This window comes from Herpailurus yagouaroundi, unplaced genomic scaffold (assembly GCF_014898765.1).
Source record: "Herpailurus yagouaroundi ecotype Mexico unplaced genomic scaffold, PumYag 194, whole genome shotgun sequence".
NCBI classification, from domain to species: Eukaryota; Metazoa; Chordata; class Mammalia; order Carnivora; family Felidae; genus Herpailurus; species Herpailurus yagouaroundi.
Window position 1 is genome coordinate 7,959,921 of NW_024412425.1, and position 72,089 is coordinate 8,032,009.

Consider the following 72,089-nt stretch of genomic DNA (forward strand, 5'->3'; position numbering starts at 1 on the left):
TCCTCCTCCTGCATCTTGACCCTTTAACTGCTCCCTGCTTTCCTGTCGTGCCCAGCCTGCCTGTGTCCTCACCCAGGGCATCTGCTGCTCCCCAAGGCAGGAGCTTGCTCTGTTATCTTCTCAATCTGCACAGAGAACTCTTTGCCTCTTTTGAATTCTTTTTCACTCTCGTGGGCTCAAACGGCCCCCCAAATCAATGGCTGTTGGCATATTGGGGATTCCTTGGGAAAATCTGATACAAGCTCAGAACCCTCCCCTCAGAAAAAGGCATCGTATTGGGGCACCCGGGTGGCTCAGTCAGTGAGATGTTCGACTTCGGCTCAGGTCATGATCTCACTGTCTGTGAGTTCGAGCCCCATGTCGGAGCCTGCTTTGGATTCTGTGTCTCTCTCTCTCTCTCTCTCTCTCTCTGTCCATCCCCTGCTTGTGCTCTGTCTCTCTCTTTCCCTCTGTATCTCAAAAATAAATAAACACTTAAAAAGTTAAAAAAAAGACATCATATTTTGTATCCTTTTCAGGTGATTCATAGACTCACGAAAGGGCCATAGTATACTAATAGTAGCAATGACATCAGCAGTGACAGTGACAGCAGCCGACAGGAACTCCTCGAAGGCAATAGGGCAACAATGACTAGTTAAAGGGATTAGGTCTTCCTCACTGGGGTGGGAGTGCAAAGTAAAGAGAGGCAGGGCTGCTCCATGGACTTTTGGCCTACATTGACCCCATCTCATGCGACTGGTGAGAATTCTCCCCAGGGTCCTCAATATTGTTGGTTAATAAGCCGAATTTCTGTGGCTGTTGGAAATTTCCTCCCTGTCTCCATGAATATCTTCGGGAATCCTTCAAGGGAGGAAAGGGAATCGGGCACAACGCTCTAGCTGCCATTATAACCGGAGGATCCCTTGTGAATGCCTTTCTGTTTTCATTCCGATCACAATTCCGAAATGGTCATCACAATTGCCACCCCCCCCAACCCCAACACTGTATTACAAATAAGAACAGGGGACTCAGTGCCTAGTGTAATTAGGATTTGCCCCCGAGAAGACCTCACCCAGGGAACCGGGGGGCGGGGGGTGGGGTGGGCAGCTGTTCATCTGGGATGTGATCCCAGGAAGCAGAACAAGGTGGGAGACGGGAAAGGAGCAGATGAATAGAATGGGTGTTAACCGGGGTTCCCACTAGGGCAGCCAGAAACAAGGGGTGTGGACCCTCCAAGGGATGCTGTGCAGCAGAACTGTTAGAAATGCAAATCTTGTCCCCCTCTTCCCCACCAGACCTACTCGGTCAGAGTCTCTGGAGGGTGCCCGGGAAGCTGGGTTTTAACAAGGGCTAATCTCTGAGAAGTACCAGCCTAGGACACAGGTGCGCCCTGGTTCCCCAAGGGGCTGGGAAGCTGGGTCATTAGCCAGCAGCGGCCTTCCCTCACCTCCCAGTACATCCAGCCTGCTCTGTGCAGGCACCGTGCAGCACCCAAGGCAATAGAAGGTCTCCAACAAAGACACACAGGCCTAGCCAGGGGGTGCACGTAGCAGCCAGTGTGGGTGACCTTGGGAACACTGGCGGGACACTGACTGTGCTTTGGAACTCCTTGCCTATGGCAATTTTCACACCTAGGTCTCTCCTTCATTCCAAAGAATGGATACACCCACCCAGGTGCCCCAGCCATGTACCCCACGCCTGAGTCAGTATAGCCATCCCACACTCATCCTTCCTTGTCCCTCATCACATCCACTGAACCACACATCACCCCATTTCTGCCGCACAACCCCCCAGTCCTTCCACCAGACCAGCCATGGAGTGCTGCCAGCTTCACCTTCTTAACAGCTGGCTGATCCTTCCCTATCTCTCCCTCTTTACTACTTCGAGCCTTGGTCACTTCTGCATGGATTTTTCAGCTGATTAGCCGTTTTATGCGTATCAACCCATTTCCTACATAGCTGTCGCTACAGTCTTTCTTCAACGCAGGTCTGAGCATGTGGCTCTTCTGAAATCTGTCCGTGGCTCCCATCGTCCAAGGATGAAGGCATTGTCCTGACCCACCTGTGGCACCCTCAGTGTGTACCCACAATTCCTGAAGGAGTCGGGCTCCCCCACACCCCATGCCCCTGTTCCTCCTCCTCTCCCTGGCTTAATCCTCTTATTCCCCACACTCAGTCTCTTCCTGGCCATGCGTCTCATGCTGCGTGCCCAGCCTGGCAGCCTTCAGACTCTTCCTAGAGTATTCCAAAGAAATCTGTGTGGTCTCCACTCTTATCATCTATCACACCGTAATGTACTTACCTGGCTACCTGTCTGCCTTCCACACTGGATTATAAGCTCCCCGTGGGAATGGACCAGATCCCACTTAGTTTTCAATTAACAGCCCCAAGCACAGTACATAATATGTAGTAGGAACTCAATAATTCATTCAAATGAACGAATAAATAGATGAGCAAATGAAATGTGCTTCAGTAGGTGTTGGACCAAAGTTCGTTCCCTCCTCCTCATGTTCCCTCTAGTCTTGTCGTGTTAGGCAAATGCATAGTCTGTCTTTGAGAAGTCTGGTTTGAATACCAGGTCCTGCTATGCTACAGGCTTGTCGCTCGTCACAGGGCTCCAGCCTGCCCTCCTCTTCCTATCTCAACAGGCCTTTATGGTACAAATTTGCATTCGAGTTCTTGTTTCAATTCACTTCAAAGTTTGTATTTTTCATACTTGTTCCTGCAAAATGGCTATTGTTTATTATGATTGATGGTCTATTTTTAAATTCTGGCATCTCCCTTTGGCTGTGTCTATTTATCATGACGGTCCCCTCCCAGGATCATGGACATGGGAACCAGATGGTTGTCTTTGTGACTTCAGGAGAACCATTATACCATTTTCCTTCTTCTTTAAGGAAGCCATGAAGTCTAGCTTGATGGTGTCTTTAAGAGTAGACAAAGGAAGGCGTACACAGACTTCACATCGCAATACACGTGACCGATGGGGAAAGTCTGTGATGCTTCCTCCCAAGCCAGTATTGGCATCTCTTCCCACTCTAAAAAGAAAGACCCTTACAAAGATGCATTTAAATTGATACAGGGAACCCTGGGCTGCCAATTTCCATATTTTCAATGAGTAGTTATGGTTTACAGCTGAGGTAATCAAAACAATCTATAAAAATTTTGTGTCTAAGTGAAAACACAATGAGGACTTCTGGTTTCGGCTCCAATATGGAAAGAACTTAGATGTCATCATTCTTGTCCTAACAACAACAGAAATTTGGACCAACTGGAAGTCAACAGCTCTTCTTGGGCCCATCAGAGAAACAGGGTGGTGAGGCAAAGCCCTTGGAAACCTAGGAAGACAGGTCCATCCAGGGACATGTGGCAACAGAAATCTACTGACTTGAGCTGAAGCCACTGGAGTCACCAACAGTAGTGTCTGTTAAATGGTAATGGATGAATTGCTGGAGGCTGAATTTGGGCTCGTGAAAGAATGAAAAACTTCTGGGATGGAAGTCTTAGGGAGGCCCCCACAGCTTCATGACCTTTACCTCCAGGACCCCCACCAGATTCTCACAGTGACAATAGAGAAATGTTTTCTTATAGCTCTGGCAGTGGGAGAGGGAGTGTGATAATTAATTGAGTAGTACTCCCCAAACCTTCTCCATAACAAAGGCCCACTCTCCGGGGAGGCGGATTTGCCAGAGTGTAATTCTGAAACATTATTGCACTCAGAGGAAGGGCATTCATCTCCACTCAAGGCCCCTCCAGACTTTCTGTCACAATAAAGAGTGGTTAGGGATGGGGACATAGCCAACAAGAATCATGGCTTCAAGGAGATTATTGAGGAATGCCACAGCCAGAAAAGAGAGTAGGAGATGGAGGGAGGAGGGTAAACTATAGCACCTGAGAAGCATTTGTGAAGATCACACAGTGAAAATCACTTAAGTACTGAGATTTAATCAGAGTATTACAGAACGGTCCTCTCCAACACTTCACCACCACACCCACACAGCTAGTATAACAATAGTGGGTCACTGCTGACTGTGTTGCCCGATGGAGACTCTATCTGAGGAGGAGTTCATAGGGAAGCCTCAAGTCGAGAGGGGAGACAGAAACATAGACATGAGAAATTTAAAGCTGCTGGTACTTACAGTGAGAACAGGCAGTGAACCCAGCCGAGGTCCTACCGTATTAACATAAATCTTCACTGTAAAGGCCTATTTACCCCAATCCCTAAGGCCCATTGCATGTTTGATTGTCAGTAAAGCGTCGTAAGGCAGGCCAAAGAGCAGGACGAGACATAGTCCAAAGAGACAAAACAAGCTTTAGAAACAGACTTAGGTATGACACAGATTTTGGAAATATCCGCCAAGGGATTTAAGATAAGTGCAAATAAAAGCAAGACCCCGCTAGGGTTTCAAATATTTAACGCCATACTTAAATCTCTCGTTCTCTAATTTTTAGAAAATACCACTAGACTTAATGTCTTGATGTTTAAATTTAAAACAAAGGGAACACAGGAAAACAAAACATCATTCAGAAAGCATAAAACAAACAAACAAAAGGAATCGCTGAGGGAGGACAACAGGATTGAGCACATTGACTGAATGAAGATGCATCAATTTAGTAACCAAGAAATGACAACAAAGTAAATGAGTTCATCTTCCTTGTTAAGGACAATATTTTGTTGTGGTGGTTGCTCAAGACTTGTAATGACTTAAATAAAAGCTGAAAAGTTGCCAAGGAAAGGCTAAAGCCATAACGATGGCGAAGGAGGTCAGCTTTTCCCAATCCACGCTGCCTCCCAGCATAGACCCACCTGTCTTTCACTCAGAGGGTAATCTGACCACTGTGGGGATCACGCTGGCTGTCAGCGCACAGGTCAGACATCCGTGCTCCCTGTGAGCACGCACAGGTCTGCCAGTTAGCCTGGAATCGCTCCCTCCCTTCCTGACCTGCAGTCTTGCTTCCTCTGTGTCTCTTGTCGCTCGGCTATTTGGGACCCTGTCCAGCCCCGACAGGGGAAGAGCGAGCCCTTCCATCTTTCAAGGAGTAAATCATGTCACTTCTGTCTTCCTGACTGAGTCCTGACAGGTACAGCAGACTTCTGAATGGCTTTCACGATGTTAGCTTTACTTCTTCCGATCAAACTCAGCAACAGTGGCCGAGAATCTACAGATCAATCTCCAATTTGAGGATGAGAACAAAAGGACAAATGAAATTACCAATGAAAGAAAATTAGCAGTGTTTTAAAGGAATCATAAATTATGACCAAACAGGATTTTTTCCAGGAATGCAAAGTGGTTTAACATGTAAAGATTATATTAACATATGAATATAATTAACCATATTAGTTAATTAGCCATCTACTAATCTGGTTAATTATATCAACATGTTAATGTGATCTTTACATGTTAAGCCACGTTGCATTAATTATATCAGGTGATTAATAATTAATTTGTGCTAATTATATTAATGTGTTAATAGATAAAATGTCGCCATTAATAATAAACAGGAAAACAACAATATTAGTAGCAAAAGTAAATATGTAACTGTGAGAGGCAAGATCCTAAGATTACTCCCAATGAACTTGTACAGTCCCTGTCTCCTGACTATGTGTTGGAACTGTAATTGCTTCTAACCAGTAGAATATGGCAAAGATAAAGGGTCCTGTAGATGTAGTGTTCCTCCGTGAGTTGACGCTGAGTTAATCAAAAGGAAGGTCATCGTAGGTGACCTAATCAGATGAGCCATTTTAAAAGTCTAGTGAGAGCAGAGACTCTCACCCTCCCCCTAAGAAAGTTTCCCTGTTGTGACCCATGGCTCCACGGAGAGGGTCACATGGCTAGGACCCGCGCTCCCCAGGAGCCCAGAGCCGTTCCTGGCCCATATCTTGGCTCCACTCTTGGAGTCACGTCTGTCCCTATATCTTTCTTACTTTTTGCAGCAGCAGGTTACCCTGCAACATGCTTTTCTTGTGGTGACAGCAGAAATCTGCACGAGATGGGACGCCCAGCCACACGGGCACGTAGTTAACCTCTGCTCACAGGCAGCCGCTAACATCCAGTTGACCTGTGCGCAGTAATAATAGGAAAGAAACCTGCTCTTCCTCTTGAGGCGAAACCTCAGGTCTCGTGGGAACGTGTGTGAAAACAGGGCGGGCTGATGAATGGCGAGGAATGACACCTTCAATACCTAAATGGTATTTACTAGAATTCAACACTAATTACTGATCTTAAGGAGGGAAAGTAAAACAGAAATAAAGAGAATGTCTTTATCTGGCAAAGATTTTTCTATCTTAAATTAATATTTAACATTTCTCCAAAAGGTAAAACCCAAGAGAAAAAAAAAAAAATCCCTCATTGGGTTTGATGAACTTTGGTGATTTGTGGAGGAATTTCAAAGCTTAGGAACTTTGAGTTTGGGTGTGGGTGCACATTTGCTTTCATCTGGAGGACAGTGCACATCTTTCAGCAGATTTTCAAAAGGGCCGTGACCTTCCCCACACTGAAGAAAAATTAAGCAATTCAAAACTACTGCACTAGAGGCCTTCTCATTAAAATCAAGACCAATATCACCAATATCAGCCAGTAAAGTAACACATAAGAGATAAATGACAGAAGCTGAGAGAACAGATGATATCATCATCATGTGTCAATAATATGGTTGTTCTGCTTATAAAATCTAAGTTTATTCATTCTGAAATGCAGGAGCTTTTAAAGCTCAGAATGCATTTTACATACAATGTAACCATTGGATGTGGCAGTGTTTCTTTGGTTTTTCTAAAGAGTTTGCATTTAAAATTTTGATCCACCTAAAATTTGGTAGTACCTTAAAATAAAAAAAAAAAAACATACAGTTCGAGAATGGTTAAGAAAGTTCAGAAAGGTGACTAGTTACAAAATAAAAACACAGAAATCATTAGCTGTACCATATGTCAAAAATAACCAGTAGAAAATCAATGAAAACAGAAATCTATTCTGGAAAAAAAAGGAAAGAAATCTATTCTCAGTAGCATTAAAATATGTAACCATGAAAAAATGTCATTAACCAGAAATAGGGAAAAAAACCCGATAGGAATAAAATTTTAATGACACAAAAGATAAAAGTCTCTAAAATAATAAAATATATTAAGCTTTGATTAGGAAATATATTAGCTTTGGAATACGGTAAAGATATCAATTCTTCCTATATCCGTTCATAGGGTTGATAAAGATCCAATAAAGATCCCAGCAGAGTTTTCTTTTTTTGATTACTCATTTATTGATGTGAATGGCATGTGAGAACTTGAAACATTAATTCTAATGGGAAAAAAAGTTGTCAGGAACATTTTGGAACAGAAGAGTGATGAGGAAGAAATTGTCCTACCAGATATTAAAACAAGATGATTTCAAAGCACCACTGTATTTGGTGCAATTACGAAGAGGTAGGAAAGTAACACAGACGAGATAACCCAGACACCGGGCCTGCTATATTCCGTGTTACACACGACATGCCACATTTCCTTAAAGCTAAAATGTAATATTGGTTGTAAGACACGTTATTATTCTACGTACCAATAACCGAGGAAAAACACTCTTGTGGCACCAAAGGCTGCTTTCTTGGTGTAAATGTCCATGAGAAAGAAACCTGTCATGCAGGACAGGACAACGGAGACATGTCCGTGTCTTAACCTTGGTGTTGTGTGGAGCGAGGAAAGTACGTCTCCCCCGAGGACTGAATTAGAGCCAGCTCCCACCCAAGATGAAGGTCCTCCAAATTTCAGAGATGCTAACACAGGAAAGACACATTTTAGAAATAGTGGAGTATGACAGCTGGAATCCAATACCCAAGGCCAAAGATAAGGACCACTCAATAGAAGGTGATAGAAACACTGTTTTTTGTTTTTTTTTTTTGTTTGTTTGTTTTTTTTTTAATTTTTTCAACATTTATTTATTTTTGGGACAGAGAGAGACAGAGCATGAACGGGGGAGGGGCAGAGAGAGAGGGAGACACAGAATCGGAAACAGGCTCCAGGCTCCGAGCCATCAGCCCAGAGCCCGACGCGGGGCTCGAACTCACGGACCGTGAGATCGTGACCTGGCTGAGGTCGGACGCTTAACCGACTGCGCCACCCAGGCGCCCCAGAAACACTGTTTAACGGTGTTTCATTCATCAGGAAATTTTTAAAGTAGCAGCTAGACCAAGGACGAAAATGAAAACACAAGTTCCTAAAAGAGCTAGAGGAAAAACATCAATCCAAAAGTGGGAACTGCCTTCCCAGACATGGAACAACAGGCATGATGGAGAAGCATGGGTCTATTGAACTGAAGCAAAATGTAAAATTTCTATACGTCAAAAATGAGCTTGAATAAATTAAAACATAACCGGGGGAAAATAGTCACAACTTTTTTGGCATAAAAAAAAAAAAAAAAAAAAAAAAGAGGATAGTAACCTTAACACATTCTAACACTTCAATATGTGCAAGAATTTTCTCCTTGGCAATTTTTATACTAGTGAAAAGATTAGAAACAATTAAAAAGGGGGAATGTGAATAAATTATGACTCATCTATACTAGAAAACATGTTTTTGAAGAAAATTTATTGGCAGAGGAAAATTCTTTTAAAACGCTAAATGAAATAAAACAGGATATAAATCATATCCAATGTAAACTAATGTATTTATATTTCTCTTTCTCTTCCTCAGTCTCTGAATACATACAGGAAAATCTGAAAAAAAATATATGTTAATAGTGGGTATCTCTGAGGAGTGTCATTATGGGTGATAATTTAGACTGTGGTTTGCAAATTCTCTCAGGGAGTTAATGTGTTAGTTTTCTATGTGGTCTGTAGCAAGTCACCACAGACTTGGTGGCTTAAGTAACACAACTTTAGTATCATGTAGTTCTCTAGGTGTCCAAGGGCTAGAATCCAGGGCTGGGCAGGTGTGTGTCACTTCCTGAGGCTCCCGGGAAGGAACGCTTTCCTCAGCCTTGTCAGTTCCTAGTGGCCCCAAGGAGTTCCTTATCTGTCTTGGCCTCTTTCCTTGTCTTCAAAGACAGTGATAGCGGGTCAAATCTGTCTCACTCAGCTCTCTCTCTGACCCACCAGAGAAGTTCTCCACTTTTCAGGACTCACATGATCAAACTGGGTCCACTGAGATAATGAGGATACTCTCCCCATTTTAAGATAACAGTCTTGCTCAGGGGCTCCTGGGGGCTCAGTCAGTTAAGCGTCTGACTTCGGCTCAGGTCATGATCTTGTGGTCTGTGAGTTCCAGTCCCCCATCGGGCTCTGTGCCGACAGCTCAGAATCTGGAGCCTGATTCAGATTCTGTGTCTTCCTCTCTCTCTGCCCCTCTCCCACTCACGATCTGTGTGTGCCTCTCTCTGAAAAATAAATAAACATTAATTTTTTTTTAAAGAGAACAATCTTACTCCTATCTGCCAACTCCCCTTTGCCATGCTAGGGAAGTCACAGTTTCTGAGGATTAGTGCAGGCGTATCTCTGGGAGCTGGGGTCACTATACTGTCTACCGTGGTTGGTATCATTTTAAAATTTAAGAAACACACACATATTCCTTAAGGAAAAGGAAGTAAGAGGCACATATTAGCTTCATCATCATTACCATCATCTAAACTTTTATCACCTTTATCACAATCTGCTAATTAAGCCTTTGCAAACGAGTCCACTTCAAACCAGGAGCCTACAAACTATGGCTTACAGGCCAAATCCGGCCCCCGCACCTGATTGGTAAATAATTTTTTCTTGGGGGAGGCGCCTGGGTGGCCCAGTCTGTTCAGCATCCGACTTTGGCTCAGTCATGATCTCACGGTTGGTGGGTTCGAGCCCCACATGGAGCTCTGCCCTGACAGTGTGGAACCTGCTTGGGATTCGCTCTCTCTCTGCCTCCTTCCCACTTGTGCTCTCTCTCTCTCAAAATAGATAAATTAATTAAAAGTAACAGTAACGTGTTCCGGGAGCACAGCTACTTCGACTTGTTTATGAAGTGTCTGTGGCTGTTTTCGGTGCTCTGTAGCAAAATTAATTACATAATTACGATAGAGATAGTCCAACCTAAAACCCTTTGCTTTTGATCCCTTGTTTTTGATCATTGTTTCAGAATCTCAAGTTATAACTGAACACAGGGTCAGAGGGTGTGTTTTACCTGAGAGAGAGAGCAGGGTCTCGGGGGCCATCTGCCCATATCATCTTTCCCAGAGAAAACACTGAGACCCAAAGAGGTAAAAGGGGTCTCAGGGACTCCTCCAGGGCCATGGAATGAGACTGCAGAAGGCAACTGATTGGAAAAAAAAAAAAAAAAAGTAAAGGTAAATAGAAACTCCAAAATATTTACAAACGTGGTATCTATTGTGATGGTTAAGTTTAGTATCAAATTGACTGTGCCACAGGGTGTCCAGACTTTCGGTGACAGGTGACTCTGGGTGTGTCTGTAAAGGTGTTTGTGGATTAGATTAACATCTAAACTGGTCGACCAAGTAAAGGAGATTACCCTTCCTAATGTGGTTGGGCTTCTGCCAATCTGTTGATGGCCTGAAGAGAACAAGCAGGCTGGTCCTACCCCAAGCAAGGGGGAATTCTTTCTGTCTGACTGCCTTTGGACTTCAACTGAAACAGCAGTTCTTCCTGGGTGCCCCGCTTGCCAACCTTTGGATGGAAACTTACAGCCTTGGTTCTCCCAGTTCTCAGGCTAGAAGTAAACCATCAGCTTTTCTAGGTCTCCAGCTTGCCCACCCACCTTGCAGATCTTAGGACTTGCCCACCACCATACTCAAATTAGTCAGATCCTTATAATACACATCTACATCCATCGGTTTTATATCTATCTATCTATCTATCTATCTATCATCTATCTATCATCTATCTATCATCTATCTATCTATCTATCTATCTATCTATCTATCTATCATCTATCATCTATCTATCTATCATCTATCTATCTATCATCTATCTATCTATCTATCTATCTATCTATCTATCTATCTATCATCTATCTATCATCTATCTATCTATCTATCATCTATCTATCTATCATCTATCTATCTATCTATCTATCTATCTACCTACTGAAAGGTATACTCTGTTAGTTCAGTTTCTCTGAAGAACCCTGATTAATGAACCTACATTAAACTCCCTGGGAATGGGTCTGACGTAGGAGCTTAATGTCCTTGTGGACCAGGAAGGATTGTTGATATTTGAAGTTACCACCATCATACCTGTCATTCCAAATGGTGGCTCTGAAGGGGAGGAACATGGAGAGAGACTCAGGAGGCACACAGGCTTAGAAGACATACTTTTCTGGCTAGACTCTGAACTCCAACCAGACGAGGGCCACGGATGTCCCGTTGGTTACCAAGCAGAGGAGGCCACACTGGGAAGGACGTCCATCATGATTTGCCTTTAATTCCTGCAATCCTGTTACTCAATCAGTGGTGTCCTTTCCTCGGCTGTGGCTCCCAGTGGGAAGAGCTGTCATTAAGCACATATGATAAAATTATGCAAGTTATTGCGTAGAATAAGAAAAAACACTGACAAAAATTTTAAAAAGGAAGAAAAATGACCCATAATTTCATTTCAGAGGTTACAACTGCAAATGATTTGGTGTGTATTCACATATATAAGCACATACGTGTTCCATCTTCCGTTGGGGTTGGTACACGCTAATATAATCTATCCTATCTTTCTCAACATAGAAATATAAAATATTCACTAACGTAAACGCACTGAGGGTCCTTGTCATTAAGTCACTGCCCTTTTCCACCATATCTCCCCCTGAGTTGGTGGAGGCGGGATTTTTAGTTTGAGAAAGATCCACGTAAAGGTAGAATACCCTGCATAGAGACCACCTATGCCTACTGCCTCTGGCAGAGTGAGTGTCTCTCAGAAACCACGATGGCTTTCACCATGTAGGATGGACTCAGGGCGCGTCTACACCACTATCGTATTTTAAGTTCACGGGGATTCTGGAAAAATACCCATGCATTTTTTAAAATGCCTGTGAGTAATCTGAGTAAAGTAATTTGCTCCAAATCATTCAACTAGAGAACAGGAAGCTGGGCCTTGGAATATGCACAGTAGGCAGAAAGTGTCTGGAGGGTCACTTTAAGGCCTTCCTTGTCCTTAGCAGCCTCCCGCCCCCCCCCCCACCACATCAGACATATGAAAATGTACACACACCCAACATAATTTATTCATAACGTATTGTAAGCGTTCATTTGCCGTTGCTTGGCTGACATAAAGAATGTGACATTGCAGATACATTTAAATATTTATTGACTTCAATTTTGTGGGGTGTGCAGGTGTTGGCCTGTTTGTCCTCAGATCCATTCCTCACCCCTCACCCTCTGCTGATGTCTGCACTCCACTTGCCCAGGACCCTGCATCTTGGCTAGTGGGAGGCCTCAGTGGGAGAGTTAAGAGAGCGGGGCAAGAGAAACGAGGACCCTGTGTCCTTTGCTTGGGTACTGGTTGCGTCTCCCCTGGGACCACCTCCCTCTGGTCCAGGCCACCTTGGTCCCAGTGAGTGATGCTGCCTCCCCTGTGCCTGATAACCCTGAACTCTCCTTCTCCTGCTCTCCCTTGGGGGTGGGGGAGAGGATGCCGCTCTCGCTAGTCTCTGGGTTGCTTCTGTCGCCTCTGGTGGCTTCTCAGCCTTTCCAAGGTCTGTGAAATGAAATCTCTGCTTCCTGTTTTCCAGATTGAACCCTGGAAAATAGAAAGGTTCTTGTTGTTGTTGTTTTTGTTGTTCTGTTTTGCTGTGGTGGAATCAATGGTGTCAAATAATTATATAATTTTTATAATTTTGAGTGCCTTGGGGACCCTAAATATATACTTTGTAGGCCCTGAACATAGCTGGGCAGGTGGTGTTAGATGATAGGAGTTCTCTAAATGACCTTCCTGAGGAAGGATGACAACTGGGTGGACTCAGGGACACTAAACGCCTTCCAGACATTCATCACCCTTCTGCTTATCCATTCACTAATCTAGGTACCTAGTCCCATCTACTCAGCCATCTATCCACTCCTCTATCTACCCATCCTGCCACTCAATCACTAGCTCACTTCATCCATCCATCCATCCATCCATCCATCCATCCATTCATCCTTCCATCCCTTTCATTCAATAAACTTGTCTTGCTGACTTAACCAATCTCCAGGTTGGAATCTAGGGTAACAGAATGAATCAGGCACAGTTCCTGCTCTGTAAGGGCAACAGTCCAGTAGGAGAGATGGCCATGTGAAGAGTCGATTATTTTAGGAGTGTTCAATAAAATAGTAGTAGGTACCCAATAAAATATGTGTTGTATGAATAAATGAATAATTACTGTCATGGAAGCAGCAAAGGAATGTCCTGGGTGCTGAACAGTGGTAGCTATTTATGTGGCTCAGATAAGCATGAAAGACACTGAGGAAGGGACAGCTTGAGCTGGTTTGGGAATGATTAGGAGTGAACCGATATGAGAGAGGAGAGGGATAGCAGGTTCTGGAGAAGGAATAGTGTATACAGAAGGAAGACATATAAAAGATCACCATGTTTGTAATGAACAAAGATTAATAGCATTATTGCATTATTTCAAATAAAGTGACTTTATTTGACTGTGTATATGATATATTAGCTAGCCATTCACTTACATACAGATGTTTAGGTTATTCCCAGAATTTCGCCACTAAAAGCATTAATGAATGCCATTGTGCTTATATCTTTGCACCCTCTCAGCATTGACCCCCTTACGGTAAATTCCCAAGACTATGATCGCTGGGTCAAAGACATGCTTCTTTCAAAACAGCAACCACAACAACAAAAAGTTGATTTCAGTTGGCAGACTCCACTCCAGAAAGAAATACCAATTTTCATTCCCCGCAACGGTATATGAGACTCTCAATTTTCACACATCCCGGCTATTTTTGGGTTTTGTTAAACGTTTAACCCTTTCCAATATGATGGGTGAAAATGATGTATCATTTTTACTTTGAATAGCACTTTTGGTGACTAATGAGGTGGAATACACTCTATTATGTATTGACAAGTTGTACATGTGTACATTTTGTTTTGTCCTTTACCTCTTTCTGTTTACTTCTGAATTTTTCTACTGAATATTTGCCTTCTTCCCTTCGGTTTATCATTTTTTTTTTTGAAAGTGAAGGTTCTTAACTCTTTTTCTGTATCATGTGTGGCAATTTATCTTTTGCTCAGTTCATGATTTAGTTTCATTTTTACATAGGTCAAATCATCGTATTTCTACTTCATGTGAAGTTTCTGGCTTTCTTAGGAAGTCTAGAAGGGCTTACTCTACCACATTATACATTGGTCCTCTTTCTTTCATGGTTTCTGTTGAAATAAGTGAATTCTAGATCCAACTTAATAGCCAGATAGCTGATGAATTACACGAACACTGTTAATATATTTTCCCAGTATTTGGTGTCATCTTTATAATCTACTTGGAAATACCGCAGCACCGGTGGGTCCGGGGCTTCAATATGTGTTGTGTAGCGTATTTTTCATTCTGTTAATCCAGTGGTTCTCAGTCATTGGCCGGCCGCTCATTAAAATCACCCAAGAGGCACTTATGAACCTGGAAGCTCAGGCCACATCCCGTCTAAGCCGATGAAACCAGCATTTCTCTATTTTTTTTTTCATAAACTCCAAGATGATGCCAATGTACAGTTAAAACCATCATTTTAACTTGTGACCTCTAATCTGCACTAGTGTGACCCTGTGTTAGTGACTGTAGCTTTGTTGTGTATTTTTATCAGCTGAGAGAATAAGCTTCTTATCACTCTTTTCTGTTTGTTCTGTTATCATTATATGTTTGGTTAGTTTCATAATCACCATAGCTGTTTCTGATGTTGGTTCTTGCAAAGAATGTTTACAATTACCAGTTTCCTGAGGGAAAATAAAAATCCTGTTTGGATTACATGGAGTTTCTATATGAAAGTTTAAATTCCTGACTTCTGCAGGTTTCCTAAACTCCCTGACTCAGCTCCATCATCTGGTAATTAGGGATGGCCTTGCTCACCAAAACCTTAAATCTCTCATGGCCCCTGCACCACCGTGAGACCCAGGGAGCCCCAGGCCACATCTGTGTAGGAAGGTTTTGTCACCCCACAGCCTCATGTGACATGATTGTGGGCAGAGCATGTACCCAAAGTTCCCTCATTTAATAGGAGAGAAATTTGCCCTGGAAACAATGCTCCTTACATCACTGAAATATAGGCACTTGTGGTTGGTGAAGCCTTGATTAAGAACTTGGAAGTTTGGGATGCTTCCAAATGAATCTATAACTTGGAATGCACATTTGTACAGAGTGCCTTACAAAAGGGGTGTGTGTGTGTGTGTGTGTGTGTGTGTGTGTGTCTATTTGGATAACATCACGGTTGCACTTACTTACCACACATGGATGACCCACTACTCACTTCCTTGGGTCTTGACCGCTGGACTAAGGAGCCCAAATCACATCCTGGACTCGGGGGTCTTTGAAGGGTTTTTCCAGGAAGGAAAATAATCTGGACTGAGCTGAAAGCAGGTGGCTGTGGAGGCGGGGACAGAGCCAGGACAGAACTGTGCAAGGCTGGAGGTGGGGAGGAAGGGGGGGATAGGGAGGCTGATGGGGGCAAAGACATTGATCCAGGTAAGCAGTTGTGAAGTCTGGACCAGGAGGGACAGTGATGCAGAGATGTGAGCTGACCTTGAACAACACTGTGCATCCCTTCGCTGCCTGTGAGCCTAGGCTTTCCATGCCTGGGTTCCTCTTCACTGCTCTTATCACATGAACTTGCAAATGTCAGTGCGTGTCCGTCTGTCTAGTCTCCATGCATGTATTGTGGGGTCACTCTTGGACACTTCCAGGGCCCGGGCAGGTGAGCCTTGATGAGCTGGAAAGAAAAAGGCCATGCAAAAGAGGCTCGGCCACCACACAGCTCCAGCCACGTGAGAAGGTGAGGCCACATGGCAAGGACTTCGGAGTGATGACACAGCGACGGTAACAACACAACCCTAGAGCCTGGGTGTTACATGAAATCTCTCAATGTTTAAATTTTGTCTCAGGCTTCTGGTTTTGTTTTTTTAAAGTATATGGATACACAGACACACACAGAAAGACAGACACACGTGCGCATACCTGCGTATAAACGCATGTGCGCGCGCGCGCCCCCACACACGACTTTCACAGCGGGATGTGGCTTTGCTCCAGGGAGAGCCCTTGAGGTGCGACAGGCCCTCCAACCTCGGGGCCCGCAGACCCCTGTGGGTGAGCAATGCCACCAGGGAGGGCTTAGATCGCGACCGTGACCTGTCTCTCTTGTGCCCAAAAATCCGCTGCGTCTCTGCTTCAAGTGGCTGGGAAGCAGGGCCCATGTCCATGTCACTCGGGCACCCTTCCTGGTATGTCTTCCCCCTTCCTGGCTAAACCACACTGCTCCTTGGGGCACTGCACTGGTCTCTCCGTGGGTCACTCTCTTTCCCATCCACCCCACGCTCCTGTCCAATCCGAAAGGAGCGACTTTTGCCTTCTCTAAATAACTGAGTGGGAGTGCTAGCCCCTGCCTCTGCCCTTTTTCCAGGGACAGATGTTACCCAGGGAAAAGGCATAATGACTCCTCCACTTGGTAGAATGGCAGGACTCAGTCCTTCACATGCTTCTCCCTCAGGCTGACAGCAGAAAGGCACCCTGCCCTCCACCGCGGCAGGCCAGGTCCTGTGAGAACTGCCCTCAGGGGCCGCCTTGCTCAGAGATACCTGGGAGCTTACATACTTTTTCTTAGATGTGGCAGGGGTGGGAGGTGAGGGCATCCCCCGTAGGTGGCTGATGTGAAGGCGGACAAGTTTGGCCCCTCACCTGGAAACAGAATGCCTGCATGGGGACCATGCATCCTCCGGGGACTTGCCATGCGCTGACACTAAGGCCGGGCTTCAGCTAAAACCAGATCTTTACTTGGCGCCTTCCCCTGCCCTGAGCTGCCTTCATCAGCCACTCACCGGTTTTCCCTGAGAGCACTCCTTCAGTAAGCCATTAGCCCCAGAATCCCCATCTCAGATTCCGCTTCTTGGCCCCTGACCTAATGCAACAAGGGGAGTCTATGGTCCCATCCTTCTCTGACTTCTGTATATCCTGGTTTGGGACTTGGACTTGAATCCTCACAAAACTTGACTACTCTTATCTTCCAGTCAACCTGTGACTACTCACCAAGGATGTGATGAGGAAAGGGCTGAACATGGGGCCCTTGTCTGGGCAGACAGACTGTGAGCAGGCAGGACTAAAGTCTGAACACCCAGGCAGAGCAGCCCTGTTCAAGTATATGATCCTAGAACTTCCCTGCCCCTGGCTTTGGGCTTTGAGGAAATGGTTTTAGGGTAAAGCTCGAGGAAACCCACCTGGCACAGAAGAGAGAAAGCGTCTGGAACTTGTTATACAGGAGTTGGCACAAGCTGGGAGCCTTTCCAAGCTTAGAAGGTTTATGGGAAATTCCCAATTCGGGGATGTTACAAAAGTTGTTTTCCCAGATGAGCCGCCATGTTTTCCCCCAAGAGGTCCCTTGGAGTCTCCATCAAACACAGGCTGCTGTGCTGTAACAGCTGTAAGGCAGTGACATTTTTAACCCTGCTGAGGATTCTGATGAGAAGAATCATGGCTGTCCAACCCCTACCACTGGGAGACTTTAATGGCAATGAGTGAATCTTCTGCATTTGCATCCAGACTTAACCATGAAATCATTTCCCTGCACGCTCCAAGGGCTGGCCAAGACAATTTTACTCTCCACTGTTGATTTGATAACCCTATTTCATTTTCTGGTAACTTGTTAAAGTCAAAGAGGCTCTGAGCAGCACAGAACACTTGACCTAGTGACTAGGAAAATGTCAGACCAAGAGGAAATACCCAGACATACATGCCTCATTTTTGAAAACACACCTTTGCCTTTTCATTGAGAAGAGGCGGGTCACCTTGGCAAAGGACATTCCAGAATCTCTCCAGAAGAATGGACTGTTGTTTTTTTTTTGTTTTGTTTTTTTTTTTTGTGTGTGTGGGTATGTTCCTTTGGCTATTTTGATTTGCATATTTGAAAACAACGGAAAAAGCAATTAATTCCAATCTAAATAACTTCCATGCCCTGAATGAGGTTTATGGTCTTCCAGCAGACAAATTTATGGGGACGTCTGGAGACCAGGCCTCTGACACAGAATAAGCATCAATCTCTCCTGGAGACTGGTTGCGGGTTTATTTCTCAAACTTGTGCAGAATGAGGGAGTGAATCTAGAGTGTTAGAGACCTAATGATAATCACACACTTTAACGCATTTAAATCATGATGTTGCAGGAGGCAGCAACCTTGGCTTTTCTTAGAGTTCTAAGCAGGACCGTTCCCAGAGGATGAGCCTCCTTCAGAGAAAATAAGACACTGAGTTGGTTACAATCCCAAGGAGGATTTCTGCACTGGAAGGAATTTTTTTTTAATACAATTTACACAGAAGGGGCTGGCTGCCAACGTGATAATTGAGAAACACCTGGTGAAAATGTCTCTCTATTAATTGACAATGGCTTTCTCCTCCCTAACCCCCCTCCCTTGGAAAGAAAAAAAAAAAGAAGTATGAAAGAAAAAAAAAAGGGAAAAAAGAGAAGGAAAAAAGAGCAACCAAGAGAGCTTAAGATGAGACATACTACCCTCAAGGCTGTGGGGAAATAAAGCAAGAGCTGGATCGATGAACTTGGCCATGCTGGAGCAATGGGAGTGGTTCTAAGCACAGATGTACCCCCCTCCATTCTCACCCCAAGGAAGGTTTCTTTTGGGAAAGAGAAAAAGGCAAGGGAATCCCAGAATCACCATGTTTAAAACCAACTCTCTAAATTTGTGATGAGTTTCCAGAAAAACGGTGGTTCCTCCTTGGAAAGGCAAATGAATGGGCTTCTCTAGTCCCCGAGTCTACTGCAGTCACACATCTACCTATCCGGTGGGAGATGGCATTGACCACATCCCAACTTCTGCCCAGACTCGGTGGTTACAATTCTTAGGAAAGCGAGTTCGCACAGAGTGCTTCCTCCATGACCATCTGGGTACATCATGCCCCACGTGGGGCATGTCAAGACAGAACCCCTAGACTGTTGATGTTGTAGTCAAGATGTGCCTGTGCATTCAGCACGCACTCACTCTTGCAAAGGAGAAGTAAATACAGTGTGAACTTGAGTCCTCAAAGAAAGCACTTCAGTTGTCAGATTTGTGGCTGTCCTTTTATTGGACACCACTAGTAGCTTGATGTCCTGTATATGGTTGACGCTGATAGCATATTTAGGTGAAAGAGATGAATAGAAAATAATGAGCTCTCTCCTCAAACATATTTTGGCTTTTGTTGTTTGTTTATAGGTTAAAATCCTAGAGCGAAGACCATTGAATCTGACATGACTGGGGAAATTCACATCCTCTGGCCCTCAAATGCAAATGTAAGTGAGGAAACTCGGCTGCTGGGTTTTGGACTATGATCTTTGGAAGTTCAGTGGTTCCTCAGAGTCTCCTCGGCAGCAGAAGAATGCACGACCTGTGCACGACCTGTGCCTGCCCCCCTTACGTAACTAGCACAACAAATCTGTTTGATGATGATGATGATGGTGGTGGTGGTGGTGGTGGTGGTCTCAGGACAGCCCTACATTTCACATTCATTCACTACTCACTTCCCCATACTTTATTTTATCTTATTTTATTTTTATTATTATTGTTAGTGTTATTTTGATTGCAACAACTGGGCAATAATTAGTCACAAAAGGATGCAGTGAGCTGGACACCAGCGTGGATGGGATGAGACCAGCCAGAAGCCACTGCCTGCGCTCTAGAAAGATAAACGGCAGATGTGTAGGTTGATGGTTGCACCTTTGTGAAGATGGAAGACAGGAGAGAAGACAGTTGCTTGTTTGCTTTTTTCATCCCCAGCTAAAGGCTCTCACTTCTGGTTTCTGATGTCTATCCCCTACTACTGTCTCCTCCAGTCCTCTCTCCTCAATCTCCAGCTCTGTTTCTCAAATTCTCCTTTCTCTTTGAGGATTTAACCTTCTTCTCTCCTTTTGGCACCTGTCCTGAAAATAATCTCTTTGTTACTAATGAAAATCTTTTTATTCCCATCTTATTCTTATTATTTTAATCATGTATACTGTGTATAATGTATATACAACAAAATTCATCACTTCCAAGTGTACAGTCTAAAAATGGTTGACAAATATGTATGGTTTATAACCATGACCACCATCAAGATATAGAATATTTCCATCATGTTAAGAGTTTCCTCAGGCTTCTTTAGAGTAAATCTCCTCCCCACCAGGGCCCCAGGAAGCAACCATGTTTGTTAGTTTAGTTTTGTTTTGTTTTGTTTTCTGGAATTAACTACAACATAAAAATAATTCCGTAATATGCAGTTTGGTGTCAACTTATTTCACTTAGCACGATGCTTTTGAGATTCTTCCTTATTATTGGGTAGTTAATTCCTTTTTTATTGCCAAGTTGTATTCCCTTGCATGGATATACTACAGTTTGTTTATTCCCTAGTGGTTGGACGTTTGGATTGTTTCCAAGTTGGGGCTATTATGAATAAAATTGCTATGAGCATGCACGAAAAAGTCTTTGTATACACATTTATTTTAATTTATCTTTCATAAATACCAAGAAGAAGAATTTCTCAGTTATATGGTAATTATGTGTTTAGCTTTATAAGAAACCAACAAACTGTTTTCTCCAAGTGTCTGAGCCAGTTTGCATTGTCAACAGCAGTGTGTGAGAACTCCAGTAAGTGCATCTTGGTCAACACTTGGTGTTTTCAGGCTTTCTTATTTTTAGCCACTCTGGTAGGCATGTAGTTGTACCACTCTTTGATTTTGAATTGCATTTCTCCGGAGAGGAGAACGGTGGCTGTCAGGGGATGGTTGTGGGGGATATGGAGACGTGTGAGACAAAGGATCCAAACTTCCAGTGATAAAATAAATAAGTTCTGAGGATCAAATGTACAGCAAAAAGGATCCCAGAAAGAGGAGATAATGGGGCATAAAAATTTATAGAGAGAATGGTCAAGATTAAAAAAAAAATAGATCTAGGAACCCAGGAGAACACAAGTCAAAATAAATCCCAAAAGTAAGAACAAAAAAAGCCCTCTTAGATATATCACTGTGAAATCGCAGAACACCAAAGGTAAGAAAGGAAAATCTTGAAGGCAGCTGGAGAAAGGGACCCATTACACAGAGAAACGGAGAAGAAATCTGCTAGAGCAGCATTCTTGTCAGAAACTATGAAGTGGAAGAGAACTGAATGGCATCTTTATGATTTTATTATTTTTTTAAGTTTATTTATTTATTTTGAGAGCAGAGAGAGAGAGCAGTGGAGGGGCAGAGAGAGAGGGAGAGAGAGAGAGAAAGAGAAAGAGAGATGGAGAGAGAAAGAATCCCAAGCAGGCTCCAAACTGTCAGCACGGAACCTGATATGTGGCTCGAACTCACAAACAGTGAGATCATGACTTGAGCTGAAATCAAAAGATGGACTCTTAACTGACTGAGCCACCCAGGTGGCCCCTGAGTGGCATCTTAAAAACCATTAATTCACAACGTTATATGCAGGTAAGAAACCTTCCAAAAAAGAGGGTGAAGGAAAGGCTTTTAGGCGAACCAATGAACAAAAAACTGGTGAGAATTTGTGGTGAACCTACTGGAGAAACAGAAGACGCTGACGCTCTTAAGGCAGACGGAATATGACATCAGACAGACACTTGGATTTACATAAGGGATGAAGATCTCTAGAAACAGCAAAAATGGAGTAAATATTAAAATGTCACCTTTCCTTATTTTCAATCACTGTAAATATACTCAGCAAAGTTGGGAGACAGGAAATGGAAAATATACGTCAGCGGTAGCACAAAGGGAGGGAGGAAGGGACGGTGGGGCATCTAGTGTAAGTTTCTTTATACACGAAGCAGGATAAAAATGATTTGAACCTGATAAATTAAAGATATATATTGGAACCATAGAGCAGCCACGAAAAAATTTTCAGAATATGTATGACTAATAAGCCAATAGTGGAGCTAAAATAGAATCATAAAAATACTCAATCTAAAAGTAGACATGATGAGGGGGGAAAAAAAAGAATAAAATAGCAGATGAAATTAAAAAAGAACACCACTAGCAAAAATATACATTTAAATCCAGCCATAGTTTCATTAAAAATAATTGATCTAATACCCCAATTAAGAAGCAAAAGAGATCATCAGATTAGATAAAACGCCGAACTCAACTATATGCCGTCTATAAGAAAGCCACTTCAAACATAAACATATACAGAGGTTAAAAAAAAAAAAAAAAAAGGTGGGGTAAAAAAGATGGGGGAAGAAAAGATTCAATATGCTAACATTAATCTTAAAAAATAGAGTAGTTATATTAAGATCGGACAAAGTAGACATCAAAACAAGCAGTATTCTCATTCATAAAGAGACACATTACAAAACAATAAAGGAATAAATTCTCCAAGAAGACGTAACAATAGACCTTCAAGATTGAGAATGGAGAATTTAAGAACACACCCATACCGTATATGGTAAATTGGATTTTGACAAAGGTGCTTAAAGTAATTCAATGAGGAAAGGATAATATTTTCAAAAATGATGGCTTTTTCAACAAGAAAAACTAGAACAATTGGATATGTATCTGGGAAAAAAATTGTAAGCCCTCAGTGCTTTCCTCACACCGCACACTGAAAACAGACTGTAAACCCAAATGTAAGAGAAAAAAACTTGGTGGCCTAAAATTAGGTGAAGATTTATTAGATAGTATAGAAATATCATAAAATATAAAAGAAAAGTGGATAAATTAGACTCAAAGTACAATATTTTACTTTTCAAAAGACATGGTTAAGAATGTAGGCGGCGGGGGGTGGGGGGTGTGGGGTGGGAGTGTGGGGGGATGGTGAGTGAAAAAGACAAAGTCTTAACAACACTGTGATTCAAATGTCCAGACTAAAATCCATACCTGAGACTGTCATGACATCTAAGAATTCAGACCAATAATAAAAGACACCTGTGTGTGTGTGTGTGTGTGTGTGTGTGTGTGTGTGTGTGATAAAATATGGCTACATAAGATACAAACTGGCAAAGGGGTGCCTGGGTGGCTCAGTTGGTTGAGCATTCTACTTCGGCTCAGGTCCTGATCTCACGGTTTGTGGGTAAAAATAAATAAACATTAAAAAAAAATTAAAGGATACAAATTGGCAAATCATACCGTCAAGTGTATGGATAATACACCGTTTTTTTTTCCCTTTAAGTTCAACTTTAATCACATCATAATTTTAGGAACGATAAATGAAATTAAACAGGATCCAGAGTTTGTGGGGAGAAAGGAGGTTTAAAAAAATGTGAGTCATACACTGGAAGAAAGTATTTGCCGAACATATACTTGTGTCCTCAATATACAAAGAAGTCTTACTGTTGAGTAACAAAACGAAAGGAAAAAAAGCTTTGAACCGACCCTTTACCAAAGACGATACACAAATAACAAGGACGCATGTGAAAAGATACTAACGTAACTGGTCACTAGGCGAATGTGATTTGAAGTCACAGAGAAATATTACTATACACTCCCTAGAATAGCTAAAATTAAAAAGCCTAAAAGTACTGTGTGTTGCCAAGGATGGGGAAAGCTGTAAGCATCGCATATCGCTCGTCGGGATGCAAAGAGGTACATCCGCGTTGGAAACAAGTTTGTCATTTCTTAAAATGTAAAACATGACCCACTACTAAGCCTGCCATTCCCCTTCTATGTGTTTTTGCAAAAACATATGTCTACACAAAGTCCTATAAGTATATGTATGTATGTTTATAGCACTTTATTCATAATGCCCTTAAACTGGAAACAACCAAAACGTCTATTAAGGAATGAACGAATTGTGCCTTATCCACACAGTGGAATGCTACTCAGTAATGAAAAGGGATGAACAACTGATACATGCAACATTAGGGGTAAATTTCAAAACCATTAAGCGAAGTGAAAGAAGCCAGACACAAAAAGACCACATTCTATATGATTTTATTTATCTAATGTTTCCAAAAGACAAAACTACAGGTAGAAGACCAGGAGGCTGGGGTCGGGGAGGAGGTGATGGGTTCCAAATATAGGAAGAAATTTGGGAGATAGAGAAAAAGTCTTGTCTCTTGGTTGCACAGTGATTGCACTCCTCTATTGATGTACTGCAACGAACTATATTTAACAATGACGGCTTTTATAGAATGTGAATTATGATACCTGAATAAACAGCAACAGGAAAATGTATGTAAATATAAAAGCGTGCCAATTTCAATAGGAATTTAAATACTAACAGGACGGCTGTGATCAATATTGTAACACGTGATGCAAAATGGCCATGTCAAACCATTCTTTAACGCAAACCTCCGGCTCCTCGCCGTGCCGCGGTACATGGTAGGTGTTAGACGTTTGTTCAATGAATAAATGAATGAATGACTCATCGCCATATAAAAGGGGAAGCAACAATAGAAAAACACATAAAATTCGTGCCTTGTCATGGTACCCACTGCGAAGCATCTACGTTGGTAGTGGAGGTGGGGACAGACGTTACTGCAAGGGAACCACAGCAGACGCATCTCGCAGAACAATCCAGGCTCCGTACAGGCCTTGCTGTCCTTTGTGTTGCCATATAAACAATCAGCTTTGGGATCCACAAATACTTTTTATTCTTTACTCTTTTTCTTTTAAGATTTTTTTATTTATCTCTACACCCAACAAGGGGCTGAAACCCACAACCCCGAGATCAAGAGCCGCATGCTGCACCCACTGAGCCAGCAAGGCACCCCTTTCCTTTTCTTTTTTACTTTCCTGGAATTTATCTTTCTGTTATTCACTTCCTTGTCATGTCTGTCTTTGTTCTAATATAAGATTTTTCTGTTTCGTCTTTTAAAACTGTATTTAATGGCTCTATTTTTTTCTCCTACTTTCATCTCCTGCCTATGTTTAAGTCAACCATATTTACTGTTGCTCATTTAGAACTTGTTCATGATTTGAGCTTTTCTTTCCTTATATCAAGAGTTATTTAAACGACTTTTTCCAGGTTGCTTGTCTTCCAACCCACACCCTATACACTTGTCTTCACTTAATAATTAATTTCTTATTCAGTTTCATTATGGTGTGAGAATAAGGAGCTGAAATATTTCTGCTTTTTTCATAACTTATATTAAATTTTTTTTGTTTAACACCTAACACAACTCTGTAAATGTTCCAAGGGTGTTAGAAAGTTTGGGGACATGTAAGCATGTGTGGGGACATGCATGTGTGATGAAGGCATGATCACACTTCCCAGATTTTGCATATTCGGTGGACTTGAAACTTGAAACTTGAAACTCTTTCTCAGAGTTGTGTTAAAGTCCCCTTCTAGAATCATGGATTTGTCCATTTTTCTATTTGTTTTGACATCAATATTGCTGCATCGTGTGTGTGTGTGTGTGTATGTGTGTGGTGGTGGTTAGCACTTTTCTCTGCATTTGCTTGCTTATTTGGTAAACCTCCACCTCAAGCATTTTTTCCATTCCTTTATTTTCAGCCTTTCCCTTTCATTTTGTTTAGCTGTATTTCTGAGGACAGCTACCTATTGGATCTTATTTGATCACTACATCTGGGAACTCTATCTTCTGCTTGATCAGTTGGATCCTCCAAGAAGCAAACCCAGAGAAGAGATTAGACATGTATCCCGTTTATTGGAAGATTACGGGTAGAGAATAAAGGATCAAAATCAAGAGGAGGCAGGGAGGGACTTTCAATAGTAAAGTCCCTGATGATCTCTGTGGAAGCAGAGGGGAAGGGAGAAATACTGGGGAGGGAAGGTCTCAGAAAGTGCCAGCCTGGCAAGGTGAGACCTGGAGCTAAAGTTGCCTGTTCCAGGGATTCCATGTCCTGGAGAAATGGCCTGGGTGTACCCCTTGGGAGCTGCCCAGGGCAGGCGTGGCCTTGGAGAAAATGTGGTGATCCCAGAGAGCCTCCAGTGTGCCATCACAGGAAAGCTGAGTGAGCCCCTTAGCCCATGGAGTCCATCACTGTTATTTAAATACTTAATAATTCTTGCCACCTTATTTTGTGTTTTCCACTCATTATGATTTTCTGTTTGTATTTTCTGTTGTTTCATTGTTTGGATTAAGTCTTCCTTGTTCGATTCCAATACAAACGTGATTTACAAGGTAGACATTTATAGCATTCACCCGCCTAAACACTTTTGATGAAAAAAATTCTCAAACTAATGCATGACCGTGGCTGAAGATTCAGATGGTTCAGAAGATCTTACTCTACCAAGCGAGAGCCCAGCCCCTACATACCCCCAAATCCCAGGCCAGTTTTCCCGAAGTGAAGACTTTTATCTCTGTAAATCTCCATATTGCCATTTCTGAAACTGGGACTTGCCATTTTTCAACGTAGATATATTCAATGTAGATATATTCAACGTAGATATATTCAACGTAGATATATTCAACGTAGATATTCTCCACTAACTTCTTGCTATGTTCGAATGGAATTTTTGCTCCATGATATCACATCTTATATTTCCATATTCTTCTCCCTGACATACTTTTGTCACCCTTATCAATTTCTCTGTTGCTCTTTGAGTTTGTAGCAAACATGAATGGAGTACTTTCTCTGTGCCAGGGGCTGTTCTAAGGGTCTATGCCAGACTAATTCGCTGAAGGTGGTTACTATTGATACTCCCAAGATGGGACACTTGAGGCATAGATATTATGTAATGTGTCCAAGCTCACACAGCTAATAAGTAGCAGACCTTGGACTGAAACCCAGGGAGTCAGGCTTCAGAGTCCATGTTTCTTAACCAGTAAACCATCCTCCCTCTCTCTGTTTTTTATTCAGTCAATTATAGGTTAAGTTTTTGAATTAAATTTCTTGAATTCTAACTTTGTAAAATGAGCATCATAGTACCCTGAACCTCCCTATTTTTACCTCCCAACCTCTCTCAAAGGTACTTTTATTTTGCCAAGATTCATAACACTTACACTTTGCAGTGTGATAAAATCTGGATCTTCTGTGATTCGTCAATGGGGTAATTCTACAAGTCAAAGCTGATGAAACAGCAATCATTTTATCATGCTTATACGAAAGTTGCTCACAGCGGAACGAAGTAAAAAGTTAGGATTCATTTCTTTCACCAGGAGATCAACATCATGACCACAACACCACTCAAAGCAGAATGTGCCCAGAGTCATTTAAATACATTCTAAAACAAAACCAAAAACAATGAAACAAACAAACAAACAAAAAAACCTCACCAATTGTCTTTAGCATATTCCATGGTTTGTCCAATGTCTCAATCATTCTCTTGTAATTCTCTAATTGTCCTTCTCTCCTGGAGCGATCCTGCCACCTTGATCTGGACTGCTTGCTCCCTGGGTGCTTGCAGGATTCTGAAATAGGACATTGTTTTTTCTCCGTTTCGATCCACTGTTTTCTGGATTCCACATTCGTTCTTGGTTTCTGCTATGTTTCTAGGGTTATCAAATAACTTTCAAAGAAGAGTGTACTTGAGGTGAGTTTTCAGAGTTTCTGTAGTCTGAAAATATCTTACTTCTTCCCTCTCATTGGGTTCATAGTTTGCCAGGTGATAGGCGTCCGGTTTGGAGATCATTTCCCAACCCACCCCCAGAACTTCGACGGTCTCGATCCATTTATTTTTCTAGTACCCAGGACAGGGGGTCAGCCAGGCAGTGCCAGTCTAATGCTTCCTCCTTTTCAGGGAACATCTTAGTTCTCTGACTATACTGATATGCTATGTCTAGGTGGGGGTATACTTTCATTTATCATACAAAACACTTCAAAGTGAAGATCCCATTCTGGGAAATTTGTTATTATGTTTTTAAAACAATTTCATTTCCTCCGTTTTCTCAGTTCTCCATTTCTAGAATTTTTATTAGTCCAAAGGCATCGCTTTAGGCTGGATCCACTATGCCTTTCTTTTCTTTTCTTTTTTTTTTTTTTTTAATTTGTGAAATTATATTTCAGTGGAACAGACTTTTTGGTTGGCATTTCTAAAGCAATTAACACATGCCTACATTCATATAACCACCGCCACAATACATCTTGAGAAGGGTTCAGTCACACAAAAACTTGCTCTCTTTGTAGTCAGATCTATCCCCCAGCCTGAGTCTCTCTGGCTAACACTGACCTCTCTTCCATCATTATAGTTCTGACTTCTTGAGAATGTGATTTAAACAGAATCATCTAGGGTCACCTGGGTGGCTCAGTTGGTTAAGTGTCTAACTCTTGACTTCTGCTCTCACAGTTCGTGAGATCGAGCCCCGCATTGGGCTCTGCACTGACATAGCAGGGCCTGCCTGGGATTCTCTCTCTCCCATTCTTTCTGCCCCTCCCCCGCTCGTGTGTGACTAGGGGCTCTCTCTTTCTCTCTCAAACATAAATAAATATTTAAACAAATAAATGGAGGGGCACCTGGGTGGCTCAGTCGGTGAAGCGTCCGACTTCAGCTCAGGTCATGATCTCACAATTCATGGCTTCCACCCCCTCATTGGGCTCTGTGCTAGCAGCTCAGAGCCTGCTTCAGATTCTGGATCTCCCTCTCTCTCTGCCCCTCTCCCGCTAGTGCTCTGTATCTTTCTGTCTCTCAAAAATGAATAAAAACATTAAAATTTTTGTTTAAAAATTAAAAAAAAAAGTGGAATCTTATAGTACGTCACCTTTTGAGACTGGCTTGTTTCACTCAGCATAATGCCTTTGAAAGCTGTCCAAGTTTTTGCGGGAATTAATAGTTTATTCCTCCTTATTGCCAATTTGTATTCTACCGTATTGATGTATCAGGGTTTATTTAACCATTTACAAGCTGAATAATATTTAGTTTGTTTGCCATTTGGCAATTATGAGTAAAGTTGGTATAAACATCCACTTACAGGTTAAAGTGTTATGAGTTAAAGTGTTCATTCTTTTATGATAAATATTTAGAAATGGGACTGACAGGTCATATTTTACGTATGTGTTTAAATGTATAACAAAATGCTTAGCTTTTTTCAGAGTGGCTGTATCATTTTGGATACTTAACCACAGAGAACAAAAGTTCAACTTGCTTCCCATCTTTACCAATACTTGGTGTTTATCTGGACTATTCTAATAGGGGTACAGTGCTCTATGACTATAGCCACTACCCCCATGCCCAATGATGCTGAACAGCTTTTTATGTTTTTATTGCTATCTATAGATGACCTCCAGTGAAGTGCATTTTCAAGATTTTTGCCCATTTTAAGAATTGGGTTGTTTCTTTTCTTATTGTCCAGTTTTCAGAGTTATTACTTATATCTGGATATAAGTAATATATTGGATATGTGATTTTCACATATTATCCCCACATATTATCTTTTCATTTGTTTAGCAGTATCTTTCTTAGAGTAAAAGTTTTAATTTTGATGACGTGGAACTTAACAACATTTTAAATGGATCATGCATAAGGTTTCATGTCTTGGAACTTTTTGCCTAACCCTGGGTTATGAAGACTTTCTTATATGTTGTCTGAACAATTTTTAGATAAACAATGTCAGATAACAACACCTTCATTAGTCTCTTCCCATGGAATAGTTGGTTGGTTGGATACAGATTTTTAGGTTCAAATTTCTTTTCGTACAGAATCTGTGGACCTTGTTTCTGCAATATTGCTGACAGTTTGGAATGTCCTGGCCAATGGTGGGAAGGGGATTCTAGTGAACCCAGTTCCCTTCTTCCTCTACTATCCAATCCAAACTACCAGCCTCTCCTGAACCACAAGGCTGTTATTCAATCAACAAGAGTTGATGTGGTGGAATGAGTCTTTGCAACTTGATGGACCTGGTAGGGAGCACAGGTGCTGAACAAATGGTCAAACAGCAGTGATGAAGTTCAGGAAAAGGACAAGAGTGTAACGTGACCTGGGGGGAGCTGGTCTATGGACATTCTTGAAAGACAACTAGTAAACTGGATGGGTAAACTGAGATTTCTCTGATCCTGCTGTCAGTGATGTAGGGACATCAGAAGGCAAGAGGTCTCTCCAGGTTCCTTAGTGGCAGATGACTTCTGCTCTTACTCTCCAGGCTCTCAGGGTCAGGGACTACCACATCTTTAACCACCAATACAATCTCTGCTGTTCAGAATACTCCAACAACTCAAGCTAAGTCAACTCTATACACCCAGAAAGAATAGTAACGTTCCAGTGAAAGGAGCTCAGAAACTTAATGAGGAAAGTTAGGCAGTAAAATTGGTATGCCACCCAGTAAAAGAGACTGCTAAGTATCTGAGTAAGAAATTAGTAAGAGATTTAAGAAAATTAGTATTCATAATAAAATACTTTGGGGGGATTAAAATATTATTTTAAAGTAAAAGAATTAAATAAGTTAAAGAAGAGATGTATCACTATTAAGATTGAATTAATGCTGCCACCATCATGAGTAAGAGATATTTGAAAGAATAGGGAAAAAAGTAGATATGATAAACTTCATGAAAAAAGTAAGAAGATTAAGGGATAAATCTTGGTGACCTAACATATGAATGAAAGAAATTATCGGAAAAGGAAAGCAGATATACAAGAGACAATCATTAAACTTGAAATAGAATAAATACATAAATTCCACAAACTGAGCTACATCTGAAAATTTAGATTCCCAGTGCTTAAACAAGTTGGACTAAAATGACCAGAAAACACATATACACACAGACACATGGGTAGACCTATTTGGTAAGGTTTTTTGAATTTCATAGAAAAATTGAAATTGTACATGCTCCCAAGTAGAAAGCGCAAATTAGCGACATCAACTTTTCGTCTGCAATATTGAAAGCTAGAAGACAGTGGAATCATGTCTACACATGAGTAAGGAAAGATGTATAACCTCATATCTCTCTGTCCCATGAAGTATCATAAGCCTAACAGCGTGACAGCAATGTACTCAAAACCTAGAAAGTACGTCACCCAAGTATCCCATCAGAGAACACCTGTGAAATGGCTCTAATGGAAAAAGAAACATGAGAGAAGATAAAACAAAGAAGAAAGAACAGGAAGCGATGAGTCTGGCCAATATATGAAATATTAAATAGGTAACATATATGTGCATATATATGACAAGCTTAATTATATTTATAACAGCACAAAATAGGGGGAGTTCTAATGAGTAAAATATTTCAATAAAATCTACAGGAGAGAGTGATAGAGACGGAGAAAAGAGAAAATCAAAGATCACATAAGAAGCAAGAGGAAGGCATGGGGAGAGTTGGGGAAGTGACATTAGTCGATCGCTCTCACCTTAAGGAATTCTGAGATGGGGGAAATTAGGGCTTGATGGGGAAATAATTGGTAATTTATTTGCAAATAATGGTAGAGTGTTATGTGCAGAAATTAAAAAGCAGGGGAAGGGAAATTAGCCATGAATGTAAAGGAACAGTACAAAAGAACTTTTTAATAGCAGAGGCAAAGTGGAATGAATGACTAAAACATGATCCAAACAGCAAAACAAGGAAAAGGAAACAGAGACGCCACAATGGGCACAACAACATAAAGATCCATGGAGGAGTGGAAACCAAGTATGTCACTGACTGCCCTACCTGGACATGACCGATCTCCAGCAGTTGCTGGGACTGACGGAGTGAAGGTCAGCAACTCCCAGTGTTAACAAACAAAATCCACCTGCACTCTGTGAAATCATACTTAGAACAAAGTAATACGTTCTAGACAATAGGCACAACGTTTCTGGTTTTCAAAACTCAAAATGTTTAAAGTGTCATCCCCCACCCCCCATTTGACCATGTGGGATTTGACAAGATGATTTAAAATTGTATGGAGAATGGAGCGCCTGGGTGGCTCAGTCGGCTGAGTGTCCAACTCCAGCTCAGGCCATGATTTCACGGCTTGTGAGCTCGAACCCCTCATCAGGCTCTGTGCTGACAGCTCAGAGCCTGGGGCCTGCTTCAGATTCTGTGTCCCTGTCTTGCTCTGCTCCTCCCCCACTCATACTGTCTCTTTCTCAAGAATAAATTAAAAAAAAAAAAACATTAAAAAACTTTAGAAATTATATGGAGAATAGAGTGCCAAGCACAGCCAAGACACTTGTGAGGGAGAACATGATGAGGAGGCTTGACAAATTTACTGCTGTGTGGTCAATATCACACTGGTTTTATCAAAAGTCTTTGGTATCCAGAAGATCACCACCACAGAATAAAAGTACACACAAACAGAGGTATTGCTGAAGAGCATTGGGGAAAAGCATTTGAGTATGTCAATGATTCTGGAACAATACGTATTCATGCGAAAGGAAAAGTAAAAGCAGTTCCTTACTCTCCCTACCCACAAATAACCAACTTTAGGTGGATTGTAGAGCTAAATGTGAGAAACAAAACTATACAACTTGCAGAAAATAATACGGCAGCCTATGTTCATGACCTTTGGTATAGGAAACGTTTTCTCAAATAGAATCCTTTCTACAAATGTGAGAATATACTAATGACAAAGGATAGAGATTGATATATCTCACCACTGCAAAATTAGGAAGGTAAACAGGTCATACAGAACTTGAAAGAGAAGACAGAGCGGGAGGTCACATTTGCAGCACACATGACTAATAAATGATTTCTACCCGGGATACGTAAAGAAATCTTTCAAATGCATACATGAAAAAGAGCCTAGCAGAAAAATGAAGAACACATTTGAACAGGAACGTCATAGAGAAATCAGCCTCCCTCTGCCGCTCCCACAAGCCCCTACCAACCCTGTCCCAGGAGGGTCCCCTTTCTGGGGACGGCCTTCTCAGATTCAGCTGATGGGTGCTCAGGACACAGGTGTGTAGAGAGGGGGTGGGCACGAGGAAGGAACCTCCCAGCAGCTGCTGTAAATGTGTGAAGGCCAGCTTCTCAGTCAGTACCCCGGCGTTTGCCCGGGGCCGCTCTCCCGGACTTGGGAGCTTTTCTGGATTCGTTTTTATCTTCAGGGTAATCGTGGACCACATGGGATTTTCGGCTACAGATCCCATCTACTCTTGTCACTCCTGCCCCATCTGGTTTCTGTCTTCTCGGAATTCCCCACATGTTTGGGTCTGCTAAGTGACATTTTCTTGTTTTATGGCACCGATAAGTACTTACTAGTTGTTAATTTTTTTTTTTTTTAAATTTTTGTTATTTGTATTTAAGGGAGTTTGGGCAGAGTGGTTTCTTCTCACCCTGTTATCTTAATTTATTCATACACAAAGCCTCAAGCATTGAAGAGCACGCATGGGACACGTGAGCATTTGTCATACTCTGTTTCACATCAGGGTTTATTTTTCTTCTAGAGTCATTTTCAGAATTTTGTTCGTATTTTACAGACTTTTTTTAAAAGGGTGTATTTATGCACTATCATCAGGAAATACAAGCTTTTGGGTTAAAATTATGCATATACATTTCTATTTATGTCATATGTTAAATTATACTTATTTTAATAGTTTCCGAGGCCTATGTATGGAAGAACATCTCTCAAGATCTTCCTCAAGTATTTCTTTAAGGTATAAAAGTCAGGATCAGGTTGGAGGTTAATTCCAAAGCAATAGATACTGTTATTCTCCTGGTGGCCCCAGGAAAGAGAGGGGATCTTGTTCACTGGATCCTAAAGGAGAGGACAGCTCAGCAGTGCACTGGGCCAAAGAGAAGATGGTGGGTGGAAGGGGTCACTGCAGGGGACTTACATCCACTTCTCTCTCCACTTGAGAAAGGGGACTGGCTCATCTCAGGTGTTGGGGAGCACTTGGTTTTCAGCGGTCTGTATTTATCTCTTAGGTGGGATTAATGTGTTATGGAAACTGCCCTTGTGTGTTTTCCACAACTGGCCTCTCCTGAGAAATGGGTTATAATTCTCCATGCGCCTGGCTGGGTAAGGAATCCCAGTTTCTAAACCTGGGAGGAGGAGGGGATCAGAATGCTGACTTTGGCTCTAGATGTAAGCTTTTCTTTCCAGGAATTTAACTGATATCTAGTTACCTCGCTGATTCTCACTTGACTTAAAACTTGCAGGACAGAAGGGTATGACTGCATTCTCCCAGGAAACTCCAAGTGTGCCCTCAAATACGTCATGTCCGTGAATTTGCACAATCCCAATACCTGACATGCACTCCGAAGTTGTTCCCGGCTCCAAGTGGTGGCCGCCTTCCATTATCACAAAAACTGTTGAAGAGTCCCATTGTCTACAAAGGCCTTGAGCAAGAAATCACTTGGGAAATAAGTGAGGAAAGGAGGAGTGCCCATGGAAAGTGGGGAAAGAGAGCAACAGTGGAGGTCCCTGAGATGATGGCTGGACGGCCAGCCGAAGGGGCTAGCAGAAGCCACGGCTGGGAGCAGATCACGGACACCTCTGGCTCATCCCCCAGAGATCCACAAAATATCCCAGAGAAGACACTGGACTTCTCCCAGCCAGTTGGGTACCTTAAAAAAAAAATATATATATATATATATATATATATATATTTTTTTTTTAGTTCAAGGAAAGATGACTTTAGAAAGTCAAAGGTCTTTGGGTATTTCGACTGTATCATTACTTTAAATGAAAAAATGTTGCAGTCAAAATGATTCATGTGGTGTGTTGTATCCATGGAAAACAGTGAATAAATGAGCAATGAAACAACTAAAATGAATGGATGAATGGATGGATGAATGAATGAATGAATGAATATCATGCATAGAAATGCCAAGAGGAAACACACCGAAAGGATGAATGTGGTCTTCAGTGTTTCTCAATGAGGAGGAAACTCTAGAGGTCGTTGGGAAATGGAGGTGGTGGGGGTGGCGGGGTTGGTTGGCAGAATCATTGGCCCTTCATGTGCAGTAGCCCAAACTCCAAACCTCCTTCAATGCACAGAGCAGTCTCCAACAAGGCAGATGTGTCCCACACATGTTCGTGACATTCTTGGTCAAAAACACAATTTGGATGGCTTTTTTTTTCCTCCTTATTTTTAGACAGTTTCTAAATTATTGTCATGAGTCTAGTCCCTTTATGAACAAACAATAAAATGCAGCTCTTCTGTGATTTGACAATGTAAAATAAAATGATCAAGTATAGACAAAGCAAAGATAAGAAGAATCGCCTATAGCCTCACTGCCATGAAATAACCACCATGCCTGTCTTGGCTAGGATCACTGGAGAAATTGTAACGGATGGATTGTACGAATGGCCCAGGACTTCACTCCGGTCTCTCTCCTGTCTCCATGCACTCTGCTGGGAGACTTTGGAGTTCGTCTCACAGAGTCAGAATGAATTTCTCTATTCCACGTGACTTGCTACGGCTTAAACTCAAGGCGGAAGTGATAGCACAGCAATTCGGAGCCTCCACCTCAAGAGGACTTGCACATGTTGGCTTGTACTTCTTCTCCTCTGCCTTCACCATGAGAAGGGACCCGATTAGTCTTCTGGAGGAAGGGAGCCATGTGGAACAGAGCCGAGGCACCCCAGGACCTCAGTTTCACAGACTACAAGGCTGAAGGGGTGCTTTGTCACTGTTCCCCAAACCTGAAGGGACATATTGGTATCCTACAGGAAAGAGTAGATGGTGATTTTCACAGAAGCCCTCCCCGAATGAGGCTTCTTGGAAATGGACTTGCATCAAAGAAGATGATTAGCATACAGCCAGCTTCTTATCAATCTTCTCTGGTTTGTCTAGACCCCTGCTTGGGGCCTGGGGTGTGGGGGAGAGGGGCATCCAACCTCTGTTTTTATGAATCCGGCAGCCGGAGGGCTGTGCCTACTTTCGAGGATTGGAAACCACGTGAAGAACAAGGTTGCTACCTACCGTTCGGCAAACTGTATACACCGCGAATGTTCACAGGGTGCCTGCCATATATTTGACCTGGTAGATTTGCGTATGATTACATCACTTGCCATCTAATGAGGGGACAATGTCTTCAGGAAGACCTTCTTTTCCCGATCTGCACGTCTGTGGTACGTGGACTGGCGGCAGGCTCAGTAGTAAATAGTTTGAAACCAACTGTACTGTTTGCTGTGTAAACACTGAAGCAGTACTACCTGGGCAGGAGAAATTGGTGGTCTGGGGAAGTCCACTTCAGTCCACGTTCATCAAAGAATGACTGGCTTTGGAGTGGCTGTGACATCTATGAATGGTCCGGGATGGTAGCCACTAGCTATACAGGGGTAGTAGAATTTACATCTAAAAATTAAATAAAATAAAGACCCAGCTCTTGGGTCTCCCTGGCCATGTCTCAAGCACTCAATAGCCACACGGGGCTATTGGCAACATTACCCTGCGCAGGGCGTATGTAGAACATTCCCATTACGGCAGAAAACTCTACCGGACAGTGTCGTTGTCCGTAAACGGCCAAGCAAGACTCCCTCTCCTGTCTGGAGGCAGGGAAGTGAACTTGCAGCGTCCCTACCACCGTAGTTCTTAAAAGAGCCAAATCAAGGGAACGCCTTTTCCCGTGCTGTGCTCCACACAGAAATAGAGACACTGGCAAACCATTCTCACACTTGAGTGCCTTTGACAACATTATTTTACACATGTGCTCCATTGAGCTCCACTATTATTTTATGTCACCCACCTAAATCCAGAGCGAATGTCTCACCATTCGGAAAAATTACACGCGAGAAGGCCCCAGATGTATGCGCAGGGCTCCCGTGAAATCCGGTCTTAGTACATTGAGTTGAATCCAAACGCATTTCGAAAACAGTGGTTTCAATTGTTGTAAACTACAGAACACATGGAGAATCCCTGGAGAAACAGATGTTAGATCTTCTGATAGCAGTAAAACATCCAAAAAAAAAAAATCTTGTAAATATGAACAAACTTGACTAATAGAGTATTTGGCAGTTAGAGAGATAGGAATGCACGGTGGGTGTCATTCGGCTTTATAAAATAGTAGCATGAGTGTCATTAAAAAAGAAATATTCTTTTAAATGTCTGTTATTTAGTTTTAAAATGAAAAATATTGAATAGTTAAACTTTATTAAGTGTAAAATTGGTTTTTAGAGTGCTTTGGAATGTTAGCTACCAGGAAGCAAAACTTCAGAAGTCGTTGAAAGCAGCTGCTCTTTAAAAAGGAAAAAAAAAAAATTATTTAAAAGGCTAATTTTTAGGACCAGGTCCAAGTTAGAGCCCGTCGGTCCCTTTAAGAGACTGTTGTTGGTGAGGCCCTCACGTCCTAGGGAGCCCTGCAGCTGTGGGCAGGCCCAAGCCTGGCCCCCAAGGACCTCTGTCTTATAAGGAGATCAAGCCAGATTTGGGGAAGTCAGGGGACAAAACCATGGGCCCAGCAAGCCCCCTTCCAGATCTCTCTCCCTGCCCCCACTCCTCTGTTTTTGTTTTTGTTTTTAAGTATATAGGAATCTGTTCCTAGAAATTAAGACGAAGAGGAAGGCACATGGCAAAGTGATGGGGACAGCAAAGGTTTCAGGAGAACCTAGGGTTCCCAATGTAGGCAAGGTACAATTGGTCTCGTTTCCTAAGTTTTCTATACTTTTTTTTATTGTACTTTTGCAAATGCAAGAGCCTTGGGAGACGTGGGGTTTAATGCACAGACTGGCAGGACGGAGCGTTCATTTCCACTGGGTTTGAGGAAAAGTGTCCATAACCAGGTTCCTAAGTTACAACTGGAGACCCAGGAAACCGATGCAACCATCGTAACCCACGTCACCGTGCCTCCACCTGTACTTCCTTGCAAGGGGCTGCTCTTTGGTAAACCTAGGACCAACTCATGGGACAGAACTCTTTAAAGCCCCTCTTCCTTTGTTTGCCTGCAGTGATTCAGACTGTTGCCGTCCTTAACGCTTCCCAATGTGAAGTTCCTTTGGGTGGCGCTGGGTTATCCCTAAGCCCTGAGTCTCCAGAGGACAGGGTTTTATCATTCTTTGCCTCCAGCACCCAGTACGCTACCCTCCTATGACAGATTCCACCAGAATACATGCATGAATGAATGAATGAATGGTCATGACAGGTACACGTCTCCCAGACTGAGAAGCTCAGATATTAGAGCTGTTATCCAACCAGCTCGGAGTATTTTCTTATGATGTTCTGCAGTGAATTCTCGTCAATCCTGCAAATTCCGGGTTTTAAACGATTCTATTCAAGATGTCGCCAAGTTAGGGGTGCCTGGGTGGCTCGGTCGGTGAAGCATCCAATGTTGGCTCACAGTCACGATCTCAGGGGTTCGTTCGTGAGTTCGAGCCCCGCATCGGACCCTGTACTGACAGCTCAGAGCCCGGAGCCTGCTTCGGATCCTGTGTGTGTGTGTGTGTGTGTGTGTGTGTGCGTGTCTCACTCTCTCTGCCCCTCCTCCGCTCACACTCTGTCTCTCTCTTTCTCAAAAATAAATAAACATATTTTAAAAATTAAAAAAAAAAAAGATGTTGCCAAGTTAAAGGCGTAATCAAGTGATTACAGGCTTCACTTTGTCATGTAGCACCAAAACAGTGCCCATACCTACGGTGTAAACTTCATGGAGTGACGTCGGCCCCACCTAGGGGATGTTGGGACAGGGCCGATTCTCAGCAGTTTTCTCAAACCGATACACCTTTGTCGAAGTGTTTTAGCTGATTGTCTGCCCTATGCCAAGGCTGTGCCACCTCCAGCTCACTCTCCCAGACAGGGGCTGAATTTCCCCAAATCTAATGAGCCAGGATTTCCAAAGACAAGCTGGCCATTTTTTTTTTCTGGGATACAAAATAAATGGCCTATCAATTTATTATGTAGCTACTTTCACATTTTAATGAATAGTTACAGTAATAATTACCAAATTTCTATATTAAAGAAAAACAAGTCAGCACTTTATACTGTAAATACTGAATTGTGCCATTATCAACACATGTGCTGGCTTTCTGTAAACACGGAAATTTGATATTTGTCACCAAAACGATTCACTGCCACTGAGAGAAGATAAATAATGGATAGTGATGCCACTTGTTCATTAACATTCTACAAAAGCAAAACATACACCAGTTACTCCTTTCATGAATGTGGCTACGGAAGGTTCATCTTTAACCGTGTTCCACATTTATTCCTAATTAGCTGTGAACTTGATCCAGGCTACCCGAGGCCCAGAGCAAAGGGGCCTTCCTGTTCTCTGTGTGTGGCTCCGGGCGGGAGAGGCTGGAGCCCAGGGAGCAGTGGTCACTTGAATGCAGGCTGGGCTCTTAAGCGCTTGGTTCACGCAAGGCTGTGCCGATGCAGGCTGCTTGCTCATCTCTTGGCGGGCAGGGGTGTAGCTCCTGGCTTGTGCGACGCCACCTCCCACCCACCGCGTTCCAGCCTGTTCATCTGGGCAGGTGTTGGCGTTTGCCTCGGGGGTAGGGCTAGCATTGAACCAAGCTGAGCGAGACCCGCCCCCCCTCAGGCCCACTCAGAAGGCCACCTAAAGATGATCCGCCTGCGGCCCCAGCTTCCCTCCTGAGGCTGTTCTTTAGCTCTGGAACCTTGCTAGGGGAGGGAGCACCAGAGAGCTGGGAGTTTGCAGCCCCTTGACCAATGAGCGACAGGGGCTGGTGGACACTCCCCAGCTTCTCGCCCCTCAGTGGGACCACCCACGGGATGCTCGACAAGGTGGTCCAGGAGCCCCGATGTTACTGAGCCTCAGTTGCCCACAGCACTGACCTCTTCACTGACAAAATCTTTTTGGCTTTCCTTCCTTCTCTGTCTCGCTTCTGTCCACCCTCTCTGTGCTTCCTGGGGTCACCTCGCATATATACCATGTGTCCCCCAAAGCTTCGTCTCAGTGTCTATTTTAGGGGAACCCCAAACCAAGGCACCTGCACCTTGACCAATGCAAGCATGTGACCGAGGAACCTCCGTGTGTGGTCCCTCAGCTCATTTCCCTTCACCAGGAAAAGTATTTTGTCCACACGTACCTCTGGGAGCAGAAGCCCTGCCTGCCCTGTCCTCTGCTCCGTCCTCAGGGCCCCACACACAGTGCCTGATGCCTGGGAGGCCCCGGCAATGACCGTGGGCCCCATGGGTGGAGGCACCGTGATCTCACACAGCTCGCACGCGGCGGGCACCCCGGGGCACAGAGAGGGCTGGCGTCCATTAATCAGGACAAGCAGCGAGGCCTCTGGAGCCTTTTCTGCTGACGGTGATGATTAAAAACAAAAAGCAGACAGAGGAAGTCTGTCCTAGTTCATGAAATTTTGCCCCGAAAAATGCTTCTCACAGTTTCTGTAGTGTACCCAATTAAAGGGGCATTTCTGGAAATGCTTGCTGACAGAGACACTATTTTAGAGGCAGCAACCCTGACCTGGGGTCCCGAAGCCAGCTTCGGGCCTGTGTCTACCTTCCCCCATTCCGTGTTACACACCTTTCCCTCCTTCCCTTCCCTCCCCACTCTCCCCTCCCTCCCTCCCTCCCTCCCTCCTTCTCCTTTCCTTCCGTCTACCCTCCTCCCTCCGGGTTCCTGTCTCTCTCCCTCTTTCTCTTCTCCGACGGCCCCCCGGTCTCCCTTCCCTCTCTCCTCCCTCCTTTTCTCCACCCCCTCCTTCCTCCCTATCCTCCCTCCCCCTTCTCCCCTCCTTCCCTCCCTTCTGCCTCCCACCTTCCTCCCTTCCTGCCTCCCTCCTCTCCTCCCTCCCTTGCCTCCCTCTAGCTGGGTTTCCCGTTCCTCTTTCTTTCTCCAGTGTATTCAACTCACCTCAAGACCTCTGTCTGCCTTCCCTCATTCCTACACCAGAAACTTCCAGGTACCAGAAACCCCATTTCCAGGTACCCCTGGGGTACGTGGGGCTCTGAAGACTGTCATGGAATGAACCCCATCCTTACACTGGTGAAGAGGGAGAGGATCTCCCCAGAGTGGGTACCAAGTCTCCTGTCTCGTATGTGACTCCAAATGGCTGTTCCTCAGGGGAAAGGAGAGAGGTGGCCAGGGTGTGGCCGGGCCCCTGGGCATGAGCTGTGGGAGCTTCTAGGGCTCCCCTGGGGCTATTCCCAGGGGACCTGCAGGACCCTCTTCTGGGCAAGGCCAGGCCGGGAGCAGCGCCCTGACTTCCCCACCACTCTCCCCTTCCTCCCCTTCTAACAAGGTCACGGCCCCAGCGGTAGCCAATTGAGCGCAGATTTAATGTGCAGATGAGTGTGAGCCCGGTGGGCTTGTGAGAGAGAAAGGGTGGCTTCACTTCAAATTCGCTAAACATCTTAAGCCAATTCAGGGGGTTGAGGAAACCCGGGTTGTATTTTGCCAAGCACGTTTCCCCTTAATTTTCATACCCAAGTGTATTCTGAAGGAAATGAAATCCACATGTTTCTGAGCACTTATACTTAAATCATCAAAATATTGCCTTTTAGGGGCTCTCTGTGTCAGCAGACCCTTTGAACCTTTTTCACAGCAGTGTTGGCTGCCTGGTGGAAAGATCCACAGGAAACGGAGATCTGTAGAGGGCAGCGGTGCTGACCCCGGGGTGGGCCCTGGGAGCGTAGGTCAGACCCTCCTGAGCGGGCCTGGCTGGAGCCTTCAGGCGAAGGACCGGAAGGCTCATGGCCCAACATCTGGGCTCCATTCCTGGCCTGCATCCCGGACGTGCTTTGGGACATTGCGCACAACCAGTAAACTTTCTAGGGCCTCAGTTTCCTCTTAAGTCAATGGGAAAGTTGTTAAGAGAACTATTTGATTAAAACAATGTCTAGGAAGGGAAACACAAAGATTAAAAGAAACTTATGAGGCATGTCCTCCAAACACAATGTGTGTAACTTCTTCAGACCCTGATTCAAACAAACTATAGTTTGCCCGATTGTATTTTATTGGGTTATATGTACTCTGTGTGTGTGTGTGTGTGTGTGTGCGCGCGCGCGTGTGTAAACTGAATCTTTGATGAAATTAAGAAATTGTTATGTTAACTTACTTTTAAATATTTTAGTCCTTTTTTTTAAGATTTATTTTCTTTTAGACACACATGCCGGACGACCTTCCAATGACTTGACAACGTGGGAGTTGCTTTACAATAATTGAGGAAGGTGGAACTAGGCAGGGTGGAGATTAAGTAAAACCACACACAAGTTTGGTAATTGTTGAACCTGGGAGGTGGTGGGTAAGGGGTCGGTGTTCCCTTCTTTTTATCGTCTCACACCCAGCTCGGAGCCCAGTGCGGATCCCAATGCAGAGCTTGAACTCGCGACCCTGAGATCGAGACCTGAGCTGAGATCAAGAGTCAGATGCTTAACCAACTGAGCCACCCAGGTGCCCCTGGCTTTAACTTTTTAAGATGAAACATGAAAAGTAAAACATATGCTTCCCTGATCATTGGGTGCCATGGGTTAGGAAACATCTTAAACATACAAAACCAGCCTATCCTAGTATGTATTGTTCAGAATGTCTCTTGGTCAGTCATAAACCCCAATAAAGGCAGACAACAATTAATTTAGGTTGACCAACTTGCGATTACAGGTTTTGGGGGTTAAAAACTGATCAGTTGTTGACAACTTCGAATGGTTCAGCCTCAATAGAACAGCTCACTTCAATCATTGTTACTGAGTCCTACAGCTTGTGGGGTCCTGTGTTAAATGCGGGGACATAGCACAATGTCTGGGGAGCTCACGGACCAGTGGGTGAGGAGACAGGGAATCAAGATTCTCACGGTCGGTGGATGGAACTGGTGCCAGAGGAGCTCACACTGAGATTGTAACAAAGGAAAGTAATTTTCTGTCTGAAGAAGATGGCCCAGGAGATTGGTTTACAAAGGTCGGTTGAGTTTCACCTCAGTGGGGATGACACAGGGACGTCCCCAAGGGGATGACCTTGAACAAAGGTACACAAGAAGGCAAGTCTAAAGGATATTTGGTGTTCAACAAAACATAAGTGAATTAATCACTTAATACATAAATGGATCTTGGAATTTGTTTTTGAAATTTATTTGTTTATTTTTGAGAGAGAGAGAAAGCATGTACATGTGGGAGAGGGACAGAGAGAGAGAGGGAGGGAGGGAGGGAGGGAGAGAATCCCAAGTAGGCTCCACACTGTCAGCATAGAGCAGGGCTCGAACTCACAAGTCATGGGATTATGACCTGACCCGAAATCAAGAGTCAGATGCTTAACCAACTGAGCCACCTAGGCGCCCCTGGATCTTAGAATTCTATTTGCAAAGAACTTGAGAAGAACCTTGATCCAGTTTCAGACCCTATTAGCTGTGTGGCCTTGAATGTGTTACCTACCCTCTCTACATCTCAGTTTTTTCACCCCGACAATGGGGAAATCAAACTTGCTTCCTAAGTTTCTCATAAGGATCAAATGAGGTGACCCAAAGAGGCCACCTGGTACACGGTAGGCATGGGACTGTCAAGCCCCGATGCAGACGCAATGCTGGAACATGAGCTAGAACATGCAAGTGGCCCAGATCCAGGGCTAAGAAAAATATTGTGGGGCTGGGTTGTACAGAAGCCACACTCAAGGCACAGAGGAACTTTTTATTTGACTGCTCGATATTTAAACCAGCTTTTGGTAAAAGTGCATGGGTTTCTCTTTGGAAACGACCTCTACTCCCATACCTGCAGTCCGATGGACTCTACGCTGAGGTGTCTGACCTCCACCAGTCAAGTGGCAGGATGTGGCCCAAGCTAGGCCAGCTAGACTTCGACTCAAGTGGCCGTGCCACTTGAGGAAAGCCACTTTAGAGCTAGTGGCTTCTCCCCGAATCTTTCACAGAGCTGCCAACAGACCCTCTCAGGAAGGGTACAGACATACGCTTTGTCCTATAACAGCACGTCGCAGAGATGTCGCAAAGCACTCATGGAAATCATTTATCGTGGCTTCCAGGAACATGGTGTTGGGAAGGATCCCGGGGCTGAATCTCGGTTCCTCAAGAAGGAAGACTTCTGAACAGCTGTGTTTTGCGTCCTGGGCACAGAATAGTGGAGTGGCTTGCCTGACCTCTGTTCTGTGTCATCTCGCGTCTCTGTGTGAAATCAAGACGCTTTATTTCCCTATGGAAAGCCAGATCCCTTCAGGGAAAAATGTTTTGCTTCCAGGGCTCACGCAGTGGGACATGAGGCTGGTGAACGGATTTAAATGCAGCATCTCCTAAATGGCATGTTTCCTGGAAAATAAGAAAGCTCATCTCTGTCCAGCAGCAACGTGTCCCCTTGTGTGTATAATAACTTACCTAATTCTGAGGGTTGTTGTGGGGATTATATGAGTTAATAAGCATGTGCTTAGAACACGGCCCCACCCACAGCAAGAACCAAATAATAAATATCAGCTGCTACAAGATCTTATTGTTTTGGGGGTGCGGCTCTTGCAGCTGCCTGGGGTTCCTCCTCCAGGATCCTGTAGAAGCTAAAACATGAAGCCCCAGATCAGCTTCTGCTGAGATTTTACACAAGGGAATTCACGCCCAAAGCCCCGAGAAGCAGGGGTCCCTCTAAGCTTTTGGCCAAGCATCGCTGCTTTCTCCTCTGAGACATTCCCGGTAAACCTGCAGAGAAATTCCCTTCCACGTGAACTCTTTTCCCCCAGCAAAGCTAGATGCACACAGAGGGAACAATGTAATCTGGATGAGGAAAATGTTTATAAGTATCCGAGGGTATCCGGTACACCCGAACCACAGCTCGGGCCAAAGTGGAATTATTGGACTATTTGTCTATGCACGTTAAATTTTAGATAATCATGGGAAGAAGGGGCTTCTGGGAAACACACTGGCGGCCCGGTTCTGAGAACATTCAGTCGGACTGTCAGCTCAGTTATCTGGTTGTGTGGACAGCTGGCTAGTAGGATGCTACCCAGGCCCGGAGCTAAGCTGAGGGCTGTGTCCCTCCATGAAACATAGGTGTGGGTGCCCTTTGGGATGACCGTGGATACATGAGCGCATAGGTGGTCTTTGCATGGAGATAGACACCAGGCAGGAGGCTGGGACTGTTTCACACAACTATCACTCTCTGACCCTACTTTGTCCTTGGTAGTTTGCCTTGTGCACACCAGACTCAAGGGAGAGATCATCCTTCCAGGGCTGAGTGTCTGACGTTTGGCAAAGACCCTCCTCCCAGGTATACATGAGAAAACAGGCCCGAGAGAGGGAAGTGCTCCCCGCAGGCCACATGGACTATGTGGCCGAGTAAAGGGGACTCAGGATCTGCTGCCACCAGTGGCCATCGGTGCTGCTTAGGAAGTGCCCACTGTGGGCCAGGCCCTCACAGGGGAACCTGTTCAACACGGTAAAGAGTCTTAGAGAAATGCCCTCTCCTTTCCTCTCGCAGATGCTGATGTATGACCGCACCCCGTCAGACCACGCTGGCTATGTCTACACCAAGCACAGGAGGCTTCTAACACCCTCCTCCCAGCTCAGTCTCTTTTCTGTGGGGCCGCAGGATTATTCAGAGCCTGCTTCCTATTCCAAATGGACCCCTGGATCGCCATGGGTGGAGAGCTAAAAGTACAATCCTGCTGATGGTTGTGCCCTACAGAGAGGCCACGGCCCCATCTGGTCCAACCCCTTCATGGTGGGCATCATCTGGTCTGGCTCATCTGGCCTGGTGAGGCCATGCTTCAGAGGAGAGGGGTGTAACCCAGTTCAGACTCCAGATGGGGGATATGACCCAGCCCCTTCGTCCTCATAGGATACAACCAGAGACGGATCATTTCTTCCACAGAAAACCTGCCGACTCATGGTTGTCCGAGCCCATTTGCCCCCCAGGCCCACAGTGAGCCCTGCCAGATACAGAACACTGTTGGGTGTGGGCAACAGGAGGGATGACACATGCTATTTCCCAGACAGGCACCACGGTGCCTTAGGTCATCATGCCTGTTAGTGTTTATAACAACCCACGGAGTGGAATTCACTACAGAGTTCCCTACACTGGAAGGACAGGTGAGCTGAGTCTTAGAGGTGTTAAGGCACTTGATGGAAGTTTTGCTTTGAGGAAGTGGTAGGGCCTGGGACTCTGCTGGGACCCTGGGCTCTTTGGCCTATCCCACTGCAGTGGAGAGAGACCCAGGTGAGTGGGGCACAAGGGAGACACAGGGGAAACAAAAGGACTGCTGGAGGCAGGAGGGGGCAGACATCCAAACTGTCCTTTACTAATGTTGTAGTCTTTGCCTTTGATACTGTTTTAAGGTCCAAAGGAAGCTAGACTCCTCCTTTCCTCATCAAAAATAATATACCTTTCTGAGCGAGCGAGAGAGAGAGAGCAGAGAGCAGGAGAGAAGACAAGAGAGTGAGAGGCAGACAAAAGAGGGCAGAATCCTAAATCCGGGCTTATTTTAGGACATTGGGTTGTATAATTTAAGGCAGACCCAAAGAGTCTGCTCACTAGACAATGTCTGTCTCGTGGCTTTAGCTCAACAATTTTAACATAAACCATAGAGTGCTTTAATCTATTTCTCCTTTTCTGTTGTGTTTATCCGGGATGGCAAAGCCCAACCCCAGCCTACATCCGGGCTTCGGCTCAAACTAGCACCTCTGGGGTTCTGGCTTAGGACACATAGGACATGGTGCCTTCCGAGGGTTCTGACAAGGTGATCAGAGTTGGAGCCTGGGCAGCCCTAAGGGACCGCAGCTCTGGCCTGGCTTTTCAGGGAGAGAACGGCCTTTGGGTACGTGCTTCCCTTTCTACTAGTGACACCCAGAGAGAGGGGCTCCCATAGTTTCTTTTCATTCATTCATTCATTCATTCATTCATTCAAGTATAGTTGACAATGTTACACTAATGTGTCTCAGGTGTGAGACATAGTGACTCAACAAGTCTATACATTGTGCTGTGCTACCCCCGGCATGGCTATCACCTGTCATCACACAACGCTGTTACAGTACCATTGGCTGTGTTCCCTATGCTACCCCTTTTGTCCCGGTGACTGGCTCTTCCCATAACCGGAAGCCTACTTCCTGCCCCCTTCTTCTCCATTCTTCCCATCCCCACCAGCCTTCTTAATATTTAACTCCTAATGACTTTAAGGAACTTTGACAAGGGAAGTGAAGGGCTGGCCAGGCCAGAAATAGTGACAGAACAACAGAGCAAATCTCCCTCACGGCTCACACCCGGCAATATTGCAAAACAAAAGGATCCTCAGAGGAGGGATGAGAGTTTTGTGTCGGATCCGCGTGGTACCACACTGGATAACACCCAAGTTTCCAAACTGTCACAGCTGAGTTTACAGGGCCAGATGAAATGGACGTATGCAAATCGTTCTGTTAATTGGAACAGCAAATCTCCTTGCACTCCTTTGTTGGCCCCTCACTCTTCCCCCTGTGTGTTACGGCCGGTGGCGAGCATGTGCACGTGGCTCCCTTGGGTGGGCACCCCCCCTCTGTCCTCTGGGGTGACTTCCGTAGCACAGACACTCTGCCAGGGTCTGCCGATTACAGAACCGGGCGCGTGGACAAGCCCACAGGGCTCTAACACCTATCGACGACCGACCCGGTTTTTAGTTCTGTTTTGTGTCGAAAGCCATCATTACTGTTGTGGGCTATTTCTTATAAATGATTATATGGCTTTTGACAACGGCCCTGTATGAGATTGCATCAAAGATCATGCCTTTTTTTTTTTTTTTTTTTTTTTTTTTTTGCTTTCAACCTGGGGGACTGGGGAAGGGGACCTGGAGTGGGCTTTCTGCACTCTGTCAGGGTGGTGGAAATTCCCACTGCCCGGGTGTGGTCCTGAGGACAATTTAAGAATCTCCGAGCTCTGCACTTTGCTAATTCTGAGGCCCGGGGAGTGCTAACGGCAGCAATATTTTTATCAGTTGCACTTCTGATGTGGCTGTGGTCTGTGTGGTGGGAGGTCTGTCGAGGAGACACAGCGGCAGGGAGAACGGGTTCCCCACGGGAGCACACCTTCACAGCGCGGAGCAGGGACTGGCAAGACACAGGCAGGGGAAGGTGAGCCCCGGGGCTGGGCCCTGCTGGAGTCCTCCCAAAGGTTAGGCGCTGAGTCCCCGATCTCCCCTGTATCCGGGGGAAGTCAGTCTTGTGGAGTAGGGCTTACGGTCAAAACTTTCGGCATTACGGATTCGTCCTCCACTTGTCGAGAACCAAATCATGTAATTTGGGCTCTTCCTATGGGTCCGTTCCCGAGGAAGTAGGAGCTTTGTCTGGTAGCACAGAAAGCAAATTGGAAATCACACATTTTAAACAACGAGACCCCTAGTCGTCTTCAGAATCGACTGTTCTACGGATTTCAGAATATCCATTTTAAGTGATTATTGTTTCAGCGCATCCAATAAGAGAACCCCCTCAAATCAAACAGAAAGGCATAGATGCGGATTAGGGAGGTGATGCGGGAAGCTGGCATTGCCATCACTTGCTGATTTATAGCCAATTACCCGGCAGCCTGTTTCTTACACAATCTGCCCAAATGTGCTGTCCTGGGAGATTCCAAGGGATCATAAGAAGTTGTGTGTGTGCCTGTCCCATGTGCACAGACACTTGTACCTTGGCAACGACACAGACCAGTGGAACCAGTTGCCCAGACTGTGCTTGAGAGCATGCTTGGACGGTGGAGCCATGTGCCAGGGCTCTGACACTCATACAGGGTCCACACCTACAGGGATGTGGCTTGGAAGGGCCACTCCCTGAGGACCCTTCCTGTCAGCTGCCATAATTCACTCCATCTGTGGGGAGGGTTCATCCTGATCCAGAAGAAAGCGCAGACCAAGACTTCTCGTCAGGATCGACATAGTCATGGCTACATGTTAGTCATGGGCTACAACTGGAAACTGACATTTGATTTTAGTAGACTCATTTGTGAGCTATATGTTACAGGCTCTTTCCCACAGTATTTTAAAGCTTACAGAAAACTTGATACAGTTTCCCCTTTCCTTGCCTTGGCTTTCTCGTCTATAGAAGTTGGATAATGGGTCTTACCCAACTACTGGCGTTTGGGGGACAGTTGATAAAATTTGGCCACTGCCATGCAGATAACGGGTGTCAAGGCATGGGAGCCCCAAGATCCTTTTAGGCCCGCTACATTTCTCCCAAGCTAGTGTCCCCTCCAATAGCCCAAGGTTCAGGTAGTAGCGATTCAGAGGAGCAATCCCTCTCCCTTCTCCAGGGTAGACATCGGAGCAATTGCAAGTGAGGGTGCAGAAGTAGTGAGAACAAAAACCCAGTCATTCTATTGTGCTGGGAGACCAAGTTCCCAGGGAGAGCCACCCCCTGTGGTCCCAGATCTGCCCGCAGCTCGGAGGGTGGGTGGTGGCAGGGAGGGAGGACAGGAATCAGACCTGGCAGATCTGATGAGGTCGTGGCTCACATAGCAGGGTCAGGGCTAGAATACTTACAGGGCATAGTGCCCTCCTCTGGGCGCAGGTGCATTGGACCCACCGTGAAGCATCTAATTCACACTACCCAGGTTGCTACATCATTCATTAGCTTATTCCTTTTGGCATCTTCTAGACCATTTCAAAATTTCATTTTGAAACAAAGACAAAACTTTTGGTTACTATTTGAGTGAGAGAGACCAGCTTTCCCATCATATTTAGAACCTGAATTAAAAATAACAACAGGGGCACCTGGGTGGTGCAGTTGGTTAAGTGTCCGACCTCGGTTCCGGTCATGAACTTGCGGCCCGTGGGTTCAAGCCCCGCATCAGGCTCTGTGCTGACAGCTCAGAGCCTGGAGCCTGCTTCAGATTCGACATCTCCTTCTCTCTCTGCCCCTCCCCCACTCTCTCTCTCAGAAGTAAATGAACATTTAAAAAAATCAACAAATTATCTTGAGGACAACTCTTCTCCCACCAACACATATGTGGAAATTCTAGAAGTTTAGGATTCTCAGCAGATCTAGAGGTTTTCATATTCTAACTGTAGACTTTATCTAAAAAGGAAAGTCTTAGGTCAGATCTTAATATGTGAAGCAATTAAAATTAGGTCTTCTCTGATTAAAGTGGGGACAGAATTGGGGAGGTCCGGCCTCTCACCTCCCCCTTCTTTCCTCCCAGAAGTGTCCTCTGGGGCTCTGAGATTCTCTAGCTTCATTTTTTCTTCGATTTCTCTCCTTTTCGCTCCGTTCTTGTGGCTGGATGTGAACGACTCCGAGTTGGCAAAGGCATCACATGGAAGGAGCCCGAATCCTGGAGTCACTGCTTGGAATAAAACTCCCACCAGAGCCTCCAACCCACACCGGGGATTTCGAGCAAGAAATGAACTTTGGTTAATGTCCGTCTTCCCAGCCAGGCAGCAACTTCCCTGAAGGCAGGAACCATGTCTCTGCTGCATAGTGAGTGCTTTCATTAGTCAGGGTAAGTCATGCTAGCGTCTGTGACAAAAAAAAAAAAAAAAAAAAAAAAAAAAATCCCCCAAGTCGATGGCTAAATACAATAAGAGAATCATCCCCAATTTCTACCTCCCTAGTATACAGCGTCATTGTTTCTTATATGGGTCATCGCAACGGCCTCCCAACTAGCGTTCTCAACACGTCAGCCACATGATTGATCCCGTGAAGCTTGAAGTGAAACCATAGTGCTTCCCTGTCAAAACCTCCGTGACTCCTGCCTCATTCAGAGCAGAATCCTATGTGGCCCCAAATTCCCTGGCTTACAGACACCTCTCCCTCAGCTCCTGCCTACTGGGCCTCTTTGTTCCTTCTGAAACGTGCCCAAAGAATCCCATCTCAAGGCTTTTGTACTTTCTCTTCTCTCTTCCCAGAAGATACCTTCCCTGGATACCCTCACAGTGTATACCCTCACCTTGTCAGAGAGGCCTGTGCTGCACGCTCTCTATAAAAGATCACTTCCTTCCTTGGCCCTCCTACCCACCCCGCCCCACAGTGGGGGTTTGGGCCTTCTATCTTCAGTCTTCCCTCCATGACAAGCTCCACGAGGACAGTGACTGTATCTTGCAGTTCGTGGGGCGTTGGGACTGTGCCAAGCGGTGGGTCCTCAGCCGACGGTGTTGAATGAAAGATGGAATCGAGAATGTAGAATGCTTTTAAAGAAAGATTGTGGGGTAAGACAGCATATGATGCAAAATAAAGCCTGTGTGGAGTTGGGCGTTGGAGAAAGCTTCACTGGGATATCTGAGCTGGTGGCGGAAGGAGTCCGATTTTTCCTGAAGCGAAAAAGACAAATGTCAAGGCAGGGGCTCGCAGCAGAGCGGGAGAGAGCCCCCTGCGCCCTCAGGATGCTCTTCCTGCCCGGCTCCCCTGCAGAATTAGCCCTCGCCCGGGGAGGTAGCCTCTTTGATCCCACTAAGCTCCGGTCCCTTCCCAGCAGGGCAGAGGGACCGGCAGTGGGCCTCTGGATACATGAGTCGAGCCAATCTGATTTTCTGCCTTGGGAATATCCAGTCAAAAACACGAAAATTGCTGAGTGTACAGAATTGTTCAGAGAGAGAATTCTGAGGTGGAATAGATTATAAAGCAGTTTTCGCTGCTAATTATAATTGAAATCAGGGCCTTCAAGGGAACATGCACAGGTCCCAGAAGACTGTACAGAGACAGAGGCAAGCACATGAAGAAGGGGAAGTTCCGCCATATGTGTTCCCCCGCTGCGGGGACAGCGGGGGAGCCGAGGGCCTGCCTGTGCGACCAGACAGCACCGACACAGCTCGGCTGCGGCATAACCGTGTGCAAAGCACTACACAGCCACACCTCTTGGTCCATCTGTGGGAGGTCTGGGGGGAGCTTGGGGTGGGGTGGGGTGGGGAGGGATCTTGGGAGACACACTAGGCATGAGGTCACAGAGAATTTGAGGGTAAATAAAAGCTCTCTATGCAAACTTTACCCCGAAGAGAGGCCTCCTGGCCCCTTGATCGGCTTCCTTGATTACACATCTCCCGGAAGGAGCTGTGTCCAGACAGACTACTGCTTTCCCTGTTCAGGCTCCGGAGGAGTTGGCCTGGAGGAAAGCTCTCTAGGCCCTTCCTCTCCCTGGGGCGCTGAGCCAAGGCAAGGAGAAGCAGGGAGGAAGTGGAGCAAGAAATAAAGAAACCAGATTCCTGGCAGTGGTAGACCCGAGGGCCAAAATGCTCCGGAGCCCCCCTGGAGTCCCAGCAAGCCAAGGGTAAGCAAGCTGCACTTAAAAGGAAAGGGTGAAAACACAGAGCAGAGGGTGTAACCCATCTGATGAGGAGGATGGTTTTAATATTAAATAATTAACACATTTCGGTTTGATTCCGGGCTGCAAAGTTTTTTCTTCTTCTACGCTGGATTGCCTCTCAGTATCGAGAAAGGAAAAGGAAGCAGGTATGCAGACAATAAGGACAATCTGACTAGTTGTAGCTAATGTCTTCGGAGGACTCACCAGGGCGCAGGCAGTATCCTCAGCAGTTTAGATAAGGATCCTCTCAGCAATCCTAGTGAGGTAGGTGCTGTTATTATCAACTCCTATTTTGCATTTGCAGATAAGGAATCTTGGGGGAAAAAGAAAGGAAAGAGAAAAGGATTGAGTGGGAGGAAGCGCAGGAGGGAGGGAGGGAGGGAAGGAAGGACTTACTCATGGTGCACAGCTAATAAATAAAGGAATTCAAAGTCCAGCAGCCTGAGTCCTGAGGCCACATCCGCAGGGTGTGAAAGTGTCCCAATGTGGCTGTTCAGGGCCTACAGTAACAGCACTTCTGTAAGTTCAGCCTAGTGCTGTGCATCTAACTGGGACTGACCACGAAGCCAAGCCCCAGACTCCTCCCGCTGAGGTCCGCGGGCCCCCTTGATCTATCTTCTCGCTCCGGTCTCCTCTGTCTCCCGATCTTGTGTTTTTCTGGGCTTCCCTGCGACCCCTCACAAGGACCTGTACAGATGTGAATTTGCAGCTCCAGGCTCAATGGTACCAGAAAGTACTCATTTCTCAATACTATTCGAACTAGAGATGCTAGACCCTCAATTTACGATCACTTTGTTCAATAGAAGGGCACCATTCCAGGCATTTTATACCTATAAGTGTCACTTAACCCACCTCCTCCTGGGCACAAGTCACCCAAAGCACAGTGTCCCAGGAAGCGGCCTCCGGTCTTCTCTCCATCACGACTGCCCCTAAGTCACCTGTGGCCCACCTCTACATAATGCCGTGATGTCTGTAACTTCAGCTGCCTTCCTGGCCCATTGCCAAGGCTGGGGACCCCAGGGCTTGGACGTGTCCATACAATGTGCACCATGAAGCCATTCCTTCCGAGATCTTACCAGCTCCAGGCACGGCCAACAACAAGGGGCCACCCTGAGGACCACTGATCAATGTCGTCTCTCCAGGTGAGGGGACACGCTCTCTCCCTAGCTGCTTTCCAAGGTCTCCACCTCCCTGTGAGGCCACCCCTCCCCCAGGGCACTACCCTCCTGCCTTGGGCTTTCGCAGAACAAATGAAGAAGCATTATCCCCAGCTTTTGCTTTAAAGCCCTCACCTGCACCCGACAAGAGCAAATACAGACCACTCGGCTCATTTTTGGAAGGGAGGTGCCATAGGGAGAGAAAAGGATGAAGAACAAAAGTTAGTCCCCAACCCAAAAAGTTTCCTTTCCCGGCGCTTGTTGTTTTGGGGGGTCGAGGGGCAGCTATCTCGTTGTAACCCAAAGCACCAAAGGATCCGTGAAGTGTAGCTTTAGGGACTCTTCCCTTTCTTCTCTGGAACTTTCCTCCGGCTTCCTCCTTCTGATTGTCTAAGACACCCCTGGGCCGATGCTGCCTCTTGCATTTAGCTGATGTAGGAATTCATGTGTCACCTCTCACGACTGCATGTTGCAGAGACAGTGCACAAGGCAATATATGTGTATATAAAATATATAATGTATATATGTATGTATATGCATATATATGTACATAATTGAATATATATGTATAATATGTGTGTGTATATATATGTGTGTGTATATATTATATGTGTAATATATATACGTATATATACATGTATATATATATAATATGCGTGTTATATATATATATATATATATATATATATATATACACACACACACACAATACACATACATAAAATGCCATGACTTGTCCAGCATGTGGTACCCGGAGGGAAGAGAAAGAGACAAGGCTCGGTGTCAGATTACCCTTTTCGCTTCTTCACATTACATCAGAGCATTGTTTCTGCCCTTTTAGAGGAAAAAAAAAAAAAAAAATACAAAACTCTCTTCTCTTTGCCCAAACCAATGAAAAGGCGGATGACACCCTCTGGCTCAAGTGTGACTTGAGATGTGCCTGGCATCTCCTCTGGTATGGAGGCGTCATGACCTTGCTGGGCTCTTGGCTCCTGGCACCTTCCCAAACCTGGCCGCGCTGCACAACCCTAAATAACCCGCTTCTGGGCTGCCTGACACAGAGAGCCTTTCCCTGATGAATTACCCATGCACAGATAATCAAATAAATCTTTGTCTTACTACCTGCAGCCGGATGCCCTGCAAAGTGTCCCAGGTCACAGCACAGATCAAATTAAGGCCCAGAATCATGGGTGGGAGGGACAGCCCAGGCATGGCTCTCTGGGGCCACACTCACACACACACAACCAGTTGTCCTGGCCAGAATGAGGGTTTGGGGGACATAACCATCACCAGCCCTGGTACCCAGGTAAGCTTCAAGGCAGTGGCAGAGCACCAAGGGGTGGGGAGAGAAGAAATGAGGAAATAAATCAGTTTCCCCTGGCAAAATTAAAGACATTGCTTACCCCAAATCCCACTCTCTCGGAAAAAGGGCAGAATTAGGGGTTGCCCCGTGCCTGCCCCGCCCCCGAGAAAGCAGTGGATGTTTCTTCCCCCTTTCCTGACAGAGAGTGCTATCACAAGTCGGGAACCAGATGGCTGCCTTTATATTTCTTTTTTCTTTCTTCTTCTTCTTCTCCCCCCCCTCTTACTGCAATACTAAAGCCACCATAAAAAAGCAAAGTTGAACAGACAGAGCTAATAATATAATCATTCAAAACACCTGCAAACAGTGCAGATGGGCAATTTCTGTCTGCAGAATCATCGGTGAAAGACCGCCTCCCCATATGGGCAGTTCCAGAAGCTCAGCGTTGCCCAGGCTCTGTCCCTTACCTTAAGAAAACCTGCACAGAGCATATGCATGCTTTTTATAGTCAAGCTGAAGAATTGGTGGCTGATTATTTATGTCCTTCTGGTATGTCTTAGAGTCGGGCAACCTGCGAAGGGCCTGGCCGCTGCGGCTCCCCAGGTGTAGAGGCTCCCAGGGGAGGCCACGTCCGCAGTCTGGGCACAAACAGTGGCTATTGTCTGAGGACGGACCCATCCCCAGCACCATCATCTTCCTGCTCCCTGAAAATAAACAGTCCTCAAAAGCCAACCGCCTTCCTTTCCATTCCTCGCCGAAAACACGAAATGTGAATTTGTAGAGAAAGAAAAATTTTAATACACAAGCCTCATTTCGTTCTCTCTTGGAGCAGGTTCCTCACTCTGCCCCTTCGAGTTTCTTGCAAGGGAAGTCAGTCCCCAGGAGGAAAGGGAGTGGTTGGGAGCCTGTGAAAAAGGCAGGCCTTCCCTCAACCACAGGGTCAGTTCTCAGAAATCAAGCACTCCTCCATCGCAGGGGGAAACTGAGGCACAGAGAGGCAGGGCAGCTTTCCCAGGTGGCAGAGGCAGGGCTGGACTCCCCATCGGGGACCGGGCACTGAGAGCTGAGGCCTCCCTCGAGGTCTCTCCCTCCACTGAGCTGGCTCTGTGCCTCCGTGTCAGGTTCCCCGTGGGTGAGCACAGATGGACGGGTGGGTGGGCCATCGCTAAAGGTAACGCGTGCCTGCCAACGGGAGAGAAGGAGCCACAGAACCTGTTTTCTTTCAGGCGAGCTAGACAGTTCAGCTCTCCAGGCGTTGGTGAATGACCCCCGTGTGTCAGGCACTGAGGCTGCGGGAGACAGAAATGTTCAGCCTGGGTCTCAGTCTTTAGAGAGCTCCCGGGTCACTGGGAGGCATGTGTGTGAACAAGCTAAGACAGACCTGGCCCTAAAACAAGGCTGTATAACCACCATTTGAGGGCTTGGAGGACAGAGAGTTTAAAACCAGGACTTAGTTGAGAAAAATCGGAGGCGGCTTTCTGGAGGAGGTAACGTAAGAGATTTTTATTTTTTTTATTTTTTTTATTCCTAAATCCATTCACTTCTCTCTGTCATTGCCTCCACCCTCAGGGTCTGACATGTCCTCGTCTTCTATCATCCTTCCTGTAGACCATCTCCATTGGCTCCTTATTCTCTCTTCCTACTCTCCCAGATCCATTCTTCACACTGCAGGCGGGGTGATCACTTTAGACCACAATCTGACCGTGTCAACCCCATTCCTCGCTTACCAGTGACCGGTGGCTTCTCATTGGCCAAATCAAATAAATATTCAGATCCTAATTATGGGGAATTATGTAGGATGCTTTGGGCGGCAAAGTGACGGAGTAACAGAATCAACTTAAAATGACTTAAACGAGACAGTTGATGATCTTACATAAGAGTCCAGAGGTGAGAAATGTTCAGATTTGGTTAATTTGGTGGTTCAATAACAGCATCAAGAGTGTAACTTCCATATAGCTTTCCTGGCATCCCGCACGACAGCTTTCCCCTCTGGACTGGGCCCCCAGGGACAAAGATGTCTGCAGGAACTCCAAGTATCGCAGTTGCAGAAGGCAGTGCCCAAAGCCAGAGGACAGAATGTCCCTTCTCTTTGACTCTTTAGAAAGTCTGGGAAGCGGGTCTGAAAGCCTCTCCACACTGCCCACTCCTCCACTGGCACGTTCCATTCATCTCCTATTGGCCAGAATTGTGCAGCCTGCCATCATTAAAACCGATCAAGACAAGGACGATGGTACTTTCATTGGTCAGACCACTAAAGACTCATCTCCTGGGTTTGAGAGAGGACATAACTTTCCCTGAAACTCAAGGTTGTCTTCTGCCTGAACGAGATGAGGGTTTTGTGAGCAAGACAGAAGGGACATCGGGGGAATGCGACTCTTCAGTAGCCAACCAGCAATGTCTGCCATGTGAGCTTCTAGGACCTGCCATGAATGCCCCACCCATCCTCCAGCTTCATTCTGTCCCATACTCTCCCTCCCTAGTGATGGTCCATGAGCCTTCCCACCCCACTGCCAGCCAACACACTGAGGGGCAGATGACTCCCGATACTGGCATGGTGGTAAGTGTCCCCATCCTGTGGAATCAGCAAGACTGAGGATATCATTTCCTGGAATGTTGGGAGTGTAGGCCTGTTTGTTTGCTAGTTTGTGTGTATATATGTGTATATATATATGTGTGTGTGCAGATATTTAACAACTGATTCAATCTCCTCTTTTACTTAGCCGGTTTCTAAGATATTTTTATTGAGGTATAATTTATATATTGTGAAATGCATGGTTCTTAAGTATATAATTTGATGAGTTTTGACAACTGCTTACACCCACACAACCCACATCCCCATGAAGATATAGAACATTTCCATCACTCCAGAAAAAATCCTTCATGTATCCTTTTAGCCAGTTCTCCTCACGATCTCCCCAGACAACGAATTCTATTATTTCTTTCATCATAAATTAGTTTTGCTTCTTCTAGAACATAATTTAAATGAAATCATACGCTCTGCACTATTTTGTGTCTGGCTTCTTTCACTCAAAATAATTTTTGTTGAGATTTATCTGTGTTACTGGTGTATCAGTAGTTTACTCTCTAATCTCAGGTGGTGTTGCATTTGACACACAATTTGTTTATACATTCCCCTATTGATGGATATTTAGGTTGTTTCAGTTTGGGGCTATTATAAGTGTTTTTACTATAAACACTGGTATATAACTCCTTAGGTAAGTATCTCAAGTGGAATTGTTTAGTCTTATGATATGCACATGATTAACTTTATAAAGAAATGCCAAAGGGCTTTCTAAAGTGATTTATCATTTCACATTCCACCAGCAATTACGGGACTCTGGTTGATCCATATCCTCGGCAGTATCTGGTGCTTTGAGAATTTTAATTTTAGCCATTCTTCTGTGTGTAAAATGGTATTTCATTGTTGTATTGATTTGCATTTCATCAAAGATTCCTGATATTAAGAATTTTGCATGTGGCTATTGGCAACTATGTCTTTCCATATGAAGTGTCTTTTCAAATTTTTTGCTTGATTTTTTTAAAACTAAGATATCTCATTATTTAATAATAGTTATAGGAGTTATTCACACATACTTTACAAAAGCCCTTTGAGAGAGATATAAATAGATAGAAATATAGATGGATGGGTGGATGGATGGATGGGCAGACTGTCAGACAGACAGACAAGCAGAAAGTTAGGTAGATACAGATCTAGATAGATAGAAATCTGTCAAAGGACTTGAGTAAAGAATGTGTGAATAACTGTTACAACTATTATTAAAAAAAAGACCACCTAATAAAAAAAAAAGCAAGAGATGGGAACAGATATAGTTATAGATACAAAGTGGAGTTTTTCTCCCATCTTGAGTCAATTTTCAGAAGTCATTTTTTTCTAGAAAATGGTATTTTTTTTGGTTCAAGTTTTCAAATTTAGAGCCTTTTACATCTCTACAATATCTGTAGTTATGTCTCCCTTTTCAGTCCTAAAGTTATTTGTACCTGAACTTTTGTGCCTTGCTCAGTCTTGCCAGAGATTTGTCTATTTTTACAGTCTTTCTCAAAAAAAAACAAAAAAAAAGGTAAGGTTTGATCATCTTTATTGTTTCTTTGTTTTCTGTTTCATTAATCGTTTTTCTCACCTTTGCTGTTTCTTCTTCCTATATTCTTTAATTTACTGTCCATTTTTTAGCTTTCTCATTGTGGTGCTCATCTCATTGGCTTTCAGGCTTTTTTTTCTCTAACACAGGTATTGAAAAATCTCTATTTTTCTCTGTCTCGATCTGTGGCATTTTCATTTTATTCAATTTTGAACATTTTCAAATTCCCATTTTTACTTTTTCTTGACTTGTTATTTAGAAACCTGTAATTTTTTTCCTGAAACTATGGGGGGCTTTTAAACATTACTTTTGTGATGGATTTTTAAACCAATTGCCTTATAGTCAGAGAATACCTTATATCTTCAACATTTTTTTGTGTTTTTTTTGGCAGTTATTGGTAGTTAAATTTAATAACTTAATACGACGACATATACATAAACATCTTGTAAACATTTGTTTGTATATGTACTTTGTATTGTTGAGAGCAGTTTCTAGGAGATACAGGCTGCTCAACTGTGGAAGATCTCAGGGCCATTTGGCCCATGAGAAGTTCAGTGTGAATGCAACCCCTCTTGCTGGAAATGGGTCAGTCAGGAACCGGCTAGATCACGAGTAGGCAACCAGGTAATCATAGTAGCTTTCTGATCTCTACACATTGTTTGCATTTAAGTAACACTTAGCCATGTGATTATTTGATTTATAATTCTCTGACTGTCTCAATACCTGGTATATAGTATATTTAAAACTCTATCTCTATCTCTGTGTCTATCATCTCTGCCTACACCTACACTTATACCTATGCCTATACCTACACCTATACCTATATCTATACCAATATATCTGTATTTATATCTATCTATCTATCTATCTATCTATCTATCTAGGTGGGGAAAATGGAGACGAAGAGTAAATAATTAAAATAAATCTTAAAGAAAGAGCATGTCCATAGGCACAGAGAACACTGGTCTATGCCACATAGACCTCAGTTATCTTTGCTTACATAGTGTCACTTGTGCATCTGACAGCAGCATTCCACTTTCTCTGGAGATGTCTCTTCTCTTATTCCTAGTCCATATGATTGGACCATCTGTTGTCCTTCTGACCCCATCTATTCCTTCTAGGAATAGACACAGAACGCAGGCCTATGCAATCAGGCTACGGTCCCCTTGACTCTAGTAGCTGACACAGGAGAAGCACATGACCTGAACCAGGCCGAGGCGACTTCACACTTGCCTTTTGTTAGAATGAATGTTCTTCCGCTTAGGGCTGATGGACTTGCGGCATCTAGTTCTAGACTTGTCAGTAGACACCACAGGAGGAAGTTCTGTCTGTGAATGAAGCTCATACCTAAGGAGCAGAACCAAGAAAGGAAGAGAGGCTGGATGCTGGTGACTTTGCTCATGAGTCTGCCTAGGGCATCCCTGGAAATTTCCAATGGAATGAACCAATAGTTTCCTATTTCTTTTAGGTAAGTTTGGGTTAAGTCTCTGTTTATAAAAGACCCCAGATAAATAGCAGGAGTGGCTCCCCAGGGGGTCTGTCTTCTTAAGAGACTAGAAAAGCCTGTGTTCCCACTTGTGTCCATCCCCACCCCAGCAGCATGGGAAACAGTACATGGGCTTGTTTCAATTACAGCTTTTTCCTCTCTATTCCTCAGTATGGCCCCAGACCAAGAGTTACCAACTACAAAGTTGTGACATGGACATATTGTAATCCCTTGGTTAATTCTACAAAATTAGATGGTGCCCCCATTCTATTCCTGGCCCCAGGCAAAATACAGAGGGGTTGGAATGGGAACCTTGATAAGAAATGATTTCTTTCCCTAGAGGCTCAAAGTTGCAAAGTATGCTCATCTGAACAATTGAAACCACGTTATATTTTCAATCCATTAAAAAGCCGGCTGGTTAAGGGGACCCAGAGAGGACTACTGAATGAAAATAGATAATCTCCCTAACAGATGGCATATACCCTCATCACTTACAGTTCCCAAACATGAATAGGGCTTTCTACCGTCAGCCCTGTGACTCTGTATGAAGGCTTCCCCTGGCCGCAAGAGCAATCTTGCACATTGACACACTCTGCATTGGCTTCCTTCTCTTCTCTGTCTTCCTTCCTCTTTCCCCTTCTGGTGCTTCCTGGGATCAACTCCCAAATAAATGACTTGCACTCAGATCTGTATTTCAGAATCCGATTTTGGGGAAACCCAAATTAAAAAATTACCCAATTCTTTTGTTTATGACCATTCATTTTTTTAAAATAGTACTTGTCCTTAGCCTGAGGCTACCTCTTCCTTGGTTCCTTGGAAAGTACAGTATAATTCTCATATTCATGAATAGTTCCTGCTCTCTGTCTCTCCTTCTACTTCATTGTCTGGCTGCCTTAGAGGTCAGTGGGAAAACTGAAGTGTGAAAACACTGAGCACACAATTTCCCACAAAAAAAAAGCAAGTAGTTCAGAGTCCTCTTTTGTATCTGCCCCACTCCAACCCTCATTAATATTAGTTGCTAGGATTTGGGCCATTTACTCTTTTTCCTTGCTAACTATTAGACTGCAAATGTGATTTGTACATTATAGAAAATTTTACATATATAAGCAAAGGAAGAAAAAAATTATAATATCAGCAATATCAAGATTAAATGGTGAAATGCAAAATGTTTTATCTGCTAAGATCAAAAAGAAGAAGAAGAAGAAGAAGAGGAAAGAAGAGGAGAAGGAGGAGAAAGAAGGGGAGGAGGAGAAGGAGAAGGAAAGAGAAGGAGAATAAAAGGAAATGACAAGGGTGTACTCTTTTGCCACTTCTACATAACATGTTCTACCCAAATTTAAGAGAGAACAGTTAGGTTTAAATAAATAAATAAATAACACCCAGGTCGGAAAGGAAGAAGTATATATATAATCTTATGTATAGAAATTCCTAAGGAATACACACACACAGAGCCTATTAGGATATATAAATGAGGTCAGCAAAGTTGTCAGATATAACATAAGTATACAAAAAGCAATTTAATTTCTATACACTAGCAATAAACAATATAAAAATAAAATTAAGAAAACAATTTCATTTGCAACAACACCAGAAAGAATAAAATACTGAAAAATAAATTTAACAAAAAAAAGTGTAAAACTTGTATAGCAAAAAATGACAAAACATTGCTGGAAATTAAAGAAGATCTAAATAAACAAGAAGATATCCTCTGGTCATAGATAAGAGTTAATATTGTGAATGTGGCAATACTGTCCAAATTGGCCTTCAAATTCAGTACCCTTCTTATCAAAATACAGCGGCATTTTTGTAGAAAGTACAGAAATTTCTGATCAGAAATGATAAAAAAAATCAAATGGTAATGCTAGGTCCTAGAATAGCCCGAACAATCTTAGAAGATAACTCACATTTCTTATTACTCATCACATAGTTACATATTTTATAATTTATTACAAAATTATAGTAATCAAAACATTGTGTTACTGGCATAAGGAATAACACTGAGAGTTTAGTCAATAAACGATTATATATAAATGCAAGAGTTGACTGAATTTTGACAAGGGTGCCAAGACCATTCAATAGAGAAAGAAAGCTTTTCAGTAAATAGTGCTGAGATAACTGGATACCCACATGCAGAAGAATGAAGCTGGACTTGTACCTCACAGTATACACAAGAATTAACATGGCTAATAAATGTTAATATGAGAACTAAAACTATAAGGGCACATGGGTGGCTCAGTTGGCTAAGCAGCCAGCTCTTGATTTCAGCCAACATCATGATCTCATGGTTCATGGGATCAGGCCCCACATTGGGCTTTGCATTGACAGCACGTGGAGGCTGCTTGGGATTCTCTCTCTCCCTCTCTCTGCCCCTTACCCACTCTCTCTGTCTTTCTCTCTCTGTCTCAGAATAAATAAATAAACTTTTAAACTTTTAAAAAGAACTAAAAGTATAAAATTCTTAGAAGAAAAATAAGAGTGAATCATCATGATTGGTGTTACAAAATACCACACCAAAAGCATAAAGGACAAAAACAAAAAGATAAATTGGATTTCACCAAAAATAAAAAAAAAAAAATTGTTTCAAATTATGTAATTGAAAAAAATGAAAAGACAAGCTACAGAGTGTGAGAGAAAATATTTGAAAAGCATATATCTTATTGATATGTTGAGAATATATAAAGAACACATACAACTTAATAATAAAAAAGATGTTAACCCAATTAAAAATTGGACACAGGATCTGAATAGACAATTTTCTAAAGAAGATATTCAAATGGCCAATAAGCAGGCACCTGAGTGGGTCAGTTGGATGAGTGTCCAACTCGTCGTTTTGGCTCAGGTCATGATCCCACGACCTGGGATCAAGCACACGTTGGGCTCTTCATTGACATCACAGAGCCTGCTAGGGATTCTCTCTCTCTCTCTCTCTCTCTCTCTCAAAATAAAGAAATAAACTTAAAAAATAAACAGCAAGCACATGTAAAGATGTTCAATATCATTAGTCTAAGGAAATACAAACCCAAACTCTGAGATACCACTTCACATACACTACAGTGTCTGCTTTTAAAAAGAAAACAATGGGGGCGCCTGGGTGGTGCAGTCGGTTAAGCGTCCGACTTCAACCAGGTCACGATCTCACAGTCCGTGAGTTCGAGCCCCGCGTCGGGCTCTGGGCTGATGGCTCAGAGCCTGGAGCCTGTTTCCGATTCTGTGTCTCCCTCTCTCTCTCTGCCCCTCCCCCGTTCATGCTCTGTCTCTCTCTGTCCCAAAAATAAATAAACGTTGAAAAAAAAAATTTAAAAAAAAAAAAAAGAAAAAGAAAACAATGCCAAGTATTGATGAGAATGTGAAGAAATCGAAACTCTCATCCACTTCCGGTTGCAATGTAGAATGGTGCAGGCATTTTATAAAATACTCTGGTAGTTCCTGAAAATGTTGACAAAGGAATTACCATATGATTCCGTACCTTCACTTCTAGGTATATACTCTAGAATTGAAAATATATGGCTCCACACAAACTTGTACTCAGACAAGTGTCCTTAGCAGCATTATTCATAATAGTCACAAAATGGAAATGATTCATGTCTATTAAATATGAATGAAGAAATAAAATGTGGTATATCCAGAAAATATACTACTATAATTTAGCAGTAAAAAAGGAATGAAGTACTTGATACATGCTACAATATGGATGAACCTTAGAAACATTATGCTAAGTGAAAGGAGACAGTCACAAAGGTCACATCTTGTATAATTCCATTTATATGAAAGGTCCAGAACAGGCAAAACTATAAAGACAGAAGGTAGGTTTGTGTTTGCCAAGAGCTTGATAAAGAGTGTAATAGTGTGCAATATTGACTGCATTAGGGTTTCTTTTTGGGGTGAAGAAAGTTTTCTCAAGTTAGATTGTAATAAGTGTAAAAGTCTGTAAATATACAAAAAAAACCACCCTGAATTATTTAACTTAAGTGAGAGAATGGTATGGTATGTGAAGATATCTCAATAAGGCTGTTTTTTAAAAATCCCCAAGGATGTAAAAATTCTTGACAAGGTACTAGCAAATCCAATCCAATGGTATATTAAAAGAATTACTCACCACGATCAAGTGGGATTTATTCTTGGGCTGTAAGGTGGTTCAATATTCACAAATCAATCAGTATGATACACCACATTAATAAAAGAAATGATAAGAACCATATGATCCTCTGAATAGATGCAAAAAAAGCATTTGACAAAATACAGCATCCATTCTTGATAAAAACCTTCAACTTAGTAGGGATAGAGGGAACATACCCCAAAATCATAAACGCCATATATAAAAGATCTCCAGCTAACATAATCCTCAATGGGCAAAAACTGAGAATTTTTCCTCTGTGGTTGGGAAAAGAAAAGGATGTCCACTTTGACAATTGTTATTTAATATAGTACTGGAAGTCCTAGCCTCAGCAACCAGACAACAAGAGAAAGAAAAGGTATCCAAATTGGTAAGGAAGAAGTCAACTTTCACTATTTGCAGAAGGCATGATACTCTATATAGGAAACCTGAGAGACTCCACCAAAAAAACAAAAACAAAAACAAAAACAAAACAAAACAAAACAAAATGCTAGAACTGATAAGTAAATTCAGTAAAGTCATATGATACAAAATCAACATGCAGAAATATGTTGCATTTCTATACACGAATCATGAAGAAGTAGAAAGAGAAATCAAGGAATCAATCTACTTTACAACTGCACCAATAATCATAAGACACCTAGGAATAAACCTAACCAAAGAGGTGAAAGATCTCTACTCTGAAAACTAGAGAACACTAATGAAAGAAATGGAAGAAGACACAAAGAGATGGGAAAACATTCCATACTCATGGCTTGGAAGAAAAAATGTTGTTAAAATGGCCATACTACCCAAGGCAATCTACACATTTAATGCAGTCCCTATCAAAATACCACCAGCATTTTTCACAGAGCTAGAACAAACAATCCTAAAATTTGTATGGAACCACAAAAGACCCTGAATAGCCAAAGGAATGCTGAAAAAGAAAAGCAAAGCTGAAAGCATCACAATTCCTGACTTCAAACTATGTTACAAAGTTGTAGTCACCAAGACAGTATGGTACTGGTGCAAAAACAGACACATAGATCAGTGGAACAGAATAGAAAACCCAGAAATGGACCCACACTATATGGTCAACTAATTTTCAACAAAGCATGAAAGAATATCCAATCTAAAAAAGGCAGTCTCTTCAACAAATAGTTCTGGGAAAACTGGACAGACACAGGTAGAATGAACCTGGACCACTTTCTTAAGCCATACACAAAAATAAATTCACATGGATGAAAGATCTAAATGTGAGTCAGGAAACCATCAAAATCCTAGGAGAGAACACAGGCAGCGACCTCTTTGACCTAGGCTGGAAAACTTGTTACCAGACACATTGGCAGAGGCAAGGAAAACAAAAGCAAAAATGAACTGGAACTTAATCAAGATACAAAACTCCTGCACAATGAAGGAAACAATCAACAAAGCTAAAAGGCAGCCTATGGAATGGGAGGAGGTATTTGCAAATGACATATCTGATAAAGGGTTAGTATCCAAAGTCTATAAAGAACTTATCAAACTCAACACCCAAAAAAACACAAATAATCCAGTGAAAAAATGGGCAGAAGACACGAATAGATATTCTTCCAAAGAAAACTTACAAATGGCTAATAGACACATGAACACATGCTCAATATCACTCATAATCAGAGAAATACAAATGAAAACTACACTGAGATACCACCTCATACTTGTCAGAATGGCTAAAATTAACAACACAAGAAATAACAGATGTTGGTGACAATGCAGAGAAAAGAGAACCCTCTTACTTTGCTGGTAGGAATGCAAACTGGTGCAGCCACTCTGGAAAACAGCATGGAGTTTCCTCAATAAAGTTAAAAATAGAAACATCTTATGACCCAGTAATTACATGACTAGGTATTTATCCGAAGAATACAAAAATTCTGATTAAAAGGGGCAGATGCACCCTGATGTTTATAGCAGCATTATCAACAATAGCCAAATTATGGAAAGAGCCCAAATATTCATTAAATGATAAATGGATAAAGAAAGAAGATGTGGGGTGTGTGTGTGTGTGTATGTGTGTGTGTATGTGTGTCAACAAAGTTAGATAGATAGATAGATAGATAGATTTGAGTAATATTAATTATATATGTACATATATATATATATAGAGAGAGAGAGAGAGAGAGTCATACTAAGCCATCAATAAGAATGAAATCTTGCCATTTGCAATGAAGTGGTTGGAACTAGAATGTATTAAGCTAAGTGAAATAAGTCAGTAAGAGAAAGACAAACACCACATGATTTCGCTCATATGCGGAATTTAAGGAACAAAACAGATGAACATAGGGGAAAGGAAAAGAAAGAGAGGGAAGCATATAATAAGAGACTCTAACCACAGATAACAAACTAGGAATTGCAGGAGGGGGGAAGGGTGAGGGGATGGGCTAAATGGATGATGGGTGTTAAGGAGGGAACTTGCTGTGATGAGCACTAGGTGTTCTATGTAAGTGATGAATCACTAAATTCTACTCCTGAAACTAATATTACCCTACATGTTAACTAACTGAAATTTAAATAAAAAACTGAAACATTCAAAAAATTACATAAGTAAATAAATAAACTTAAAAAAAAACACTTGGGGCGCCTGGGTGGCGCAGTCGGTTAAGCGTCCGACTTCAGCCAGGTCACGATCTCACGGTCCGTGAGTTCGAGCCCCGCGTCAGGCTCTGGGCTGATGGCTCAGAGCCTGGAGCCTGTTTCCGATTCTGTGTCTCCCTCTCTCTCTGCCCCTCCCCCGTTCATGCTCTGTCTCTCTCTGTCCCAAAAATAAATAAACGTTGAAAAAAAAAAATTAAAAAAAAAAAAAACACTTCCCAGAGGTAGCCACTATCAATACATTAAGTAAAAATGACTTTCAAGATATAAATATACATAAGCAAAAACAAATTATGCTGTGCGTAACTGTATGTAAAGTTCTTTCTTTGTAGTAGTATTACATAACATTTGTGTCATTAAGTATTCTTTTTTAATATTATTTTTTAAAGCTGTGTATTAATTTCATATGTATGTTCCATAATTTGCCTAAGCAATCTTGGCTAAATATTATGTTGCTTCTAATTTGTTGTCATTATAAACGCTGTGCTGAGTATATTTTGGCTAACTGGGTCAATAAGTATGCACATTTTAATGACATGAACTACACATTCCCTGATAACCTTCAAGGATGCATCAGTTTATTCTCCCAACAGTAGTTCAATGGAGTACCCATTCTCCCCCATCCTCATCATAGCAGATATTAACCATTTAAAAAGTGTTGCCAATTTTATTTGGATTATTCTTTCTGAAGACAAATAATCATCTACATGCCTCAAGTTGTCTGCATAGTGCCAAAGAAGCAGAAAAAAAAAAAAAAAAGCATCAGACACTTGATGAAAAGTAACTTTTTTTTATTCTATTTTTAATTGGATCATTTGACAAACTCACCCATTATACTTAATTGTCCTGGTCAGAACATCCTAAGGAGAGAAGCCTGCTACCCACCACACCCTGAGGCTGTTGGCATATGGGGCTTTGAAGTCTCATGCATCATGTTTTGAACACCTCAGGACAAGGACACATGAACATTTGTATACATATTACTTTGCCTCCCACATTCGTGAACTTCTAGAAAGAGGGGGCACTGAATTATTCTGTGACTCATAAACCCAGCCACCAATACTGGGCATAGAAATTTGCATACAAAAATAAATATTTTCTGAATGCAATGTAGCATCCTGGATTAGATACTGAACAGTAAAAGGACATTCATCCGCCAGGGAAAACTGGTGACCTCCAAATAAAGTTGGGATTAGTTGATAACAATGCACCAATGTTTTAAAAAATATGATTATATAAGATAGAAACATTAAGGGAAACAGTGAGTGGTATTTGGGACTCTCTTTGCCACTTTTCTATAAATCTAAAATTATTCCAAGATTTTTGAAGAAAACATCAAAAGTAAAATCAATCAATCAATCAATCAATAAATAAATAAATGAATGTTTTATGCACAAATATCAGACATTTATCTGTGTAGTCACCTGTCAAGTGGGGTCAGATAATTCCCAAATTAAGGAATTAAAGAGTTTACAGAATGGTTAAATAACCCAGTAGAGCGGCTTTCGACCGTTTTATGCCTCAATCTGCCGGAAAAATGCAATGTATTCCCGTTTGTAAAAGGGTTTATCTGGACATACGTCATTGGAAAGCAGCCCCACCCTGACCCTGTAGCTTTGCTGTACATCTCAGGGGTTGGAAAAGAGGGGACCGTGGCCTTCATGTAGAATTCCTGAACTAATCCATTATATTCATTTAATAGATAGGAAGCTCACAGGGCAAATGAAATGGTCTTCATTCTTTTTCCAATCACGATGTTAAATGGTCTTGCTGTAGTATTTATTCATTATGGGCATGCCAGTGTCTTTCCTCCAGCCTGGATATTGGCGTGCCGGAGGCCAAAGGACACCAGGAGTCTTTTGGTGTGCTTTTGGCTCTTTCTTCCTGGGTAGATACATTCAGAAGGAAGCTTGGTCCTACCACCACTTGTTTGTCTAACCAAATCACTGAGTAACTCTTGGGGAGGTTGCTCCCTAATTGGAGATTACAGCCTTTAACAATGTTTACTGAAAGAGAAAGGAGAAGGTCCTAGAGGCTTCCTGCCATGCAGTTGTGTTATTGCTAAGTATCCTCCTGCCCTCTCAAAATCTTCTGAGTTTTTCTAAAAAGCAACAATAATTTGAATAATTACAAAACTGGAAATACTTTATTTTCTATGTATTCTGTTTTCCTCCAAGCAAGAGCTGTGCTTTCATCTGATACATAAAAGAGCAAAAGTTGTCTGATGAGCTAAGACACATGGAATATCTAATTAACATTAAAATATTGTCTCTCATCATTAGCTTCATTTTCACGGGATATGTCAGTTCTGAAGAAAGTAGTGCAGGGGTGATGACCCAATCTCACTTAAAGAAAAGGCAATTTAAAGTCATATATATATATATATATATATATATATATATATATATATATATTCCATTTGTAGGAAACCGGCCCACTAAGTTCAGTGCCTGGGGATGGCTTTCCTGCTCCAAGACCTTGAGCATCTTGAATATGTCTGCTGCCATTCCTGTGTGTTTACATTATCTCTGGGTCTCTACAGAAGGATCCACCAATGCCAAGGTGTCTAGAACCATTAAATAAAGCTTTATAATTCAAGCCAGTGGCACAGAAACGGAGGAATTCGTTAGGACAAAAGCATTCCAGCTGCCATGTTCAGTTTCATGGAACTTCCAGATAGTCCCAAGTGAACTATCAAGGGTAGCAGAAGACTAAATAAATGCATTCTAAAATCCTTCCTGAAATGGATTAGAATGTCTGAATGAACAACTTTGTCACCAAGAGAAGTCCAGAAGAGACTGGAATGGATTTCCATAATGAATATGAAGATCTTTAAGATTTTGGGACTCCCTGGGGCCAGGTGGCCATCTCTGCCCTTCCTGTGTGTCCTCCAATGAAGGCTCCCTTTGTTGCCTTCAAAACCCAATAATGTCCTGTTTACATCACCTCTGGTTGACTGTGTAGATAACTACAGACACATTAGCTGACCTAACTAACGTCCACTAAGCAAAACCAGCCACCTGAATCTTAAATTCACAAAATTATAAATGGTTGTTTTAAGCCACTTAATTTTGGAGTAGTTATGTCTCAGAAGCAAATGGATAAAAAAAAGTCAGTATTTAAAAGTGGGGTGCTGCTGTAACAAAACCCTGATATGCTGGCATCAGTTTCAGGACCAGGTAGACATTGGGGATTGAAACGCAGCAGTGAAACCCTTCACAAAAGCAGGAAAAGTGGTGAGGAAGTGATTATAAGAGATAGGAAATGGCAACTTCTATTATGAAATGGCCAAATAATGATTAAAATTGGGTTCCTGTAGTAACATGAAAGATAAAAATTGACTTGCTGACATTGGAAAGATGATTTCCAGTGAGAGTTTCAAAAGTGCTAGCTGATTGCACTTAGCTGTATATGATAACATCATGAAACACTGGCCTATTTACAATCATAATTTAGATAGAATATAGAGTGTCGAGAACTTCCTGAATTAGAAAATAACATTTTTTTTTCCTCTCCAGACTTCATGGCTGAAAAAAGATTTTCAAAATAAAATGAAGAGGTTCTAGTTCTGGGTAAGATAAAGTAAGCACACCCCATCTTGCTTTTTCCACTGACTGCATGATTAAAATCTTCACAAAATGCACAAAACAGAGCTTTCACAAGTCTAGAAGTAAATGTGTCAGGCACGATGGGGGAAAAAAAGACTGGAGTTCAACATACCGTCAAACTGGTGAGTGGGACTATAACAAAAGGCTCAACCTTTGTGTCATTGGAGTCTCAGATAGAAGAAAGAAGGAAGTGCTGAAGAAATATTAGTTGAAATAATGACTGAAAAAATACCAAATTAGAAAACAAACATAAGCCTACAAACTCGGAAAGGTAAGCAATCCCAAATAGGATAAACCCAAAGAAATCCATGTCAAGACACATTATAGTTAACTACCTGAAAACTAAAGACAGAGCACAAATCTTGAAAGCAGCAAGAGAGAAACAATGTATTACCTATTGAAGGGGGTGGAGAAAGGAACCCCCCAACTGATAGCCGATTTCTTACCAGAAACCATTAAGGAAGTGTCACAATACATTTCAGGTGCCGAAATAAAATACTTGCTAACCCCGAATTCTATATCCAGTGAAAATATTCTTTAGGAATAAAACATAAACATCCTCACATGAAGAAAAACGAAGAATTTGTTGCCATCAGACCTACCGTAAAAGAATGGTTAAAGAAAATTCTTTAGGGGCGCCTGGGTGGCGCAGTCGGTGAAGCGTCCGACTTCAGCCAGGTCACGATCTCGCGGTCCGGGAGTTCGAGCCCCGCGTCGGGCTCTGGGCTGATGGCTCAGAGCCTGGAGCCTGTTTCGGATTCTGTGTCTCCCTCTCTCTCTGACCCTCCCCCGTTCATGCTCTGTCTCTCTCTGTCGCAAAAATAAATAAACGTTGAAAAAAAAATTTAAAAAAAAAAAAAAAAAGAAAATTCTTTAAATAGTAAGGAGATAATAAAAGAAGGAATCTCTGAACATAAAGAAAGAAAAAAGAACATGATAAAGCAAAAATGTAGGTCAACACAATAGAATTTACTTCTCTTCTTGAGTTCTCTAAATAATGTTTTATGATTTAAGCCAAAAAAAAAGTTACACAGTCTGATGCGACTGTCAATGAATATAAAGGATAATTTAAGATAATTGCAATATAAATTTAAGATAATATAATTATAATTTAAGACAATCATAATATAAACAAAGAGGATTACGGAATGCAAAAGAGGGTAAAATTTCTACACTTCATTTGGAATGACTGAAATGTAGACAACAGCAAACTTGAATAAGGATGCAACCAAGCACATCTACTAAAAAGGTACAACAACACTATAGATCAAATGGAACTCTAAAATGTGTTTAAGTACCCTCACAGAAAGGCAGGAGAAAGAAAACATAGAAACAAAAATCAGAATAAGCAGAAAAATATAAATAAAAAGGAAGATTTAAACATAATAGGTCAATAGTTACATTATATGTAAATAGTTTAAATGATGTGAAGATACCAGTTAAATGCTAGAGATCAGCAGGATGGATAAAATATCCTGGCCCAATGATATGCTGTCTACAAGAAAGTCACTTGAAATATAATGATAAATATAGACAAAGTAAAATGATAGAAAAAAATACATACTATGCAAATATTATTTTTAAAAACTATTGTGGCTATATTAATATCAGATAAAGTGGATTTCAGACTGAAGAAAATTATCAGAGACAGAAAGGGACATTAAGTAATGACAAGAGTCACACTACCAAAACGTCATGGCAATACTAAACTAATTATGTAGGTAACAAACAACATAGCTGCAAAATATCTGAGGCAAAAATTAATAGAACTAGGTAATGTCAGGAAAAAAATGTATAGCAAGGA